Raw genomic sequence first — 70,864 nt, 5'->3', positions numbered from 1 at the left:
ATGGGAGGGAGGGAAGGAAGGAAGGAAGGAAGGAAGGAAGGAAGGAAGGAAGGAAGGAAGGAAGGAAGGAAGGATGGGAGGGAGGGAGGGAGGGAGGGAGGGAGGAAGGGAAGAAGGAAGGAAGGAAGGATGGGAGGATGGGAGGGAGGGAGGGAGGAAGGAAGGAAGGATGGGAGGGAGGAAGGAAGAGAAGGAGGAGGAAGGAAGGAAGGAAGGAAGGAAGGAAGGAAGGAAGGAAGGAAGGAAAGAGAGAGAGAGAGAGAGAGAGAGAGAGAGAGAGAGAGAGAGAGAGAGAGAGAGAGAGAGAGAGAGAGGGGTGGTGCTAGAGTTAAGGCATCTGCCTTGCAAGTACTAGCCTAGGACTGACTGCGGTTCGATACCCCGGGGTCCCATATGGTCCCCCCAAGCCAGGAGCGATTTATGAGCGCATAGCCAGGAGTAACCCCTGAGCTTCAAACAGGTGTGCCCCCCAAAAAAATTTTTAAAAAAAGAAAGAAAAATGATGAAGGGCTGGAGCGGTAGGGCTTTTGCCTTGCACACTGCTGATCCAGGACAGACCTGGGTTCCATTCCCAGCATCCCAAATGGTTCCCCCAAGTAGGTGTGGCCCAAAAACAAAAAAAGGAAAGAAAGAAAAATGATGAGATCTGGAAGGGCAGCTCAGGGCCCAACCTGATCTGCAGACAGGAGGCTCAGTCGTAGAATGCGGACTGTGGGGCAGCGCCAGGCACAGGTGCAGTGAGACCAAAGCCTCTGGGATGCCCTGAGGCTGCTCCCCAGGACTGGTGGGGTGAGAGTGGGGAAGAACCACCCATGCTGCCAAGGAAGAACCACGGGCCAGGGGCCAGGCTGAGGCCCCCTCCTCCACCCCTGCCAGGCTTAGCTCTGACTGACCAGGAGGCTGTGCCCCTGCTGCTCTGGGTTCTGCCCCAGGCCTCCCTTCCCTCAGACTTGCTCATCCGGTTTAGCGCCTCAGCCCTGCTCTGCTCAGGTCACATTCACCTCATGGGGTGTCCAGCTGTACCCCAATAGGCTCCTCAAAGCAGGTTCTGCCCCTTTCTTCGCTTATCCACCCACACTTACTCAGATAGTCTCCAGCCTCCCGCCCCCTTGGCCAATGCTCCCTGCTCTGGGGAGTTTCACATGCCTTGCCTCTGGGCTCATATGCCAACATCCCAGCCTTTGGAAATCACACTCGCCCACCCTGGGCCTTGTACTTTCAGCGTGGGCCAGTGTGGTTTCAGTGGCCCCAGGGGGTTCACCCTCCTCCACTGGCCCCAGGGTTCAGGCACTCTGTTGGCTGGCCAGATTGTTCCCTAACTCCGGCTGTCACCCTTCAAGTCTATGTCCCCCACTGCAACCTCTGTGGAAGGGATGTGGAGGGTTCATCTTCTACTGCTGATGTAGCAGCAGTGACTGTCACTCACTAACCATGTAACAGACCGAGGTGGCTCTTTCTTAATGAAAGAATACCTTTTAGTTGTGGGGCCACACCCAGTGGTGTTGGGTGTCCTCCTGGTGGGGCCTGAGGAAACGTCTGCAGTGCTGGGATTGAACCTGGGCTGACCTACCTCTAGCCAGGTATCTTCCCAGAACTCTGACATACTTACTTTGGGGATCTCCCTAATGCTCAGAGGCTCCGGGCTCACCCGTGGGTGGATGTTTCTGGATGCACCCGACACTTCGGTACTGCCCAGACCTCAGGAATCATCAGTGAGGTCATTTGGGGCTCCTCCCACCCTACAGCCCTGCAGCAATAGTGTCAGAGGCCTCACGGAGCAGAGACCAAGCCATGTGCCAGCCATGTGGACACACCGCCTTCTGACCCAATCCTTTCTAGAATCTTCTGGGAAGGTGAAGGAGGGCTATGTGGAGCAGGGCTCTCTCCTGCTTTAATTGTCTAGAATTCTGGTTACTTTTTTTTTTGGTTTTTGGTTTTTGGGCCACACCCAGCAGTGCTCAGGGGTTACTCCTGGCTGTCTGCTCAGAAATAGCTCCTGGCAGGCACGGGGGACCATATGGGACATCGGGATTCGAACCAACCACCTTTGGTCCTGGATCGGCTGCTTGCAAGGCAAACACCGCTGTGCTATCTCTCCGGGCCCTCCGGTTACTTTTTGACCCCAATCCTTTGAAGTCTGTTGCAATGGCACATTAGGAAAACTTTTCTTAAACAAACAAATAAAAAAAAAGCTCCAGGGGACAGCAAGGCTGTTGGTAGATAAGACTGGGAACTGGGGCCACACAGCTCTCTGCCACTGCTGTGGCACCTACTAAGGTATCTTTTTGATTCCATATCCAGGGGCTGGTGACAGGTAGAGCCTCCCCTCCCATGGAGGCCTCAGAGGCAGAGGAAGTGAAGGGGCCAGTGCTGCAGACATGCTCATGGCTCAGGCCTTGGGGACAAATGAGGGGCTGCGTGTCCCAGAGTACAGCAGACTGCTGTCTCTCTTCTGGAGGGAAAGCACTGACATTTTACCTCTGGGTACAATTAGGGCTGGGGGACAGGGGAGGCCCCAGGGCTCTCAGTGCTTGCTGTCTGCAAATTTCAGATTCTTGGAAGGCGGGCTCTGCCCAGATCAGGTTTTCAGGGAGATCCTAGCTTTGTGGGGGTCTCGAAGCTTAAAAAAATGTAGATAGCGATGACTATGATCCCTTTGGGAAGAATCATGCACATGATATTAGCTGTGGAAATGGATATTTACCTGGGAGTAGGAAGAGGAGAGAAAGGGGGCCCAGTGCTGGTGGCTGGGAACTCCGAGCTCTGACTCTTCCTGGCCCCAGACAGAATTCCCCCACTCCTTCCCTATGTGTGTCCTGAAGGAAGTGGCCCTGGGGCTGCCCTTGCTGGATCTTGGCCTTGGCAGGTGTCCAGCTGGGCAGAGCGGGCAGCAGGCTGTGGGGCTTTGCTCTTTAATTGTGTGGCCCAGAACTTGGCATTGGCTGCTGGGTCAGAGGCAGCAGGAACAGAACTAGAAGGACTGGAGCACAGCAGCCCAAAGCTAAGCTGGGCTGGGTGCAGGGTTCCTCACAGCTGCTCAGCATTTCAACATCCCCCCAAGCCTCTGGGAGTGTTGAGGTTCAGAACTGGGTGGTAGAGGTGGGGCAGTGATGAGGTGAACCCCTGGATTCTCAGACATTCCTCTAGAACCTGGGTCCAGGATTCCTGGTATCCAGGAAAGGGACAGGACAGATGAGGGCTCAGGTTCACGTGGGAGAGAGTCCCATCCCCTAGGTAGGGGCTGGTTGACCCAAGTAAGTGCTGTGCTGGGATCTGTCTCCACAATAGTGCTCAGGAGCTACAGACTGGGGGAGGCTCAGGAGTGGAACCTGGGCGTGTCCTGGTGAAAGACAAGAAGCTAGGTGAGGGGTGAAGCCTATGAGGGATGATAGATGGGCATGGGGTAAGGCCAGGCATGGGGTAAAGCTGGGTGTGGAATGAGGCCGGGTAGAGGGTGAGACTGGGCGTAACTTTGTAGGAGGGAGCCCCTACTTGCCCCCAGACACAGCTGGATATGAATTCCCCAAACAGAGTCTCCAAGAGCTCCCTCATTCCTCCTGCCATGTGGGGACAATGATCCGGCTGTGGATCAAACCCACATATCAATGTGTCCAGCTGTGGACACGCAGCCTACCTCCTCAGTACAGGGTCTGGGATAGGACACCTGATTCTCCATCTCTACCAGGCCCAGGCCCACACAGCACGGGGACACCATCTGCAGGAGTGAATTCGAGCCAAGCCACACTACAGAGTTGAGGCACTGCCAGGGCTAGGGCAGATCCCTTCAGCTCTGCCTCAAGAGATTGACCCCAGGGGCTGAGAAGTGCTGAAGGGACTCCCATCTACTCCCACCTGTCACTGCACCCCAAGGACATTGCAGACCCCAGAAATTGAGCATTGAACTTCACGTCACCCCAAGTATTTGTTTGTGAGAAGTGGGGCACTTGGTATGGACCAGGTTCCAGTACCTGGCCTGCTGTGGGGGTGTCTGAGCTCACCCGGTCAAGGACTGCGGGTTCTGGACTAGTAACAACCAGCTAGTGCCCAGTCAGATGGTGACCTGGGGGTAGGCAGCTCTGAGTTACCAGCTTTAGCCACTGGACAGATGTTATAGCAGGCACTTAGGGTTTGGTTTGGGGGCCAGGCCAGGGGTGCTCAGGGGGCTGTGTGGTCTACTATGGACACCTCCTGACTGACCTCAGACCCCCGAGCTGTCTCTCACCAAAGCAGGCAGGTCTATGGTGCAGGAGGTCTGGGGAGAGCTGGCTTCAGCATATCAGGCCAGGACAATGTCGAAGGGCACCCAGTCTTAGCCCCTAGGTCACAGGACCATCCCCTTGCCCGTCTGGCTTGTTCCACCTTGTCAAATAAATCAACTGGAGGCCAGTGAAGTCTTTGCCTCATGAGCCTTCGAGGAAGTGGTGCCAAATGTGTATGGAACTGCTGGGCATCCACAGGCCCTAAAGGGTTGCTCCAGGGGGCTGGGGTTTCCCCTCTCTAGCTGTTCTCCCAGCCTCACTACTGCCTTTCTTGGAACCCCCAACAGGGGCAAAAAAGCAACATGTGGGCCATTCCTGTTGCACTCCAATTTCCCCTCCAATAACCCAGAACCCCAGGAGCCCACATTTCTCACAGGACTTGACAGGGATTATTTTTGGAAGGAACAAGCTTTGCATCTTTCTTAGGGCAACACGAGTTCTCAAAGGTTTGCTCTCGGCTCTCTCACCCCAACTCTGCAGGGATGTGAGGTATGGTTGGTCTCCCTAGGAGGCTCAGCAGCAGGCAGAGGGAAGGGAGGAAGAGGAGGCAAGGACAGGATGAAGCTATGACCAAAAGGGGTGTTTCTGAGAGAATCCAGAATCAACTTTTCAGACTTTTGAATGTAATTCTCCATCACGAGATTATTAATAATTAAAAAGTGATCTCCTATAAATAACCCTAATAGCTACCTCCAGGGTTGCTGTAAGGCTACCATTAATATTTCATGAGCACTTTATTAATCCCTGGATATTATTTAAATCCACCTAAGAGGGCGGCTGTGAGGTATCTAAGTGCCGACACCTCAAGGAGGTTCACTAAATAGTAATTATCACCAGGATTGCTGCTTGGCACAGACACACGCCAGCGTAGGGCCAGACCAGCAGAGCTGAGCAATGTGACCTTGAGTCATTGAAGGTCATACTGCGAGGGTGAAGAGACCCAGGGCTGGGGCTGTGGATGACCCTGATCCCCTCACTGGGGCCACTTTCCTGGCAGGTGCCTCTGTGTGCTGGGCCCCCTTCCCTTGGAAAAACCAGACTTTGAAATTCGAAGGAATTCCACTGGCTTCCTTCCTGCTCGGCCTGATGCGCCTGTTCCTCCCCCTTGTTGGTCATCATGATTGTGGCTATGATAGACACATACACACAGAGTCTCATACACACACACTCACACATTCACATTTACACACAGTCTCACATACATTCATAGTCTCACACACACATACACACACACACACACACACACACACTTCCAGTCTTATGCACTCACACACACTCACACAGTCACCCGCTCACACACAGTTGTGTATATACTCAACCCACTCATTTCCTTCTGGTGATTTGAACATTACTTAGAGGGAAAGAAATGGGCCTCGGAGGGCAGGAGAGCGAGTTCAGGACAAGGCACTGGACTTACACATAGCTGGAGAGAGAATACTTTGGATACAGAGCTTGCCTTGCATGTGGTCAACCCAGGTTTGATCCTCAGCACTCCATGTGTCTCCCAAACATCTCCGGAGTGATCCCTGAGTGCAGAGCCAGGAGTAACCCCTGAACATCACCAGTATGTTCCTCAAACAGTAAACAGTGGAAGCACACAAAATGAGCCTTCTTTGGAGGATATTGCAGGGAGAGGCAGGAGTCTTAAGGTTCGATGCTACTGTTTGCAAGTGAAGAAAGTTGTCCTCCAGCTAGAGGGAACATTAAATTTTTAGTCGATGATCTGAAAAATCAAGGGTGCAGTTTCCATGAGCTCATAATCCTCCATGTAACAACAACAAGAAAGATGACATTCCTAGAAGTAGATGTAGGAAGGGATCCAGAAATACTGGATTTGCCAATGACCTTTCAGATATCTCATGAAGGGCACAGCCCAGGAAGAGCGTAGAAGCCACATTTTCCAGGGATGGAGAACTGGGCTGGGACAAAAGCCAGGAGGAGCCACAGCTGGGAAAAGGTGTTTGCACAAGACACTGGATAAAAGGACTTGTTATTTAGACAAATGACTCTCAGTGGCAAAAAGGGCAGAAAAAATAGCCCAATTATAAGATGGACTAAAAACAATAGCCCAAACAGACAATTCTCTGCTGGTGCTCCATGTGTGCCATGGGCGTGGGGAGGATGTTTTCCATCCACATCACTGAGGCATTGAGGCCACATGCCAAGAGCCATGAGGCAACAGGCACACATTTCCAAGCACTGCTGACACCGGGAGTGGGAGCACTGCAGGGATGCTTGGAGGAGCGGGGAGCATTGGGGAACTCTTAGTTTTGCAGGTTCCAACCACACGCTCTAGAACCTGTGCTCCTGGGGCCTCAAAGCTGACATTCACACCTGTAAGCAGGTGCTCACCATGCCTTCCCCTGCTGGAAGTGCTCACTAAGTGAGGATATTCTTCAGCTCTAAGGAGGCCTCTTAGGACACAACCAAGAATGAAAATAAAACAAAACAAAACAAGCAGAAGGTGCCAATGTGGAAGGACCATGATTGTAGGAGCCTAGCCACGGCCTCCTGGGCAGGACCAGTTCTGAGGGTCACACAGAGACTTGGGGTTTCCAGGTAGGACTGATGAGTGGATGGGCTCTTTAAGATGGTGGGCTATCCAGGGCACATGGTGACCTTACACTGTCCACAGTTGTGGCTTGCACCGAGGGGCATGGACTGGGGTTGGGGACTGTGTGTCACAGGCTCAGGTGCCCTGGTCAGGATGGAGAGAGTAAGGGCAGCTGTGGGAGGCCTGGAGAAAGCAGCCCCATTTTCCCGTGGATCTAAATATACTCTAAACTTCAGCTTTTGACCGGATCTTGTGAATGTGTGAGAATCATATGACATTTGTCTTCTCAGGATAGTCACGCTGCCATGGGATGTGGCATTTTCCTGGGATAGTTAGTGGAGACTAAACCCCCCCCCCCCCACAGGTGGCAGGCCTCAGACTCCAGGAGGAATAAAAAGTAGACTTAGTTTCTTCTCTTTTCTCTCTGTCAGTCCTGGGCAGGTGATTGCTGCAAGTTGGCCTCCCTGAGTGGGCATGAGGTTCACCGAACAGCTGGGTTAAATGTGTGAGTTAGGTCTTATTTTGGGATGCCCTTCGAGACTTTTGGTGCCTGAGAGACTATGGTCATCAGACCACATGGGATACCAAGATTTGAACCACCATTTTTCTGCATGCAAGGCAAACACCCTGCCTCCCTGCTATCTCTCTGGCCCTTAAAAAAATTATTTTTGCAAAGAAAAAGAACATAAAAGGAATGAGGAAGGCAAATGAACAGAAGGGAGAACCCAGAACTTCCATTCCACTCAGATTACTCAAACTGTTTCTCCACAGAAGGAGGGACAGGGAAATGCAGGACAGACTTCCTGGACTGTCCACAAAGCCACGTGTGAAGGACCTTTGAGCTGTGATTCTGTGCTGAGAGGCACAGCTACTTCAGAAAAGTTCTAACCCTATACCTCTCCCCAGTATCCCGGGCTTAAATTCCAGTTCTGTCACCAACCAGAGACTGGGTGTCAAATTGAGTCACTGAATTTGTTTTCCTGTCTGAAAAATGGTGGTAATAGTTACCTTCCATCCTGGTCATTGTGGGATACATATATGCAATGGCCTAAGGCTGCCAGGGCTGCGGGGCTGCATGCTGCAGAGGCCCAAGGCTTCCAGTGCCTAATGCTACAAGGCTCCCAGGGCTCATAGGGCCCAGCTATGGTTGGGCCTCATGCCCACCCAGGGAGGCCAACTTATAAACTTATAGCAATTGCCTACTCAGGACTGAGAGAGAGAGAAGAGAAGAAACTAAGTATACTTTTTATTCCTCCTGGAGTCTGAGAGAGAGAGAGAGAGAGAGAGAGAGAGAGAGAGAGAGAGAGAGAGAGAGAGAGAGAGAGAGAGAGAGAGAGAGAGAGAGAGAGAGAGAGAGAGAGAGATCACCAGTCAGAGGTGGCCAGGGGAGGCCCTAGTACAAAAAAGAAAGAAAAGGGAACAGATACAAAGCAGGCAGCATCTCTCCAATGCTTTATTTCTCCCAAGCCCCCACCAGGTGTTGCTCTGCTCACTATCCTGGGCCCCCTTCCCCCACAAAGGCCCAAGTTTTTCCTTTTATTTCCAGCATGACAAGGCTGTCAGGTTCAACAGTCATTGCAGTGGGGGTATCCAAGGGGCGTGTCCAAATTCAACTGCTGTACTATATGGAAGAGGGGATAAGGGTGGCCCTAACACTGGTGCTTAGAAAACCCTCGCTTCTCTAGAGCTGAATCATGCTCTTTCTCATGATTAAGTTCTTTGTAGAATAGATGGATGGGTTGTGGGTGAATGGTGAATGAATAGTAGATGGAAGAAAGGAATGGATGAATGGTGGGTGGTGGTTGGATAGATGGATTGGATAGATGGATGGCAAAAAGGATGGATGATGGTGGATGGATGGGTGAATGGTGGATGATGGTTGAATATATAGATTGGTGGGTGATGAATGAGTGAATAATGAACAAATAAATGCCAGGACAAATATATAATTAATCATGAAGTGTGAACTCTGCATCAACAGATAGATGTTTCTATTTATAAACTGAAGAGCCTATTATGCTTCATGGGTAAGTGTGTTCAGACACACAAGCTGAGTATGTGAATGCCATCGAGCTTAACATTCAAGTGAAAGCTGATCTGTCATTGCTAAATGTGTGATTCAAGAAACGTATTGAGTCATCTCTGTTAACCTCACAAGGCCATTTTGGTATTGGTATCGGCAGGGGCTGGCTGGGTCAGAGCAGATACTACACGCAGATTTACCTTTGATCAGAGAACAATTGGGATCCTGAGCACCTGGTGAAACCTGGGGGAAGGAGGCCTGTGACTATGAGAAGTGAGGCCCCAGAGGTCTGAGGTTCTGGCTGAGACAGTCTCGGCTCACATACGCACTCTTCTGGAGGGGCACCAGACAGATAGACTGACAGACAAACCATCAGGTAGCAAATCCCGGGTGGGGGTGTCCTCTGTTTTCCTATTTAGACTCTGTCAGGATTGAGGCCTTTGGGCTAGAATGTGGCTGGTCGGGAATTCTTGGCATACTGCATATATCCCACTTGGCATGAAGCAAATGACTGGGTTGGCAAGAATATTCTGAAAAGAACATGCAGCGCTGTGGGATTCTGGCCAAAAATGCACAACTTGCACTACTGACTCATGGGAAATATTGGCCAGACCCACAGGAAGGGGGAACAGTAAAGATAATGATGCATTCTCTTGAAGAAATAGCAATGCCATGAAAGGCAGGAGAGCTAGGTCAGGGCACTGGTTCCAATAGATGGGGATGGAAAACACAGTCCCCGACTGGGCTATGGGTTATGGGGGTTAGGGAGTTCCACAGACATTATTGAGAAGATTGGTGGCATTGGAACAGAAGCTGCATATCAGATAAAGAATTTTATTAATGTTGCATTTTCTGTTTAGTGCTTGAACCATGTTAGAGAAAGCATCCTTTTTTTGTAAAACCACATGCAAAGGCTTATGTATTTATTTTGTTGTTTTGCTGGTAATCTGGGATAACTTTTGGCTTGATGTCTGGGCTCATTCTGGAGGTGCTCAGGGGACCGTGCTCTGCAGGGAATCCAGCTATGACCATAACATGCCAGGTCAAGTGGGCCAGAGCATAGAACCAGGTCCTCTTCCTGGCCCCATGCTGAATCTAAAGAATAAAAAAATAATGCGTGAACTCATCTAAAATGATGTAGAAAAAAATTACAGAGAGAAATAAGGAAATAAAGTAAATGGAGCAAGATATTGTGAATGAGTCCCTTAAAGTAAATAGGCGAGTTTGGGCCCTATTTTTGCTACTCTGTCCATTTGAAACAATGTCAGAATAAGCTGATATTTGTGTTGCATTCCGTAGACCCCAGTTTAGCTCCTAGTATCACATCTTCCCCTGAGCACTGCCAGGGCTCCCCCAAGTTAATTCTAAACAGAGCCCATGGAGCATCTGAACCCAAGTCCTTGGCTTTAGCACAGAGATGTACAGTGATGGATGAGGGAGGCAAAAATTCTGAAGGTAGAACCTGGGCATTTTTCTTGGAACCCACTGGGGTAGACAGGTGGATGATCGGAGCCTGGCCAAGGAAATGCTTGGAGCAACCATCTCTCTCCCCCATGCTGTGGGGCAGACCCAGGAATTGGTCAGTCCCTCTATGAGGGAGGGGTGCTGGTAGAGAAGTCGGGGGTACCCTCACCTCTCAAAGACACAGTCAGGCCAGAATTCTATGACAGGCTGGTATGGAGTGAAGCTGCTGCCCTCAGCCAGGGGCCACGGGTGGGAACCCTTGAGAATGGCAGTAGGAAACTCAGCAGGCAGTGTGACCCTGGTGGTATAATGATGTGCAGCTGGATCCCTGAGTAGTGGAGCAGGCCATGGATGTCTGTCTGTGGGGGACCCAGCCTTGATCTCGTGACTCAGACCAGGCCACAGCCTCTAGCTTCTCCCCATAGTGGCTGTAGGACTAGGCAGGGGGTCTGAATATACCTGGGGAAGGTCCATACCGCAAGCCCACAGGCTGGGTATCTTCAGTGTTGTGGCTGAGAGATTCAGTGGAGGATACCTTGGGACGAGGATGAGGGCCCACCACGGAGTGGCCCTCCCAATGGGCCTGAGACAGATGTGAGGCAGGCCTCGGCACTGTTGTGGTCAGAGGCTGGCGGGCAGCCCGAGGTCTGTCTGCTGCCAGGCCGGGCCGGGTCTTATTGTGTTTTCAGCTCTGGTTTTGTGGGCTCTGGCGGGTGCAGTTTTGATTTGAGAAACTCGCTGTTTGGGCTGTATCTTGCTGACAGACAACTCACTGTCAGAGTGAGTCCTGGGTTTGATTTTCTGAACACGTGCTTCTTAGAATGGAAGCAGAGCCAGCTTCTGGCCAACATGCCCCCTGTTCTGAAGTGAGTGGGGAGCCCACTCAGGGCTGTCAGGACCTCGGTCCTGGGGGTAGGTCACCTCAACTCACTGAGAGGAAATCCTGGAGAACCCATTTAGTTCGTTTACATTTTCCCCCATATGGTGCAAAGCATGTACTTAGCCCATGGGGGAAACCTTCTAAACCTACTGTAGGCCAGGAGGCCGAAGTGATGGGACATTGGGGGAAGTGAAGCCTGTCATGTGGCCGACCTGAGTTTGATCGGTGACATCCCATAGAGTCTCCTGAGCACCACCAGGGACTGATTCCTGAGTACAGAGCCAGGAGTAAGCTCTGAGCATTGCCAGGTGTGTCCACCAAAACAAACTAAAATGAACTCAAAACGACTAACGAGATGATACAAAGTTAAAGCATCTCCTGGCATAAGACCAACCCCACTGCTAGGAATCCTTCCTGAGTACTGCTAGATGTGATCCCAAACAAACAAACAAACCACACAAACAAAATCCCAAACCCACTCACAACAAATAAATGAGGCAACAAGGATGCAGGGACAAGATTAGATATGAAAACCATTTTTTTTTACTCTTGCCATGAAAGCGCAGAAATAGAAATTAGGTTTTTCTACCTCCCATTATTTTGTAATAATCAGAAATAAAATGAAATAAAGAACTGAAAAGCTCTACTCTGAAAACAAAACAAATAAAACATTGTTGAGAGACATGTAGGCCCTAAACAAATTCAAAAAAAGAAATCTTGGCAAATTGAAAATGATCCCCCAGGGCATTTGGATGGGACCCAATCCCTTATCAAAAAAAGCCCGGCTGGGCTGGGGAAAAGGATGAGACCAAAGGTCTGATGGGGGAGGCCCAGACTTTTTTCTACTGCACCCATTGGTCTTCTTAGAAACCAATGGGTGGATCCTAAATTCAGGCAGAAGGGCAGTAGCGCTAGCACAGTGGCAGGGTATTTGCCTTGCATGCAGCTGACCTGAGGCAGACCGGGTTCAATCCCTGGCATCCCATATGGTCCCCCGTGCCTGCCAGAAATGATTTCTGAGTGCAGAGCCAGGAGTAACTCCTGAGAGCCACCTGGTATGGCCCCATCCAAAAAAAAAAAAAAAATTTAGGCAGAAAATCCCAGGGACTCAGAATAACTGAATGATCTTGGGAAAAGTGCCTGCCTCACACACACAAGCTATACCATTCCATACACACATATATGGCAGTATGTGTATATATATATATATATATACATACATATATATATATAAATATATATACACATGGCAGCACATACACAGTCTTGAGAAAAACAAAAGATTGGTACTTTCTGCATTTCTTTCTTTTTTTTTTTTTTAATAATTTTATTGTGACCAATGTGAACTACAAGTCTTTCACAGTTATATTTAAGGTACATAGTGACAGTGTACCTTCTGCATTTCAAGATTCACTGCAAATGGGGCATTAATAAAGTCCTTGAGGGGGCCCGAAGAGAGAGCACAGTGGTGTTTGCCTTGCAAGCAGCCAATCCAGGACCAAAGGTGGTTGGTTCGAATCCCCGTGTCCCATATGGTCCTCCGTGCCTGCTAGAAGCTATTTCTGAGCAGACAGCCAGGAGTAACCCCTGAGCACCGCCGGGTGTGGCCCAAAAATAAATAAATAAATAAATAAATAAATAAATAAATAAATAAAAATAAAGTCCTTGAGGTCATACTTCAAATTGTACTGATGGATTGATGTATAAAGTGTGAGCTCAGAAACAGACACATTTAAAACCTGGTTCTGACAGGGGAAAGTCATTTAGCCTGAAGGAAATGGGATATGTGGGTAGCTGGGATATATAGTTGGCACATACAAGGAAAAGATGAAGAAATAACGGAAAAATTTGCATTTTGATATGTAAAATATCTGATAGTGCAGACAAACAATCCAATTAAGAAAGAGGACCATGGGGGCCTAAGTAAGGCCAAAGTAAGGCGTTTGCTTTTCAAGCAGAAGGATGTTGGTTCAAATCCCAGCATCCCATATGGTCCCCTGTGCCTGCCAGGGGCGATTTCTGAGCATAGAGCCAGGAGTAACCCCTGAGCGCTGCTGGGTGTGACCCCCCCCCCAAAAAAAAAAAAAAAGAAAAGAAAAAGGAAAGATGACCATGGGCCGGAGCTGTAGCGCAAGTGGTAGGGCATCTACCTTGCATGCACTAACCTAGGATGGACCACAGTTTGCTCCCTCAGTGTCCCATATGGTCTCCCAAGCCAGGAATGATTTCTGCATGCATAGCCAGGAGTAACCCCTGAGCATCACTGGGTGTGGGAAAGAAAGAAAGAAATTAAGAAAGAAAGAAGGAAGGAAGGAAGGGAAGGAGGGAGGGAGGGAGGGAGAGAGAGAGAGAGAGAGAGAGAGAGAGAGAGAGAGAGAGAGAGAGAGAGAGAGAGAGAGAGAGAGAGAGAGAGAGAGAGAGAGAGAGAGAGAGAGAGAGAGAGAGAGGGAGGACTGGGCGTCAGAGAGATGGCTTAGTGGGGATTGCATTTACCTTGCACGTGATCAATCTGGGTTCAGTTCCCAGTACCATATGGTCCTCTGAACCCGCCAGGAGTTATTCTTGAACACAGAAAAGAAGTAACCCCTGTCCCCAGAGCCAGAAGTGACTCCTAAGCTCAGAGCCAGGAGAGAACTCTGAGTACTGCTGGGTATGACCTCCACATCTTAAAAAAATTTTTTAGGGCCAGAGAGATAGCACAGCAGTAGGGTGTTTGTCTTGCAAGCGGCTGACCCAGGACCGACGTTGGTTTGAATCCCGGCATCCCATATGGTTCCACATGCCTGCCAGGAGCAATTTCTGAGCACAGATCCAGGAATAACCCGAGCGCCACCAAAAAAAAATTGTTTTTAATAAAAGAGAACATAGAAATGAGCCTGTCAGAGTCTAGGCTCCTAAATCTCCAATCCTAGCCTAATTCATGCTTATGCAGGGTTCAAAACAATTTTGCAAGCACCATTTTTAGTATTTTCAGAATTAATTTTGTTTTGTTTTGTTTTGGGGTCACACCCAGAAGTGCTCAGGGGTTACTCCTATCTCTATGCTCAGAAATCGCTCCTGGCAGGCTCAGGGGATTATATGGGATGCCGGAATTCAAACCACTGTCCTTCTACATGCAAGGCAAATGCCTTACCTCCATGCTATCTCTCCGGCTCCTAGAATAATTAATTTCTATTAAAATGTCGAAAACCATAGCGGTTCCTAGAACTGGGAAAAATAGAATAAAATGTATTAATGTTAAGACAAAGTGTTCTTTACACAAAAAACAAACAAACAAAAACAAAACACCAAACAACAACATATTTGTGAATGTTACAGGTTAACATAAAACAAAACCAGAAATAAGACTCAGAGTCTCACAGGCTCGCTGAGGACTGAGGGCTAAACAAGATGCCCCAAAGCTGACCCAGGATCCTAGGAGAGAGGAGACAGTTGGGGTCCTGAATGGGAACCCACTCACTGATGTCACTGCCTCTGGCTTTACCTGGTGTAGCTGTGCTGGTGAGAGATCAGTGTAAGACAGAACAGAGGCAGCTCCTGATGGAATCCAAAGCCGGGACTTTGGGTGACACATGGCATTGTGACCATGAGGTGTATGCGTGGCATAAAAACCTGGTCCTGGGGCCGGAGAGATAGCATGAAGGTAAGGCGTTTGCCTTTCATGCAGGAGCTCATCGGTTCGAATCCCGGCATCCCATATGGTCCCTCGTGCCTGCCAGGAGCAATTTCTGAGCCTGGAGTCAGGAATAACCCTTGAGCACTGCCGGGTGTGACCCAAAAATCACAAAAAGCAAACAAACAAACAAACAAACAAAAAACCTGGTCCAGACACAGTGACTTCAGCGAGATGGAAAATGTCACTTTATCCTGTGTCGGGACGGCTGCTCTGGCTTGTGACTTTTGTTCTCTGACCCCAAAGTGCTGTCTGAGCTCTGTGACATACTTTACGACCAACTGAACAGCTTTCTTTCCTGAGGGTAATGGATGTGTCTGAGAGTCCTGAGTGCACTTGGCCTCCTCCAAGCTTGGATTTACTGGGCTGCCACCATGGCCATGGAACCCCATGAATATTTATAGGGTGTTTAGTGAAAGCCCTATGGAGTCTACTGCTGTCTTTGAGTGGACAAGATGCCCACCCACATGTCTTGAGCAGCCAAGGAGTGGGGGTTCTTACTTAGAAGGTGGCAGGGCTAGGATTCTGAAGTGGGGGGGGGCAGGGGGGGCCACATCACAGGAGGAAATAGCAAATCCCCAGGTCTTCCATCTGCCTTGGGCCCTCTGATGATGCTTCATGAGATCCCCATACCCCAGACCCCCCAGTCCCCCACTTAGACTCTGAAGTAGGGCTCAGGAATCTGCTTTCAGCTCTGGAGAATCTTCCATTCACTCTCCTAAGCTAGGCCAGACCTGGGAACAGCATGGACATTTCTGGGTAATGAGGGCATATGATTTCTGGAAACTTACCCAGAACCTCCTAGAAGAACTTAATCTCCCTGATTCCTAACACTTGAGCAGCTCTAAATATCTAAATATCCAACAGATCAAGAAAGTGGCTGACATTCCTGCCTGTGCAGTACAGAGTCCAGGGAGCCTAGTTCGGAATCAGGACAGGCCTCCCTGCCCAGGTCCCTGGCTGCAGCCTGACCAGGCCTGAGGGCAGAAGGGACACCCAGCTGAGAGGACCTACAGACACTGGGCTATGAGTATTTGGGGGTACACAGGGCAGCTCCCCATTTGTAGGGCATGTAGGGCATGGTCTAGGCAACCCCCCTACCCACTCCCACCTTGGTTTTGTTTTGGGGCCACACCAGAGGTGCTCAGGGGCTAGTCCTGGCTCTGTACTCAGGGATCACTCCTGATGGTGCTTGAGGGGCCTTATGGGATGCCAGGTCAAACCCAGGTCTGTCAAGTATAAGCAAGTGCCCTCCCTGCTGTGCTATTTCTCTGACCTTTGTTCATTTGTTTTGTTTTTGGGCTATACCCAGTGGTACTCAGGGGATACTCCTGGCTCTGTGCTCAGGATATACTCCTGGCAGTGATTGAAGGACCATCTGAGGTTCTGGGATGGAACAGGTGGGCTGTGTGGAGACGGTTTGTCTTGTATGAGTACTGCTGATTGTGAGCAGAGGTGTGTGTATGTGGGGACTCATTTTCCTGCAGGGCTTTATTGTGTGCCCCCAGAACACACAATCCTGAGCCCTTAATAGGAAAAGGAGAGAGGCCCTTCCTTATACCTCTTCTTTCCACTGTTGAGAGCCTGGAAGGAGCCCCAAGCTCAGGCCTTACAGGGGAAGTGAACCTGGAAGGGACAAGGGCAGGCTTGTTGGGGACAAGGCTCATCCAGCTCTGAGGGGTCAGAGATGGGTCCTAGTGGGAATGTCCAACCTTTCCCAGTCCTAAGCCTGAGTTCCAACCTTGATCATGAGTCTGACCCTGAACCCTACTTAACCATGAGTCCTGCCCCTTGACCCCTGACTTTCTCAGTATGGCAGGCAGAGAATGTTAGTGCCAACTGATTTCCACCAGCTCTGGGCTTTGCTATGGAAACCAGCTCAGGTTCTTTATTTATTTATTTATTTTGGGTTTTTGGGCCACATCCGGTAACACTCAGGGGTTACTCCTGGCTATGTGCTCAGAAATTGTTCCTGGCTTGGGGTACCACATGGGACGCCTGGGGATCGAATCGCCGTCTGTCCTTGGTTAGCACTTGCAAGGCAGACGCCTTACAGCTAGCACCACCCCACCAGCTCAGGTTCTTGTCCACAGAATTGGGGTGGACCAGCCATGACCCCAGAAACACATCAGCTCTTTGTGTGTCTGGTCAGGTCTGGGAAAGGACTTGAGCAATGCCCTGGGTACTACAGCACATCACTGGTCTGGGCTGATGCTGAGAACAACTCCAGAATACTGGGAACTGAATTCTTCCCTTCAAAGTGTGGCTCGAGCCTGTGTGAGATGAGCCAGGGGCAGGGTGGGAAGGGCTCAAACAGGCAAACTAGCCTGTGGAGGTATATGTCTGTCTCTCTGTCTCTGTCTTTCTCTCGTGTGTCTATCTGTCTGTCTGTTTCTGTCTCTCCATGTGTCTGTGTATCTAAGAATAGCTTTTCCCACTCAAGGTCAGGGACCAGGCCATGGAGTTCAAATCTGGCCTGTGACATGTGGGTAACTGTCTAGTCTAGGGGTGGCGAACACGCAGCTCTCGAGCCGCATGCGGCTCCTGGCCAAAATGAATGCAGCTCTTTGCCTCTTATCATGATTTTGTATACTGTGGCTCTTTGCCAAGTTTGGATTTTGTTCTGCTGCTTCTGAGGAGGGACCTCTGAGGAGAGATCTCAGAGCGTAGTCCCCAGGCTGTGTCATCCCGTCTCCCATCCCTCGGAAACAACTGCAGGGCTAGCGAGTGGGGGGGGACACCCGTGTGTCACATGTTGGGTCACATCTTGCCGTTAGTTCTTAGTGTGGAGGATGCAGCACACCCTCACCATCACTGCAGGATTTTTACCTTCACTCAAAATGGCAAAATGCAATATGTGTTTCATAGATTATTGTGAGAATTATATGCTTTTGTGTGAATGTTTGTCTGTTTTGGCAGGTCACTGCGTGGCGTGAATCTCTGACTCTCACAGTTTAACATTTTGGCTCTTTGTGTCGACTTGTTCACCACCCCTGGTCTAGTCCCTCCAAGCCCTGGGCCCACGCTGCATGTACTGATGCATGCCGAATCCCAAGACAGGATGTTGAAAGGCTGGAAAGACTGGGTCATTATCAGCCCAAGTGACTAATCTTTTGTGATAGCATGTACCTCACTGGCTCGCTGTGTAGACAGTATCCTTAACGTTCCTCTCCACGGTGGCACCTGGGAACCCACCTGACAGTTCAAGCTGGCTTTGGAGGCTCCCAACAGCCCCTTATAAAGTGCCATTCCGCTTGAATGTGCCCACAGAGTCTGACTGCAGCCTGGTGGATGACTCAGGGACCATTTACTAGAGGGGAGCCTCTTGCTCAGTAGTGATTCTGGCTGGCCCCCATGTTGGGACTCCAGGGTCCTTTAAGGGTCATTTGAGAAGAAAGGTGGGGAGAAGAGGAGGTGGAGGGAGGCTCAGAGAGAAGCTAGGTTCTGACTCCTCTTTGCAGGGCTGGGCCAGCTGGAGTCCTGCCTTGTATGTGGATCCGTGTGTGTGGATTCCTTTTGTGTCCAAGATTGCTGGTTGAAGGAAAAGAGAATCAGGAGTCCAGGATTTAATTTCCTGAGCCCTCTCAGGCCGCAGCTAACCAGGCTCAGATTCAGTTTTGGGGGAGTGTGGAGGGTTGTCAGGCCCATGCAATACATAGGGGTCATGATCTGGGGAGCCCGAGCCAAGCCAGTGCTCAACTGCTGGCTGCCAGGGTGCCCCCTGGGAGGAAATGGCTCTGGAGCCTGTGCAAGAGGCACAGGTAGTGAACCGTTTTTATAATTGCTGTGAGGAGGAAGCTCCAGGGACCCTTTCCTGCATTAACCTAATTTGTTGGGCGTCTGTGGACCAGATGGTAGAGCTAGCTAAACCTTGGGCAGGGCTGTGCTGCTAAGTGCTGGGAGTATTTGGGACCCCCCTGGATGCAGTTCCGGGCCACTCCCCCCAACCACTCCTGGGCTCCAGCCAAGCTTTGGGGACAGACCATTGCTGTGCAGGTTTCCTCCCACCCGCTCCCATTAAGCTCTGAAACCCTTGACGTCATTCATGTATCTCTAAGGAAGCCGGACAGGCTGGGAGCTAATGAACTCTTCGATGAGGTCCTTGCTCGTTGGCTGTGCTCTGGCCTTCCAGAAACTTCAGCTCTAGCCCTCAGGGCATGGGGCCCCGCGTGCGTATAGGTAATGTTGCCTGAGGGGTACCCAAGGGTGGCGGGAGCACAGAAAGAAAAAGAACAAAAATGAAGATTATAGGCTGAGCAGGTGAGCACAAAAGTATGAGCAGGACTTGGAGAGGAGTTGTAAGATAATGGGAGCTCAGGGTCCTGAGTGAGCCCTGAGTACACAGTCTGGAGTGAGCCCCGAGCACAAAGCCAGGTGAGCCCCAAACACAGAGTTGGAAGTGAACACCAAGCACAGAGTTGGGAGTGAGCACTCAACACAGTCAGAAGTGATTGCTGAGCAGAAAGCCTACAGTGAGTCCCCAGAACAGAGCCAGGAGTGAATCCTGAGCACAGTTAGGAATGAGCCCTGGGGCTGGAGAGATAGCATGGAGGTAAGGCATTTGCCTTTCATGCAGAAGTACGGTGGTTGGTGGTTGGAATCCCGGCATCCCGTACGGTCCCCTGTGCCTGCCATGGGCCATTTCTGAGCATGGAGCCAGGAGTAAGCCCTGAGCGCTGCCGGGTGTGACCCAAAAACAAACAAATAACAGCAACAAAAAGGAATGAGCCTCGAGGGGAGGGGCTGGAGGAATAGCACAGCAGGAGGGCGTTTGCCTTGCATGCAGCCAATCAGGACAGATGGTGGCTCAAATCCCTGCATACTGAATGGTCCCCCGTGCCTGCAAGGCTCGATTTCTGAGCACAGAGCCAGGAGTAACCCCTGAGCTGCTGCCCAGTGTGACTCAAAAACAAAAACAAAACAATAAAGGAATGAGCCATAAGTAGACAGCCAGGAGTGAGTCCTGAGCACAGAACCAGGAATGAGTTTTGAGCACTGCTGGGTGTGGCCCAAAACAAAACAAAACAATAATGACGGTGACCCCTGGTGCACATGAGCTCGGTGAAGGTCCATAGAAAGGACAAAGCTCCCTTTTCCACAACTAGACGTCATAGTTCTCTGGCAGGGCCAGTATCCTCTCACACACCCTGACTAGTCAGAGTGTAAATATTCATGAAATAGAAAAATAACAGAAAAAAAAAAAAAGACTTATCTGGAGGCCCTGGAGAAGCCTTGTCTGGGCCTTCATCCCTTTTTTGGGGGCTGACGAAGAGAAAATATTCCCTCCCCTGTCCTTTAGGGAATCTTCTCCCTCATCTGTTACCCTGTGAAGAAGCGAGGGAAAGATAGAGTACACAGAGCAGAGCAGGAGAGGCCTACTGGGACACTGGGACATGTCCCCACTCATGCCACACCAGCGGCACAAACAGGAGTGTATCCTTTTCCCTCCAGGGCCTGGGCCCCTGTGGGGCTGCCTCCAGCTATTCCTCCAGATGGGGGCCAGGGGGTCTGCTCAGGGGGAGTGGAGGGTTTTCCTGAGACTGACTATGGGGTGAATCTTGCTCAAGGGAGACTGCCCAGTGGTGTCCAACCAGGTGAGGGCCCTGGAGGCCTGCCCAGGGGTGTCTGCTCAGGGAGCCTGGGTGGAGTCCGGGGGGGCATGCCCGGGGCATCTGTCCAGGAATATCCAAGGAAGTCTGTCCAGGGGGTCCAAAAGAATGGTGCAGGGCCCAGGGGGCTTGATTCTCGCAAGGGCCTTAAGGCACCCCGACTCGTCGCCACGGCCCCAGCCTGCCCCCTGCCTGCCCCAGCGGACACGCGCGGGTTCCGGAAGGGGGGGGGTCCCCTTGCGCGGGGTCGGGGTCTAGAGGCCGCGGCAGGGTCCCCTCCCTTCTCCCAGACTCGCCCACGCCGCGCTAGGGTCGGGAGCGCGCGGCGCGGCGTTGGGCTCGGGAGCGCGGCGGCGGCGGCGCCTCCACTGCAACGCAACGCGGGGGCGCTCCCGGGCGCGGCGCTGGCTTCCCTTCTGGACCTTTCGGCGCGCGCCCCCCGCCACCGCCGCCGCCGCGGGGCCTTCGTTAGGGGGCGCTCGGGGAGCAGCGCGGCTTCCGCACCCCAGGATATGCATTCTTCCGGCTGCGCGGGCGTCCGCGCCCGGCCCGGGGCCCGACCCGCCCGAGGTGAGCGCGCGGGGCCAGGGCGCAGGGGGCGCGGGGCCGGGCCGGGGCGCAGAGCCCGGGCGCAGGGCCGAGACGCTGGGCGCGGGGTGCGGAGCCGGGCAAGGGCTCAGGGAGCGGGGTGCGGGGTGCGGGGCGCGGGGCGAGGACATAGGGCGCAGGGCCGGGGCGCAGGGTGCAGGGCCGAGGCACCGGGCGCGGACGGACGAGGAGGAGGAGGAGGAGGAGAAAAAGGAGGAGGAGGAGAAGGAGGCGGGGGCCCGGCCGTCCGCCCGCCTCCCTCCCTCCCTCGGCGGACCCGCCCCGGTGACAGCTCCGGCCTCAGCCCCGCGTCCCTGTGTCCGCAGGCAGCCGCGCGCGGACTAGGGCGCCGCGTCCATGACCGCCGCTTCCTGGCCGGGGACACCCGCCGCTGCCGCCGCGCACTCCGGGCCCCGCGCCCCGCCGCGCCCCGCCGCCCGCCGAGGTGAGCCCAGCCCGGCCCGGCCCAGCCCAGCCTAGCCCGGCCCGGCCCGAGAAAGCCGTTACCCCGCGCCCGCCGCTCCACAACCCCGGCCCGGCCCTCCAGGCTGCTCCCGACCTCTGTCCTCCGCCTGCCCGGCCTACCCGCTCCGTGTCCGAACCTTCGCTGCCATCCCCGCGCCCTCCTGCCCCGGCCCCGTGTCCCCGGGCCCTGCCCTCATCTCATCTCGTCCTCCGCTCACCTCTGCAACCCTTTGCTCCCGACGCCCCGCGCGTGACCGTGACCATGACCGTGGGGGTCCTGGGGGCGCGCAGGGCTGGGGAATAATCCTGTGTGCGTGTGTGGAGCTGGTGGGGTGCGCAGGGCGATGAGAGGGTTCCTAGATGCGGATGGAGAGGGCTGCGGGTTGGGCCAAGTCCTGGATGCCGAGCTGCTGGAGGGGGTGGTTGGTGCGAGGCGGGGGTGTTCCTGGATGCGGGAGAAAAGGGGTGCGGAGGGGATCGGGGTTCTGGGTGTGCGGGGCGAGGTGGGGAGGGGGAGACTGGGCCAGGTTTCTGCGGAAAGGCGCATGGGGCGCCCAGCGCAGACTGGCCCAGCTGGCCCTGCACGCCCCTCCAGCCCACAGGGCCCCGGTGGCCTCTGCATGACCCTCTCCTTGCAGACGTTACCGGCCAGGACTCCGCGGGACGCGATGGCGGGCAGTGCGGTGGAGGCACGGCAGCTGGTCTCCTTGGTGCTGCTGGGCCTGCTGCGCTTTGCCTTCATGGTGTCCAACAACGTGGTGGCCATCCCCTCCTACTTCTGCTACCTGCTGGTCCTGCAGCCGCTGCGCCTGATCGACCCGCTGCGCTTCTGGTACCTGGAGGGCTTCCTGTTCAAGTGGCTGCTGGGCCTGGTGGCGTCCTGGGGTTGGTCTGCTGGATATTCAGGTAAGACCACTAGCCCAGGCTTCCATCCTTCCTCCTTCCCCAACCGCACCCAGTGTCCCAGCAGGAAGACCGCCCTCCAACGGGGATGCCATTCCTGAAATCTCCTGTGCTCTGGGGACTGGCATTCGGTGAGGTGAACCCCACCTCAGCAGGGATTCCAGGGGACGGAGTGGGTAGGGCTTGTATTGCTGTAACACAGGCCCAGAGCCATCAGGCCTTTGCCAAAATGGACAGATGGAGCTTACTCCTGGGGAGGCTTTGGTAAGTTCCTCATTTCTTTTTTTTTTTTTTTTTTTTTTTTTTTTTTATTTTTTTTATTTTTTTTTTTTTTATTTTTATTTTTTTTGGTTTTTGGGTCTCACCCGGCAGTGCTCAGGGGTTACTCCTGGCTCCACGCTCAGAAGTCGCTCCTGGCAAGCACGAGGGACCATATGGGATGCCGGGATTCGAACCGATGACCTTCTGCATGAGAGGCAAACGCCTCCATGCTATCTCTCCGGCCCCAGTTCCTCATTTCTGAGTAGCTTGTTGTGTTAGCTTTGTGGAGTCCTGGGGGGTGGAAAAAAAAAAAAGTAAAAAAATAAGTGAGGTTTCTTTCTTCCTTGTTATACCTCGTATCTGATCTATTTCTGTGTTCTGTATTGGAATGTTAAACTTAATATATATCCGATGGTTTACCTCTGTTAAGCTCTCTGACCTTCTGGAGGCCTGACCGCTACATTTTGCTTTACCTTTAAGTTGCATTAGAGAGGCAGGAGGGAGGATTTTATGGCCATGCTCTGTAACAGATGTCAGGATAGTTGTGCTTGTTTTGTGTATGATCCCCCCTGGAGTGCAAACGAGGGCCCCCTCCTCCCTTCTGAGTCTCCCCTACTCCCTGAGAATTCAGGCGCTGGGGTTTTTCTAGCAGGTATCTTGGACGTGGAGGTTTTTTTCACAGGATGTTCACATTTGTGGGTCAGCGGCATATGGAACTCAGAGCTGGGCAGAGCAAGCCCAGAACACGCGGGGTCCAACTGCACCCCTGTTCCCCGTTTGATCTGCTCTTTCTTACCTAAGCTGCAGAGACAGCTGTCCCCGTTCACGTGAGCTGAGCAGTGAGAGGTGTTTGGTCCGTAGCCTGGCTGACCCAGCACCCTCAGTGTTCCTGGCTGGCCGCCAGGTACTACTGGCTCTGCTGAAGCCCCTAGCTGGATCTGTTCCTTGCTCTTGGCTGTGATCTCTTCAGGGGAGTCATGCTCCTTTTGTGTGATGTGGTGGGAGGCAAAACAGGGAAGTTCTGGTGTAGTGGAAGCCTCATGCCCCAATCCCAAGGGTACTGGGAATGCAGGTCTGGAAGCAACGTTGACACAGGAGATAAGTCACACAAAGTTAGGGAGGTAAAAAGGTTCAAGAACTTCCACCGCAAGCTCTCTACAAGCAGGCAAAGGGTACAGGCAGGCTAGCTGTGGAACCAAAACCTGAAGAAGTCTTTCTGACTAGAGATGTTTATTGGGAAGAGTAGGATCACCCCTATAGGCCAAGAACTGGTAGGGGTAGGGGGTCAATCCAGAGGTACTTCTGCCCAGGAGGGCCAAGCACAATGCAAAGAAATGAACCAGTTACTTAAATACCAGGCACCTCTGGATTCTTCACAGAACCGCTTACTAGTGCTGCTCCCTAGGATCATGGTGCCCTGAAGCTGGGACTTCCTCAGAGGAGCCTTGTCAAACTGGTGGTAGTAGTTCTACTATGTGCAGTCTCCTTCTGTATGCTTGTTTGAAATGAGTGCAAGAAGTTCCGAGATGCAAGTCCCAGAAATTCAGCAGAGTGAGAGGACTAGGAGGCTGGGCCTGTGAGCTCATTGTCTTCATGCAACCATGACCCACTCTTTGGGTTTGACCTTGAGCTAGTTCAGGCTGGGGATTGGGGGCTGTGTAGCATCCACCCAATTGGCATCTTCTGTTCTAGCTGAGTCTTCTGGGGACATGTGTCCTCAGGAGCAGCGGCTCTGTGTGGTCTCTGTGGTGCTGGCTTTGGACATAGCAGGGGCTGGAACATGCGGTTTCTCTCTAAAGACTTGTCTGACTCTGCATTTTGGTCGTGTGGACAGTAGTACTGCAGTTTGGGTTGAATAAACTGCATCTAAGTGTGTGCCACCAATGATACTCAGCAGCAGCTGTTGGAGATGAGGCCTTTCAGGGTGCTTACTGCATAACTATGCTGCCATGTGTTTAGCGGTGTCTGTTCATGGGGCCAGAGTGTCATTGTTTGCTTTGGACAAGGTGGACCCAGGTTACTCCCCAGCACTACTAATTCTAGGAGTGATCCCTGAAACCTCCAGGTAGGGCCCCAAAATGCAAACATCCACAACCACCAGTTGGAGCAGTTGGGTGGTCAAAGATGGTGGCTCTGGTGGGTACCAGCCAGTGCTTCCCACAGACCTGGTACACGAGCTGAGGTAGTCATGATGGAACTGGCGCAGGCCACCCTGTGTGTAGGGATTGGATTGTCCATGTAGACAGAACTAGGCACCCTTGTGTGTAGGGACTATCTGTGTAGACAGCTGGGTCATCCATGTGTGCGAGTACTATCCGTGTAGATGGCACTGGACTTAGCAGCTTGCTGCTTTATTCAGCCTGAATATGGGCCTTGCCAGAGAACATCTGCTGGTCCTCTCTGCTCATAGTTCAAAGTACGAGTTGTCAACCTGTGTTGGGACGAAACTCCTGAAGGGAGCTTCGTTTTGAAGGTGATGTGGGAAACAGAATGATAGAGGGAGCCCTTTCCAGCAACAGTGCTCCCTCAACCGTGCTCAGAGCACAGCCAGTGCCCTGACGCTTTAGGGAAGCACCTATGTCTGCCTCCACATCTCCCAGAGCTGTAAGATAGCTGTCGCCTATCCTCACAGCGCGCAGAGATCCAAGTATGAGCTGTCCTCAGGCTGTCCGAGGCTATAGAACCGAGGCCACAGTTGGGCCCCTGGGTGGGCAATGCAGGGAGTGGGAGGGCTGAGACAGTGTCTGCTTCCCCAAGCAGGGACATTTTCCCCTGGTGTTGGAAGCACTCCACATGCATTGGGGTACAGAAGGAGCTTTGCCTGGTTGCAGCTTGAACCCTGACCTGCATGGAGTTGAAAGGAAAGGCTAGATAGCTTGGTCCAGTTTTGTTGTTGTGGTTGTTATTTTTGTCACATCTTTGTTGTATTTTTGGTCTACACCTGGCAGTGTACTCTGGTGCTCAGTGGCATCCTGGGGAACTGGGAAGTGTTGGGGGGGTCAAGCCCCAGTGAGACACTTTACAAATTTAATTTGGTGTCTAAAGTAGTTTATCCATCTGGGCTGGAGTGAAGACACAGTGGGTGAGTTGTTTGTCTTGCATGCAGATGACCCAGATTTGATCTTTGTCATCCCATAGGGTCTCCCAAGCCTGCCAGGAGTAAACCCTGAGCATTGCTGGTGTGGCCCCCAAATGAATAACTTCTTTTCATCACCCTGTTTGAGGAATACCCTCTCCCCATCTGTCTATGCCCTCCCATTCAGGGAAAGCTTGAGGTCTGGGTGCTGGCTGAGGGGTGCCACCCACAAATGAGGCTTCCCTTGAGATCTGCCTCTGGGGCTTTGGGGTAGGAGGCTTTAGGGTGAGGGTTGCAGGAATGAAGGTTCAAGGACGAAGGCTGCAGGGATGAATTTGAAGGCATGAGGGTTACAATGATGAAGGTTCATAGATGAAGGCTTTAGGAATGGGGGTTTGGGGGAGGGCTGCAGGGATGAGGGGTGCGCGGACAGGGCGTGCAGGCATGAGAACTGCAGGGGTGATGGGTGAATGGATGAGTGAGTGATGAGGAGGATGCAGGGCTGAAGGTTCGTAGGATTACTATGGGGATGATCCCCTCCAGCTGTGCTCCCTCCTGCGCAACCTAGAACACTGAGTGCTCTGCGTTCTCTGATTCGTGCTTGCTGTGAGCATCCGCTTGTGTCTGCCCTTGAGAGGTCGGAGGGAGCTTCCTGCCTTCCTGTCCTGATGCACAGACCAACTGACTTGGGCCACGAGGTATACTGGGAACCAGAGAGAAAACACACGCAGGTGTTTGTGTCTGTTTATGTCTGCTTGTGTGTCTGTATATCTGTCCATGGGTGTCTGTATCTGTCTGTGTCTGTCTGTGCCAGGAAGTGCCAGGCAAGGATGGGCAGGGCTGCAGGATGGGCAGGCTCCCCCCGCTGAGTGTGTGCAGGGTGCCAAGCCCGATGCCAGGTCTTCAGGGCATTGGATTCCTGCTATGGCAGTCTGAGAATGTCCCCTTTGGGGCCGGCAAGCCTGCTCTGGGCCCTGCTGATGGGCCTGCTGATTTCTCTCCAGTTTCTCTCCTGGTGACCCCAACTCCCACATCCTTACCAGCTGCCTGCATGCCTCCTTGGCTCTGCCACTGGGACCTGTGGGCAACCTTGAGGCCTTCAGAGGGGCCCAGGTCTCTGGCTGCTTTGGGAGCTTCTGATGCTGCTCCTTTTCAAGGCTTGCCGAGCACCTGGACGAGTGTATGTGAGTGACCCTCTGCCTTGGGCACTGCCCTCCCACACAGCTCAGGCCCCTCAGCTCCTGCTGCAGCCTGTCCTGCCTGTTCCTTGTGTTGGTGCTCACTCATGCTGCCTAGAGTGGTGTGTGTGAGTGTGAAAATGTGTATGTATGTGTGAGTGTATGTGAGTGTGTGATCGCACGAATGTATATTTGAGTGTGTGAATGTGTGTATATGTGTGAATGCATGACTCTCTGCACCATCTGGCCCTGTTGCTTGGGGACCATCCATCCTCCCCACCTTGTCAGGCCTTCCCTGATGCTGCACTGCATCTTCCTTCATCCAGCCCCCACCTTCTCTCTTGCATGAATTCTGCTGGAGCATCCCCAGGCCCAACCTCTGTTCTCTCAGGGTTGCCTTCAATTCTGGGTTTGGATTCTTTGGTTGTGTTGAGGTCCCTTGTGAGACCCTTTGGTTTAGTTCTGATTTTTCTGTGCTGCTTCAGCTCTTCCCTACCCCATGCTCGAGCCCTCCTGCACTCGGCCTGTGTTCTTGAAGCTCCTGCTTCGTATCTGCGATTTTCTATGGTCTCGGGTTCTCCAGTGCTCCCTCAGCTAGAAGGGAGCTGTGTGAGTGTTTAGAAAACCCCCAATCTCGGCTTTCACTCCTCTGAGGAACCTGCCTGGGTCCAAGAGAGCTGGGATGTTTGTTTAATTTAGGCAGTGTTTAGGGTTTACTCTTGGTTCTGTGCTCAAGGATCACTCCTGGTAGTGCTTAGGGGACCATATGGAATGTGTGGATGGGACCTAGATTGGGCACATGCAAGGCAAACGCCCTACCCACTGGACCATCAGTCTGGCTCCAGTAGGGGATGTTTGTCCTCTTACAGAAATACACATTGTAGGTCCTGGTGGGAAGTGAGGTGCCTCTTCCACAGACACAGGGTCAGGGTTGTTGTAATTAAGGGTACTTGTGCTAATTAACTTGGAAAAGGTGAAAGAAAAAAGTAAAATGATCTTACAGGTGTATGACAACGGTGCACTGAGGTGCCTCTCTGTGCTTTCTTAAAAAAACAGAAGCTGTTCTTAGCACAGTGCTGACAACTGTGGCCCAGACATGTGAGGGGCGGGAGTGCAGGGTGAACACTGACCTGGCTGAGGAGCCTAGTGTGTGTGTGTGGGGAGCACTGAGCTTGGGCCCATGGTGCTTGAGGTTGGCTGCACTGTGAGCTCCTTGTTCAGGACTGTCCGTGTTCTCCCCAGGAATAGAACCAGAGGTGTTAATGAACTCTTAGCTAATTCATGTTCCTCAATAGGAAGGACTGGCGAGTTAGCTGGTTTGTTTTAGAGCATGGCAGAGAACGAAGTCATATTGTAAAAAGCACACCTAATATTTAATTTGTGAGCCTGTAAGATATTTTTGTATTTATTTTGGGACCACACTGCAGTGTTCAGGGATTACTCCTGGCTCTGTACTCAGGGATCACTTGTGGCAGGCTTGGGGTATATGGGGTGCCAGGGATAAAACCCAGACTAGCCGTGTACAAGGCAAGTGCCAATCCCCACTGTACTAATACTCCTCTCCTCTCCTCTCTCTTCTCCTCTCCTCTCCTCTTCCCTTTCCTCCTTTCCCTTTTTGGTTTTTTTTTTTTTTTTTTTGGGTCACACCTGACTATATTCAGTACTTACTCCTAGCTCTGGAGTCACTCCATATATATATATATATATATATATATATATATATATATATATATATATATATATATATATATATTTTTTTTTATAGGTAAAAGCAGGTTTTATTTAGAAATTTTGGAGCTGGAGAGATAGCATGGAGGTAAGGCCTTTGCCTTACATGCAGAAGGTCATTGGTTCGAATCCCGGCATCCCATATGGTCCCCCGAGCCTGCCAGGAGTGATTTCTGAACGTGGAGCCAAGAGTAACCCCTGAGCGCTGCCTGGTGTGACCCAAAAACCAAAAAAAAAAGTTTTGAGGGAGGGGAGAAAGATGATGAAGTGGAGAGAGAGAACAAGAGAGAGTGAGAGAGTAACTCACTTAAGGGAGAGCAAGGGGGGCCTGGAGAGATAGCACAGTGGTGTTTGCCTTGCAAGCAGCCGATCCAGGACCATAGGTGGTTGGTTCAAATCCCGGTGTCCCATATGGTCCCCCATGCCTGCCAGGAGCTATTTCTGAGCAGACATCCAGGAGTAACCCCTGAGCACCGCTGGGTGTGGCCCAAAAACCAAAAAAAAAAAAAAAAAAAAAAAAAAAAAAAAGGGAGAGCAAGGGCTTCTTCAAGTCAGAGAGGGACCTAACAGACATCCCAGTGTTAAAGTAGGAAAGTCCACATCTCAAAAGGGGTGATATGAAACGTGTGCAACATCACATGAATGGGCTGCCAACATGTATGTGCTGCTTGGGGTATATTGGGTGCTGGGATTGATTCTAGGTCAGTCCCATTGTAACAAACTCCATCCGTCCCCACTCTACTATCTCTTCCACCCCTTGCTGTAGCTTCTTTTAAGGTCTGGTCTGTTTGACCAAATTTTGCTGGCAACAACTTTCTCGAACTTCCTTTTATACATCAAGATTGAATATAAGTATGAATTTAACTACATGATTATAGCATAGATAATATGTATATGACTTATTTTGCACATACTTTTTTTGTTCTTTGCACTTTGGTGATTGAACCAAGGGCCTCACTCATACTAAGCTGTACTCCTAAGCTATGTCCCAGGCCTGTATGTGCCTTAATTAGAAATTTGCATTATTTGCCTCGAAGGAAAGATATTTGTGAAATTTAAGTCCTTCGGAATGATTCTGGATCATAAAAAATAATGTTCAGGCACTGTCCTTGCACAAGGTTGACCCTGGTTCGATTCCCGGCATCCATTAGGATCTCCTGAGCCTGCTAGGAGTGATTCCTGAGTGCAGAGCCAGGAGCACCACTAGATGTGCTCCCCCAAATAAAATAATAATGTTTAGTATAACTTTGGAATTAAGAATAAATTTGGGGGTCGGAGAGATAGCACGGAGGTAAGGCATTTGCCTTTCATGCAGAAGGATGGTGGTTTGAATCCTGGTATCCCATATGGTTCCCTGTGCCTGCCAGGGGCGATTTCTGAGCCTAGAGCCAGGAGTAATTCCTGAACACTACCAGGTATGACCCAACACCCCCCCCCCCCAAAAAAAAGAATAAATTTGTGGGGCATGAAGTGTAGTACGGGGTTTAAGCACTTGCTGTGCCTTCAGCTGGCTCCAATTTAATCCCCAGTACTGCTGATGCACTACAAGCACCGCCAGCAAGATTATTTGGAATGGCCGGGGATCAGCCCTGAGTACAGCCAGGTGTGTCTGCAAGACAAAGTAGAAGCTGGGAACATGTGATGATGAGCGCAGCCTCTGCCAGGTGTGTGCGTGTTTGTAGGTTGAGCTGAAGCTCTTGGATCAGACTTCATTTTTTTTCAATGTTTTTAAACTCAGTGATTTTTTTTTTTTTTTTTTGGTGGCATCAGAGATTGCACACTGTTATTCCATGCAATCCCAGAAACAAACCCCAAACCTGGTCTGGTGATTGGCTTGGTGCTGGGAGAGTATATACCTGAAACTCCACTATCAATAACTGTTTGAACATGGTTCTTTAATTAAATTTAAAGAAAAGATATGGGCCCGAGAGATAGCACAGCAGCGTTTGCCTTGCAAGCAGCCAATCCAGGACCAAAAGGTGGTTGGTTCGAATCCCGGTGTCCCATATGGTCCCTCGTGCCTGCCAGGAGCTATTTCTGAGCAGACAGCCAGGAGTAACCCCTGAGCACCGCCGGGTGTGACCCAAAAAAAACCCAAAAATAAATAAATAAATGAATAAATAAATAAAAAGATATGTGGAAGACGGGCCGGGGAGATAGCATGGAGGTAAGGCATTTGCCTTGCATGCAGAAGGATGGTGGTTTGAATCCTGGCATCCCATATGGTCCCCCGTGCCTGCCAGGAGCAATTTCTGAGCGTAGAGCCAGGAGTTACCCCTGAGTGCTGCCGGGTGTGACTCAAAAACCAAAATAAATAAATAAATCAATAAAATAAAAGATATGTGGAAGAAAATCTTTGTAATCTAGGATTGTTTATAGACCCATGTAAGAGGAAATAAGAACACAGTAGGCTGCATCAGGCAATCACTGTTCACTTGTTCCGATGGGCAGAAATTTGGCTCAAAGTATATTCATATGATTTGATTTCAGATTATATAGAGGGGTTCTCTGAAGCTAAAAAATCCAATTAGAAAATAGATCCAACAGGGAGAATATATAATTGGCAAATAAATACATGAAAACGTAAAATGAGATCAAGAACCCCCACACCCAATTTTCATCTCTGCCCTGTGCCAGTGGCCCTGGGCCTGGCTCTTCCTGACAGTGCTGTGGCTGCAACCTTCCCCCATGTTGTGACATGAGTGAGCTCTTAGCTTTTTCCTGCAGTGAAGAGTCTCCCATTGTGTAGCCACACCATGTCTGTCTATTTACACACTCACCAGCTGATGAACTCTGGGTTGTCTCTGCATTCCAGCTGCCCGGGACAGGTGCTTACATGTTTCTGTGGGACTGTGAGTCCCATTTCCAGGAGCCTGAGTTGGCCTGTGGAGGTGGTGCCTTAATGCTGTGGAGAAATGGCCGAGCCCTTTCTCCCTGTGGCCAAGCCCACTGGACCTTCTCACCACAACCTTGGGAGACTCCCATGTTTACTGGTTGTGCTTCCTCCGCATCTTTGTGGCTTTTCATTTTGACTCTCCTGGTAGATGTGGTGAGACTTTCTTCCTTGATGGGCGGCCACACGCACCTTCTCAGAGTGGGGGAAGATGTCCACTCAAGGGACCCACTGTTGGTCCCTACCCCATGCTGCTTCGCTGTGACATTATCTCACATTCTTGGCTGTGGTGCTCACAGGCTGGGCATGCTGGAGTCCCACATCCCACTCAGGTACTGCCTGTTTTCTCTTACCTGATCACATGCATCAGCTGTGGGGCTTAACCCTGTGCTTGGCTGAGACTGCCCACTTCCAGCCGACTATGATCCTCCGGGGACCACACAACTTCTGACAGCTCCACAGAGGGCCTGGGACTCCATGTGGTGGCATCAGGCGTTGACCACATGGTTTTGTGCCTGTAAGACCTCCCCCCCCCACCCCACAGCCCTTGTTGGCTTTTGGGACATGTTGATAATAAATGCTTTTCTTTCCTCCCATTGGGTGCCTGAACTTTTCTGAGAAACTGGAGTCACCCAAGGTCGTGAAGGGCTGCTTGGACAAGCTAAGGGCACAGCGTTAATGTGAGGTCACTCCCTCTTCATCTTCCTCTCTGGTAAGAGAGAGACCAGGCTCCACTCTTTTTTTTTTGTTTTGTTTTTGGGCCACACCCAGTGATGCTCAGGAGTTACTTCTAGCTCTGCGCTCAGAAATTGCTCCTGGCTTAGGGGACCATATGGGATGCCAGGGGATGGAACTGTGATCTATCCTAGGTTAGTGCAGGCAAGGCAAATACCCTACTGCTTGCACCACTGATCTGGCCCCAGGCTTCACTCTTGACCCTGGTTGCCCACTACCTCCATCTGCTGCAGACTTTCTGTGTTCAGTTGCCCTCTCTGGGCACCCAGAGCTGGAGGTCGATGGGCAGCATGAGCAGGCCAGGAAGACTAGGTTGGCCATGCATGTGGCCTAGAGAAGATGCTACTGGGTGTACCCTTGGTCTCAGCCAGGCTTTCTAAATTTTTTGTTTGTTTGTTTTGGGTCACACCCGGCAACGATCAGGGTTTACTCCTGGCTCTATGCTCAGAAATCACTCCTGGCAGGCTCGGGGGACCATATGGGATGCCGGAATTCGAACCAATGACCTTCTGCATGAAAGGCAAATGCCTTACCTCCATGCCATCTCTCCGGCCCCATAGAGTTTTTTTTTTTCTCCTGGAGGGTCACACCTGTCAGTGCTTATGGTCCTATATAGTGCTGGGATCAAACCCAGGGCAGACATATGTAAGACAAATACCCTACCTACCTACCTACCTACCTACCTACCTACCTACCTACCTACCTACCTACCTACCTACCCACAGCGCTATCTTTCTGGCTCCCTTTACAGAACTTTTATTTTAAGTGTTTTTATTGAAATATGTTACAGATTTTGAAATTTTAAAAGACTCTCTACCTCTGTCTCCCCTGCTGGGTGGAGGAGGTTGGGAGCCTGGAGTGAGAAGAGATTTGTGGGGACGTTGGACTCTCAGAGGGAGCTGGAAAGGCTTCAGGGATAGGACGGTAGGGCCAGGAGGGGTCGAGAGACAGCTGAAAGATGCAGAGATGGAGCTGAGAGATGCAGAGATGGAACTGAAGGATGCAGAGACACTGAGAGACACTGAGATGGAGCCAAGAGATGCAGAGATGAGCCGGATCGGTGTTACTCTGCACCATGCTGCTGGAGTGGACACTTACAGTTGCCTGGCCCAACTGAACTTGAGCCGACAGATAAGCAGGGCTATTAGCGGTTGTCGACAGCCCAGCGATGGGCAAGATCTCGGGCTAGATTGTGGATGGAAGCAACCAAGACTGGGAATCTGAGACAACGAGGTCCTCCCCTATGTGATTCCGAACTACTGGCTAGGCCTGTAGCACAGGGTCCCCTGTTGTGCCGGATCGGCTCCTGGTCTAGAGGGTTGGAGAGTAGAGGAGCCAGTTGTGGGGGATGCAGGAGGAGCATCCTGCCTAGGTCTGTGCCTCATGGCCATATCTAGGGCAGATGAGGCAGTGCAGGACACATCCTGGGCTGTAGAGCCCTGTTGGTTATGTCTTTCATTCCTGTCCCATCTCACCTCTCAAGCCACCCCATGCCCTAGTTGCTACCTACAGCCACTGGTGTGGGAACTGTTTGGTACATCCCATGGAGCTGTGGTGCTGACCAGTGTCGAGTGGCCCCCTGTGCCATCTGGCCTGCTCTTCCCTGCCGGTGGGTTTTCTCTCCCTCACTTCTCATTTCCGCCAGCTGCTCCCCATAGCAAATACACGTCTTTTTCCTCCTGTGCCCATGGGTTGGAGGATACAGCCAATCCCTGTGAGTCATGGCCCATCCTTGCTGTCCAACTCCTGAGAGCAGTCCCCAGAGCTCTGTCCCTGAAGTGTTGCTCATCCTCAGGAGCAGGGGGAGACCCTACTCAGAGAACTTAGTTCTCTGAGCTCTGTTCCTGGGGTTTGCACATGGGGCTGGGGAGCAGATCAGACATGGAAACCTCGATGTTTTCACAGCTCCAGCTTCTTAGAGCATCTCACTAGCTCATCACCATACACATCCTCTGAGGAACTTCTGCAGGCTCTGGCCTCTGGGTGTTTTCTCCTAGCTAGTATGCATGTCTGAGGGGTCAGAGCGGTAGCTGTGTGGCTGTACTGCCCAGAATAGGACCCAGGAAAGAAGCTGCATTCTTGCTTTGGCGCAGACTTCCCCCATGGGGCAGCTCACATTGCGCTTGGGAGCTGGGTCGCAACCATGCATGCCCTGAGCTGGTTGGCAGTTTTGCTTTTCATTTTTGCTTTTCAGCACCTGCATGGGGGGAGCTCCAAGAACGAGGGGGACCCTGGATCGGCTGTCATAGTCTCAACTTTCCTGCAAACTTCATCATCATTCATCGGCCCTTCCACAGAGCCACTGAGCCTGTATGCTGCCATGGTTTCTGGTTCCTGGGGTAGATGGGAGCATGGTCCTGTCTCTGGCCGGATTCCAGGCCACTGTGAGCCAGAGGCAGGGTCGCGGTTGAGGGGCTCATGCTGTGGTCTCACGTGCGCACCAAGTGATTCCAGGCCCCAAAGACGTTTCTGGCCCTTTCCCCAGGGTCCTGACCACAGTGCTGGCACCAGGCTCAGTGCTGGGGCCTGAATCCAGTTTAGGATGTGCTGGCAAGTGACCGCCATGCTAATTGAGCTTTGTCTGTTGCCGGCGAATGTGGGTCTGCTGCCGACGGTCTCATCAGATGTCCTCCTGCAGTGCCTCTGCCTAATACATGAGTTCCAGGGTCCTCTCCCCTTGGTCTCTGCTGTGCTCAGGTGCTGCCCTGTGTGCAGAGTGGAAAGTATCTCCCATTGGCTGGGTGTTTTTAGGATGTGGTATCTCCCCAGCAGACTGTGAGCACCAGGGGCCCACTTCAGTGATCCTCTGCCTGGCAGTGCTTGAGGCCACCAATGATGAGACTTGGTCACACTCAGGCAGATACAAGATCTTGGCCCTGAGCTGAGATTATTGTTGGACTTGAGCAGGGTGAGGGATCCTCATTCCTTAGTTGAAGCTGTTGCGTTGCCTGCTCTTCTTGGCCATGCCTGAATCTCTCCCCACAGTCCTGTGTTCACATGGCCCTGGAAGAGGGGCTGGAATTCTCCCTAGGCCTGTCAGAAGCCCCTGCCTTGCCCAGTTCCTCCGTTCTCTGCTTTCTGGAAGGATTGTACGCTGGCATCTTTTTTCTCAAAGTCAGTAGATTTTGCCAGTGAAACCATTTGAGCCAGGAGAATGGTTTTGGGGGATGGATTTATGTCTATAAAATCGACTTATTTAATAGACATGCTCCGCTTGGGCTGTGTATTAATTTTGCATGAGTGTTGGTAGATCGTGTTCTTAAGGAATTGGTTCTTTTCATTCACGTTGCACAGCTCTGCTCCCGGGCCCTGGCCTGAATCTCACCTGAGCCTCTTCTGTCCCCCACTTGCTTTGTTGGCATTTTTCTTCCTAGTAGATGAAGGTCGCTGGAAGCGAAGAAGCAGTGAATTGCCTTTTTCAAAGAACTGCCTTTGGTTTTATTGATTTTCCCACTTTCCGCTTTCCCATTTTATTGATTGAGTTGATTTCTGTTGATCTCCTGAAAATGTTTTCTTCGAGAATTACATAATTACAAATAGCTTCAAAAAATGGCTTTCCTAGGTTGCTATGAAAGAATGTAAAAAAAAAAAAAAGAAAGAAAGAAAGAAAGAATGCCATTTCGGTTAGAAATTAAAATAGTTTGGGGTCGGAGAGATAGCACAGCGGTAAGGCATTTGACTTGCATGTGGCCAACCCAGGATAGACCTGGATTTGATTCCCGGCATCCCTTATAGTCTCCCGAGCCTGCCAAGAGCAATTCCTGAGCACAGAGTCATGAGTAACCCCGAGCTCCTGGGTGTGGTCCTAAAACAAACAAACAAAAAACCAGAAAAGAAATTAAAATAATTAAGTAGGTTTCACTAGCATATACATAAAGCACCAAACAGTTCATAGTGCACCCCAGAGTGTGTGCGACACATCTTGTTTTACTTCATTAAAGGCTCCCTTCAGGGGCCAGAAAGATAGCATGGAGGTAGGGTGTTTGCCTTGCATGCAGAAGGACGGTGGTTCGAATCCCGACATCCCATATGGTACCCCGAGCCTCCAGGAGCGATTTCTGAGCATAGAGCCTGGAGTAATTTCTGAGCGCTGCTGGGTGTGACCCAAAAACAAAAACAAAAAAAAGCTGTGCACAAGATGCCCTTAGGCCAGACCCTTCCTTTACCCAGTTAAAGAGTCCTCTAAGTTCCTTCTGCTTTCTTTTTAACCATCCCCCCCTTTGATATGTAAAAGTCCACTTAGGGGGCCCAGAGCAATAGCACAGCAGGAGGCATTTGCCTTGCATGAGACAACCCCAGATCAATTCCCCCCTGCATTCCTTATGGTCCCCTGAGCCTGCCAGGAGTGATTTCTGAACACAGCCAGGAGTAAACCCCTGAGCACCTCCGGGTGTGACCCAAAAATCCCCCCCACAAAAAAAAAAGTCTCTCTGGATCTCATTTGACCCTCTCCCACCCAGTTGAATTTGTACTGGGATAATATACAGAGGTTTTGATTTTGGTTGGGTGTGTGGAGAGACCACAAGGCGAGAAGGCAACCTGACTCAATGATTCTCTCCTGACTATCTTGGTTTATTAATTTTTTGTGGCTAACCTTCTTTAGACCTGTTCACCTGGGGTTAGAAATAAATTGCATTGGGTGATTTCACAACTGGCACCTGAACAGGGACTTAGGGACCTGAGAAGAGCCCCCAACGATGGTGAGTGATTATCTTGTGGATTATTACCATGATAGCCTCCTCAAGCTGGACTGAGTTGTAGTGTCCTTCACCACAACATTGGTGCACCTGGCCCCTCTTCTGAATGGCTTCATGTTGCTCTGGTCCGGTTGCCCCACCACCCAGGGTAGCAGAAGTCCCATCAGGCAGTACAGAAGCAGGCAGCGAAGAGAAGACTCTAGGTGGCATCCCAGATATGGTCGCCCACTGCCTTTCTTCTACCAAAGGTGCTTTTTTTTTTTTTTTTTTTTTTTTTTTTGGTTTTTTTGGGCCACACCCAGTAACGCTCAGGGGTTACTCCTGGCTATGTGCTCAGAAGTTGCTCCTGGCTTGGGGGACCATATGGGACACCGGGGGATCGAACCTCGGTCTGTCCAAGGCTAGCGCAGGCAAGGCAGGCACCTTACCTTTAGCGCCACCGCCCGGCCCCCCAAAGGTGCTTTGTGAAAGGACCTTGGCCTCCAATCTGCTGCAGCTTATCAAAGTCACTGATGGGGTAGGAGCCAAAGAAAAAGCCCCATTGGAGGGGGAACAACAGCAGAGAGATGAGCGGGTCCCCCATCCAGATTCCTGCCCAGGAACTGAAGGACTTTCTTTTTTTTTTTTTTTGGTTTCTCGGGCCACACTCATTTGATACTCAGGGGATACTCCTGGCTAAGCTCTCAGAAATTGCCCCTGGCTTGGGGGTACCATATGGAATGCCGGGGGATCAAACCGCGGCCCTTCCTTGGCTAGCGCTTGCAAGGCAGACACCTTACCTCTAGCGCCACCTCACCGGCCCCTGAAGGCCTTTCTGTCCCAGACGACCTCAGCAGCCTACCACAGAAGGAGCTGCTTTCAGAACCTCCTGCAACTTTCTTCTAGGTTAATCTCTTCACCCTATTCTCATCAGTCATCATGTTGCTGGTTAAACTATATTCTACCTGCATAGATCTTAATAGCTACTCTTGTTCTGTGCCCCACTGCAAACAGATAATTGTGTATCCAACTTTAGTTGCTTAATATTAGTTTGCACAGTTTCAGGGAAATGCATAATGCTGTTAGATTTTTAATGACTCTCAGATAGTCTAGTCTAGTGGATGTTTCCCAATTGGGAACTTGATGCTTGATTGTGTATACTGTTTAGCAACTTATTCTCAAATTATGTCTGCAAAATGTTCTTTTTTTGTTTTGCTTTGTTTTGTTTTTGGTTTTTGGGTCACATCTGGTGACGCTCAGGGCTTTGCACTTAGAAATCAATCCTGGTGGGCCAGAGAGATAGTATGGAGGTAAGGCATTTGCCTTGCATGCAGAAGGACAGTGGTTCGAATTCCGGCATCCCATATGGTCCCCCGTGCCTGCCAGGAGCTATTTCTGAGCAGAAAGCCAGGAGTATCCCCTGAGTGCCACCGGGTATGGCCCAAAAATATATATATATAAAAAAAAAAAGAAAAAGAAAAGAAAAAGAAAATCTCCTCACCACATTACTTACTGCTAAAGGATTTTTATTCTTTTTATTTCCCCAATTTTTACTGTGCCTATGCAAATTAATAGCCATTCTGGGGATTTATTTTACATCTGGTGACAACTAAACAAACCTTTTGTAGTCCTTCTCAAATTTTTTTTTTGAACAGAAAGGGTGAATTTGTTAGGTCACAACCTGCCTTTACTGAAAACAAAGGCTTTCCCCTAACTTCCTCTTCCCTTTTACCTATCCCTTTTTTTTGTTTGTTTTGTTTTGTTTTGGGACTACATCCGGTGGTGATCAGGGTAGTTAATCCTAGCTTTGAGCTTAGAAATCTCTCCTGGAAGGCTCAGGGGATCATATGTGATGCCGGGATCGAACAGGGTTCAGTCCAAGTGAGTTCAGGTCAGTTCAGACATGCAAGGCAAACACCCTACCACTGTACTATCACTCCAGCCCTTCACCTATCTCTTTTTATTTGTAAAAGTTTACCTGGATCTCATTTGACCCTCCCCTGCCCAATTGAATATGTATTAGGGTAATAAAGAAAGGTTTTGGTTTTGGCTGGGCATCCTGGCATGCAGCTCACCTGGACTCTAGTCCCAGCATCCCATAGGGTCCTCTGAACACTGACTGATTCCTGAACACAGAGCCAGAAGCAAACTCTGAACATTGCTAGATGTGGTCCCAAAACAAACAAACCAAAAACAAAACAAAAGCAAACAAAAAATCCGTGTTGTAGAGGAATACATGATGACATAAGTCATAGATGATCCACTGAACTCAATCACAGGAATTAGTATGTGACCCAGTTCTTTGCTGAAGATTCATCCCATTGAATGTTGTCAGTTTTGTCTTGTTCTTGTACTAACTGGTGGCACCCAGGCCCCTGTGCTGGGCATGGGCTGGCATTTCTCGGCCTGTGCCTGGGCTTATCTGCTGGTTGTGGGCTGGCATCTCTGGGCCCACAGAGCCTTCACAGGACAGATGCTTCCTCTCTGCATCCACACTTATTTGGGGTTCCCGAGTCAAGGAACTTCTGACAGTGCCATGGAAGTCCACAAACGCGTTGAAATAAAAATGTTTTAGGTATTGGAAACTTAATCTGACATTAGATTTGGCTTATTATGAAGTCAAATATGGCTTCATTGTCCGTTAGCTTCTTCCAGTTGTTTGGTTTGTTGTGCTGTGTGAGGTGAAGTAAATTAATATTTTATTTGAAACAAATTTTGGCAAAGATGTACTGGCTTAAATCCTAGTGAGTTAAATATCCTGAAAGTATTTAGAAATGAGCATTTAGAACCCTTCATTTCACATGGTGTTAAGTGTCAATGAAAACCACCCAGCATGGTCAGGCGAGCTCCTAGGCTGGAGCCCATGGTCCATTGTGTCCCGGGTCCTCCTCAGTACCCGACCATGTGGAAACATGCACGAAACATGTGCACCAAAAACAAACAAACAAACAAACAAACAAACAAACAAACATGTGCACTCTGGTTCTGAGCTCTGTAGCAGGCTTTTTCCAAACAGGCAAACAAGACTATAGGTGCAAAGTTCACGTTCTGTTCTACACTTAATAATAAAAGAGCTATGGGGTGCGGGGACCCAGGTCCTCAGATCTGGGGTGCAGTCCTCCCCAGACAGCTTCATGTTCCATTTGCCCAGTTCGGGACGGTGTGGCCAGAAAAGGGCGTGAAAAGGACTTGTGGGGTATGGTCATGTTGAGCAGTGGTCAGTGATGCGTGGTCTTAGAGGTTGTGGCCCTGATGCCGAGTGGCTTGCAGGGGTGTGGCCGTGTTGTGGGTGTGGGTTATAGGGTGTGGTCAGACTGGAGGCGTGGCTTGTCTAGGGTTTGATCTTGGGGTTGTGGCAGGGCTGGGATCCAGGTGGCCTGGCGTATTCCTGTATTCCTGCCCCCAGCACCGCTGCCTTTGTTGCCTTCGCTATATCCACTGCCTCCCAGGTCATGGTCTTGGTTGGTTGATCCATCCCTGGGACAGCCTCTTGCTCTGCAGGCCGGGCTAAGGCTGTTTCTAAATAGGTCACATCCACGGATTTATTTGGTGGAACCTGAGTCTCTGGTGGGTGCCGGGATTCAAGTCAAGCTTTACTTTTAGCCCCCATCCCCACTTGCGAGACACCCCCTTTAGAGGAGGTATTTGTGGTAAGATACATCTGTTGTAAAGCAGCTTCATCTGTGTTTCCAGTCCTTGTATGCTTTCTGCTGCGTGCTGCCTCTCGAGGACTTTCCATTCAATTAGCAGAGACAGCAAAAAAGGAATATTTGATTCTGAGTATCTATTTATATAGACATGGAGCCAGAAGACTTTCCACATTACCTAATAGCCCAGAGTCCACAGATCCCCGCAGCTTTCCTTGCGCCTCTGACCTGCTATTGCCACCATATCCCTTTTTCTGTTATGTAACCAGGATGTTCACAGCGTTTGATGCTTATGTTGAGTGAGCAAAGAATGGTCTCTCTGTGTGTCAGTGTGTCTGTGTGTCACTATGTGCATGCCTGTGTGTGTCTTTGTGTGCACATCTGTGTGTCACTACATCCGTGCCTGTGTATGTCTATGGGTATCTTGTGTGTGCACAGCCAAAGTATCATGTGGGCAGTTCCCTGAATAATTGTGGCTCCTCTCCTTGAACCGACCTCTGGAGGGATTCTTTACCCAGCTTGATGATGCTTGTACTATTGTTTTTGGGGTGAAGAGGCCGCACTTGAGGGTACTCAGGGGTTACTCCTGGCTCTGCACTCAGGGATGATTCTTGACTGTACTCAGGGACTATTTGGGGTTGGAGGTTGAACTCTGGGCTATCTCTTTGGCCCTTTTTATGGTTTACAGATTTTTCTTTGTACATATGCTGTGATTGAATAGTATGACTGTTCCTTTGAATATATGTAACTTCTCTGACAAACACTCCCTCTTTCTTCATCTTGGCCATGTAAAGAACCCTGTTTTGTGTTGGGGTATCTATTCATACTATTGTGCTTTGGTCTCTAGAAATTTCCACCTGGTGGACATATCAGCCAACTAAATGGGTTAGCTCCAAAGCAGTGACCCACTAGACTTGAAACCTCAGGGCTCCTAGCCCAGGGAGGTTGAGAATGGGACAGAATGTGGTTGGGCAGGGGACAGGGATGTGGCTAGGTGGGAAATGGGAAATGTGGCTGGGTGGGAGATGAGACGTGGCTGGGTAGGAGATGGGATGTGACTAGGTGAGATATGAGACCATCCGAGCGGCTCCGAATAGCCCCTCTCCCACAAGTACTGACTGTTGTCAGATGGAAACTCAGGTCCAGGCTTTCCAGAGTCTTACATGAGTGATGGGTCACATTGATGCCTCACCCTCACCTGGTTTAGGGGTCCAAGGTGTCAAGGACTTGCCTGTAACCATTGTGCATCTTTTGGTTCCTGCAGTGATGGAGTGGGGGGACGACATCAAAGCTGTTGCAGAAGATGAGTCAGTGATTCTGGTGAACCACCAGGCCACTGGGGACGTGTGTACTCTCATGATGTGCCTGCTGGACAAAGGCCAGGTGAGCAGGATGGGGGGCATGAGGATGGGGAGTGGGGGGGTGGGGGAGGAAGGGAGGGCAGAATGTGAGACAGGACAAGGGCAGGGAGCATCCTGGGGGATGCAATAATGGGTTTTTGGGGCTGTAGACAAGGCAGAAAAAAATCAGTGTACAGCGAACATGGCAGAGGAACCAGTGTACAGGGAATCTTCTCATAGCTGAATTGGCTGGGCCTGGCCTGAGGCAGCAGAGAACAGGTCTCAGACCTGGCTCCAAAATAACCTTGATTGTGAGTGGTTTTAGGTTGAATCAATTCACTTTTATTTTTGGGCCACACTTCGCTGTGCTCCGGTTTAACTTCTGGCTCTGCACTCAGGAATCTGTCCTAGTAGGGCTCCTAACCCTAACCCTAACCCTATGGGATGTCAGGGATTGAACTCAGATCAGCTGTGTGCAAGGCTAGCACCTTCCCCATAGAACTATCCTTTCACTAAAACTTTTAGTCTTATTCCATGGGGATCCTTACAACAACAGATGCAGTATGTCCATGTGTCCATGCCTGTACACATTTGTACATGTGTGCATGTGTGCTCATTCATGTGGCTCTGGCAGTGCTCAGAGGACCTTTTGTCACTGGGATACTGCCAGGCTCCAGCCTGAAAACCCCACCCTCAGCTCTAGCGCCATCTCTCATATGGGATAGTTATCCCTCCAGAGCAAGATTGACAACCTGGTGTTAAGTCTGTGCTCACTGATTGTGGAAGCATTACTAAAGGGATTTAGACTTGCCAGGATAACCTTGTGCCTCATTGAGCAAGGCTGAAGATCTGGCACTATTACCTGAGAATCTTGCTGCCTCGGGAGGAGCAGCAGATGAGTGAGGTGTTGAGATGGACAGAACTCGGTGCTCGAGAAGTCTGCATTGGGCTTCCCAGAGCTCCAGTCCCCCAACAAACTTGGTGGAGGTATAGTGGCTCTGCTTGGTTCATTCTCAGCTTACGGCAAGGAATTCAACTTCCATAGCAGGGAAGAATGATTAACTGCCTCAGTAATGACACCCCTGTTTATATCTACTTTTAAATTTGAGACTGATTGGAAATAGGCATCTTTTGCTCTGTGTGTGTGTGTGTGTGTGTGTGTGTGTCTCAATGGTTGATGGTTGTCTTAAGAATGAGCATGTGGGGGAGGGCGAGGTGGCGCTAGAGGTAAGGTGTCTGCCTTGCAAGCGCTAGCCAAGGAAGGACTGAGGTTCGATTCCCCCTTGTCCCACATGGTCCCCCCAAGCCAGGGGCAATTTCTGAGCACTTAGCCAGGAGTAACCCCTGAGCATCAAATGGGTGTGGCCCGAAAAACCAAAAAAAAAAGAATGAGCATGTGGCTATAAAAAAATATCTTATAGCAGGTAGCACTGGAGTTGATTGCTTGCCTCTCATGTGGCCACCCAGGTTTGATCCCCAGCATCCCACTTGGTCCCCAAGCCCACCAGGAATGATCATTGAGTGTAGAACTAGGAGGAAGCCCTCAGCATGGCTGAGTATGGCCCTAAAACTCCACCAGCTTAGATCCTTGGCATCTCATTCATATGGTTTCTTGAACACTGTCAGGGGTGATCCCTGAGTGCAGAGCCAGGAGTCAGCCCTGAGCACTGCTGGGTATGGCCAAAAGCTTTTTTTCAGAGGGGGAGCGGAGTGGTGGCACAGCGGTAGAGTGTTTGCCTTGCATGCAGCTGACCTATGATGAACCGCAGTTCAATCCCCCGGCATCCCATATGGTCCCCCAAACCAGGAGTGATTTCTTTTTTCTTTTCTTTTTTTTTTTGGTTTTTGGGTCACACCCAGCAGTGTTCAGGAATTACTCCTGACTCTACACTCAGAAATCGCTCCTGGAAGGCTCAGGGGATCATATGGAATGCCGGGATTTGAACCACCGACCTTCTGCATGCAAGGCAAATGTCTTACCTCCATGCTATCTCTCTGGCCCCAAGCCAGGAGTGATTTCTGAATGCAGAGCCAGGAGTAACCCCTGAGCGTCACTGGGTGTGGCTCAAAAATCAAAATAAAAACAAAAAAGATTTCTTTTCCCCCTCAGGCAAAGACTGTCTCCTTGTCTGAAGTAACAGATATTATCTGTAACCTCCGAGGATGTGGGAACCGTGGGTGGTGTGTTCTGGATCAAACCAAGTTCTCATACACAGCAGGGCATTTTACTCCTGAACCACGTTTTCAACCCCTCTGTTAAGTAGATTTTTTTGGGGGGGGCACACCCAGCAGTACTCATGGCTTACCCTGGCTACACTCAGGAATCATTTCTAGTGGTGCTGGGGTGTTTGTGGGGCACATATGTGATGTTATGGATTGAGTCTGGGTCAGTTGCCTGCAAGGCATGCCACCTATACCCCCCGAATTACCTCGCCAGCCCTTTTATTAAATGAAATTAATTTGACTTTTTTTTTTTGTTTTGTTTTGGGGACACACCTGGCGGTGCTCAGGGGTTATTCCTAAACTCTGTGCTCAGAGATCATTCCTGATGGTACTCAGGGGATCATATGAGATACCTGGGATTGAACCTGGGTCAGCTGTGTGCAAGGCCATTGCCCTTCCTGCTGTGCTATTGCCCTGGCCTACTTGACACTTTTTATGTCTTATCTTTCCTTGGAAAGTATTTTTTACAATTTATTTTTGTGGGCCCGGACAGATAGCACAGCGGCGTTTGCCTTGCAAGCAGCCGATCCAGGACCAAAGGTGGTTGGTTCAAATCCCGGTGTCCCATATGGTCCCCCGTGCCTGCCAGGAGCTATTTCTGGCAGATAGCCAGGAGTAACCCCTGAGCACCGCCGGGTGTGGCCCAAACACCAAAAAAAAAATTATTTTTGTTTTGTTTTGTTTTTGGGAGGCCACATTCATCGGTGTTTAGGAGTTACTCTTGGCTCTAGCTCAAAAATAGCTCCTGGCTTGGGGGTGCTATATGGGATGCTGGGGATCAAATGCAGGTCTTTCCTGGGTCTGCCATGTGCAAGGCAAACACCCTACTGCTGTGCTATCTCTCTGGCCCGGAAAGTATATTTTATTTTATTTTGTTTTGTTTTTTTGGGCTATACCTGGTGACACTCAGGTTACTCCTGGTTATATGCTCAGATATCGCTCCTGGCTTGGGGGACCATATGGGAGGCTGGGGGGATCAAACTGCAGTCTGTCCTAGATTAGTGTGTGCAAGGCAAACACCCTACCGCTTGCACCACTGCTCCAGCCCCCGGAAAGTATATTTTAAATTTCATTTTGTAACCGAATATTTTAGCTGTTAAATAAGTAAAGTTACCTTTCTTAGCTTTAGTCTTGTTAGTCGGACATTCCACACCCCTTTGAGGAGCTGAATCCCTTGATTATATAGCTCTGGGATATTTGTACAGACCATGTGGGGATGCTTGAGACTGGGAGAGGGGGAACCCGGAGCAGGTCAGACCCCTCTCTGCAGGTCACCCCAGCCATTCCCTGCCCAAGAGTTCAGGAGCACATGGGGCTGGTGAGGGAGATGTGACTGGACTGGGTGCTCAATTGTCCCTGCTTCCTGCTGCAGGCGCCGTGTCAGATGATATGGCTGATGGATCATATTTTTAAGTACACAAACTTCGGAATTATATCGATGGCTCACGGCGACTTCTTCATCCGCCAGGTAAGACCAATCATGAACAAGTCTACAGTGTGAACTGTGTCCCCAGGTGCCTGAGCCTGAATCTGTCCCATGTAAAGAGGCAACAGGCAAGTGTTAGAGCCATAGCTTAGCGGGGAGGGTTTTTTTTTTTTTTTGGAAAGCCAGTGTGATGGTCCCAGGACAGAGAAGCTGCCTTTTGCCTCAGTTTTCCTCATATGATTAGTGGCCTGGGGGAGGAGATGGGGTGTCCACTGCTTGTCCCAGAGTGTCGAAGAACTTGGACCTGGACATGTGATCTGTGCAGTTGAAGGCGGGGCTGGAGGGCACCTGCCCTTAGGCCCAACCAATGTCCCCTCATATCCCCCTCATGACACCCTCATGACTCCTCCAGCCTGTCCCCACTCTATCCCCCGTGGCCCTGCCCAGTACTTGCCTTGCTCATGGTGGCCCATTGCTATTTATCGGACCCTGGGCCCTCCCCCTTTCCTCCTGAAACGTTTGGTTTGGGTGCTAATCTGCACCTTGAGTCTCCACTGCCTTCTGCAGACCCCCATGAGGACCTCTTCTGCTCTAGGACTGTGGGCATGTGTTGGGAAACTGAGTCTCAGAGGAGGTGGCACGGAGGCAAGGAGGGAGACCAGGCTGTTTCCTCACTTGTCCTTGTGCTGCGGGGCCAGCGCATCCTCTGCCTGACTTTGTCTCATCCCCCTGCCTGACTGTGTCCCGTTTCCTCCTGACCATGTCCCATCCCCCTGCCTGACCATTCCCTTTCCGCCTGACTATGCCGCATCTGCATCCAGGGCAAGTCCCACCGGGATCGGCAGCTGCTGCTCCTTCAGCAGCACCTGGAGCGCAATTACCGCAGCCGAGGCCGGAAGTGGATCGTCCTGTTCCCCGAAGGCGGTTTCCTGCGCAAGCGGCGAGAGACGAGCCAGGCCTTCGCTCAGAAAAACCAACTTCCCAAGCTCACACACGTCACCTTGCCCAGGGTGGGCGCCACCAATGTCATCCTCAACACCCTGGTGCCACGGCAGGAAAATGGGAGCCTGGCGGGAGGTGACTCCAAAGGCCCAGGTAGGAAGGAATGTTCCGGGCCCCTAGAAGGAGGGTTGGTGCCACTGAAGACCCTGTTTCTGCTAAGGGGTCAGTGCCGAGAGGACATGGACAGATGGGTGGGTTGATTTAGGGGCCACACCTTGTGTGTCTCAGGGCTTACTCCTGTCTTTGCACTAAGAGATTCATTCCTGGCAGGCTCAGGGGACCCTCTGGGATGTTGGGGATCAAACCTGGGTCAGTCACAGCAAATGCCCTCCCTGCTGTGCTACCACTCCGTCCCTAAACAGAGGGTTCTAGTGTCCTGTGAGGGACCTACAGAAGGCACCAAGGTTGGAAGACAGGAGTGGCCCACAGAGAGGGCAGCAGATGAGGTCCCATACCGGCCCTATGTACACCTGATCCTGGTTCAGTCCCGGTCACCCACCACCAAGTCACAGGACTGGGACCTATAAACATGGCGCATGTGAGAAATGAGTCCTAGGTCTACACCGGGACAAATGACTTATGTTTTTAATTTGCCAAATTTAGAATTTGGTTCCTTTTTTTGGGGGGGGTGTAGCCACTCCCCAGCAGTGCTCAGGGATTACTTCTGTCTCTGCACTCAGGAATTACTCCTGCTGGTACTCAGGAGATGGGATGATGGGGATTGCACCTGGATTGGTTGTGTGCAAGGCCAGTGCCCTCCATTCTGTGCTGTTGCTCTAGAGCAGGGGTCCTCAAACTTTTTAAACAGGGGGCCAGTTCACTGTCCTTCAGACTGTTGGAGGGCCAGATCATAGTAAAAACAAAAATTATGAACAAATTTCTATGCACAATGCATATATCTTATTTAGAAGTGAAGAAACAAAATGGGAATAAATACAATATGTGGCCCGTGGGCCGTAGTTTGAAGACCCCTGCTCTAGAGTCTAGACTGATGCAGCACATGTTTTTTTTTTTTTTTGGTTGGTATTTTTTGTTTTTTATTTTGGTCATACCCAGTGACGCTCAGGGGTTAATCCTGGCTATGCGCTCAGAAATAGCTCCTGGCTTGGGGGACCATATGGGATGCCAGGGGATCGAACCGTGGTCTGTTCCTAAGCTAGCGTGCACAAGGCAGACGCCTTACCGCTTGCACCACCACTCTGGCCCCTACAGCACAGGTGTTTTTGATGTTTGGGACCTCCTATGTGGTGCTCCCTGAGCGTGGGGACTAGGGATCAGCTGAGAAAATGTTCCTGTGTTGGTGTGGGTGGAGCAGGGCAGCTTCCTCTGACACCCCCAGGTCCGAAGGACGGGGATAAGAGAGTAGAGACCAGCCCAGAGTGGCTGCCCTGCCAGCCCTGTCCATCTCCTCGCTTTGCTCCTTTCTGAAGCTTCTTTGAGGGTTTCCATGCTGTCAGAAGCAGTGGGGAACCAGGGGCAATCGCAGGTTGGGTCTGTGTCAGGTATGCTCGCCTGACCCGACCATACCTGCCCATGAGTACCTGAGATCGTGCCCTAGACTCAGAGTCAGTCAGTCTAGGGAGCTGAGCTTTTGCAGGACAGGCTGAGCTAGCCACCTGCAGCTCAGATTCACCCTAGAATCTGGGGGGTTGGTAACAAACTAGGAAGTGAAAAAGCTAAAGGGACTCGTGAATTCTGTCTCCTGCGTGACACTTTTCTGCTGTGCCAGAGACAGATTAAAATGTAAATTATTGGGGCCGGAGTGATAGCACAGCAGTAGGGCATTTACCTTGCACGCATCCAACCCCAGTCGGACCCTGGTTCAATTCCCGGCATCCCATATGTCTCCTCTGCCTTGCAGAAGTGATTTCTGAGCACTGCTGGGTGTGACCCACCCCCCCCCCCCAAATCCAAAATAAAAAAAAAAGTAAGTGATTGAGAGGCCAGAGTAATAGCACAGCAGGGAGGGCATTTGTCTTGCATGTAGCCAATCTGGGTTTCATCTCCAGCATCTCATAGAGTCCCACAGCACTGCCAAGAGTCAGTCTTGAGTGCAGAGCCAGGAGTAACCCCTAAGCCCTGCCGACGGTGACCCCAAACCAAATCAAACCAAACCAAACAACACATAAAAGCCAAAAACGTAAGTGATTGGCTCTCAAAATTAGGTGGGTTTTTTTTGTTTGTTTGTTTGTTTTTTTGGTTTTTGGGTCACACCTGGCAATACTCAGGGGTTACTCCTGGCTCAATGCTCAGAAATCGCCCCTGGCAGGCACGGGGGACCATACTGATGCCGGGATTCAAACCACCATCTTTCTGCACGCAAGGCAAATGCCTTACCTCCATGCTATCTCTCCAGCCCCAGTTTGTTTTAATAAAATAAATTCTTTAATTGCATCACCATCAGATGATAGTTACAAAATGGTTCTTGGTTGAGTTCCAGTCATACTATGTCCAACACTCTTCACCAGGGCACATTTCCTGCCACCGATGTCCCCAATTTTCCTCCTGCCCTTCCCACTGCCTTCACCCTGCTTGTATGGCAGACTTTTTTCTTTTCTCTCTTCTTTTCTTTCTCTTTTTCTATTTTCCATTTTGACATTAGTTTGCAATATTGTTACTGAAGGGACAGTCTGTGATCACTTTCCCTTCCTTCCAGCACCCAGTTCTTGCCCAGAGTGATCATTTCCAACTCGTCTTGTGCTCCCTTCTCTGTCTTTACTGCACTCCCCGCTCCTCTCTGTGGCAGCTTCCTATCTTGGGCTGGTCATCAAGATCTTTGTCTGGGGCCGGAGAGATAGCATGGAGGTAAGGCGTTTGCCTTTCATGCAGGAGGTCATCAGTTCGAATCCCGGCGTCCCATATGGTCCCCCGTGCCTGCCAGGAGCAATTTCTGAGCCTGGAGCCAGGAATAACCCCTGAGCACTGCCGGGTGTGACCCAAAAACCAAAAAAAAAAAAAAAAAAAAAAAAAAAAAAAAAGATCTTTGTCTGTTATCTTTGGGGATTATTACCACAGGGTCTTGTTGCTTTATATCCCAGAGCACAATTAGGAAATACGGTTCTTACATGACAGTCAGGGTGGATGGGAGTAGTGACCGTGGGAGTGCACCAAGTTTCCCCGTTCCACTGTTTTGTCTGAGCGGCTACTTGGCATCGGCTCTTCATCTTTCATCATCTATTAAAGAGACAAATTGAAAGAGTCTTTTAATAGGAAAGAAAAGTTCTGAATGGCTGCACTGCGGGAGTCAAGTGCTCCTGTCAGCCAAGTCTAAGCCGGAGGCTGAGGTCTGCTTGGGCGGACAGTGCCCTGAGCCTGTATCCTTTCTTTCTCATGGGGCCCCAGCACTTGGTCTGACAACCGCATTCCCTTCTGCCTGGACCAAGTAACAGTTTCTGTTCATAACTAGAGAGAAGCTGTACGTTTTTGACTCCTTGGATTTGAATTGGGGTGAAGAATTGGTAAGAATCATTTAAAAAAAAAAAAACCCTCTTATGCAGGCCTGGGGGTGTGGTTCAGTGGTAAATATGCACCTCGCATGTGTGAGACCTGACTTCATCATACACTCAACACACTTGCTCGCACTCATATTTATGCATAAACACACTCGTACAAGCACACAAACATACAGACACATACACACTATGCATATACATACATATGCACACAGATACACAGACACAATGTGTACATAGACTCACATATATACACTCATATACACATACATGCATGCACACACATGCACACAGCCTTGATCCATTTTCAGCGTGTTTTGACTTTCTCCTCAGAGAGCAAACCCAAAGGCCTCCAGTGGGTCATAGACGTGACCATCGCCTACCCCAGAGCCGAGCCTCTTGATATCCAGACGTGGATTCTTGGCTACCGGAAGCCGACAGTCACACACGTCCATTACAGGTGAGACCTCAATCACTCATGTCTGTTATAGGTGAGCCCATAGTCACGCATGTTCATCACAGTAAGCCACCTCTACTCACGTTCCACATCCGGCCCAGCACAAACACTCCCAGAACAGTGTGTGTGAATGTTAAATTTTAATCAGGGAATGAAAATAGTTGGCTCAAACTCATTTTCATGCTGAATTTTTCATGTCAATCTATCATTTGGAGTTTTCCTTTTCACAGAGTGGTTTAGGTTCTTAAAAATGACCTAGGTGGGGCCGGGGCACAGCTCATAGCCTGGGCTTCACTCCTGCACCATGTGGCCATAGGCGGGCTGACCAACAACCTGGTGTGGGCCCCCAAAAAACAGTTCTGTAGAGGCTTCCTGATCACCCACTGGTCTGACACTGGAGTTAGAGCTATACATGGAGAAGACAAACAAGGGCAGCAGAGATACAGCCCAGGGCGAGGGCAATGGCCTTGCACACACTGGACTTTGATTCAATCTTCAGCAACCAAATTCGGTCCCCCAAGCTCCACGAGGAGTGATTCCTGAGCACAGAGCAGGAGTCAGCCCTGAGTACCTGTGCCTCCCTCCCAAGTAAGACAAACACCAAGGGCATACGTCACACATACGGGTTAAGTAGATTAACACTGATAGAAAAATATTCCTCAGTGGGTAGAACAATAGCATAGTGGGGAGAACATTTAACTTGCATGCAGCTGACCCAGGTTTGATCTCTGGCATCCCATATGGTCCTCTAAGCCTTCCAAGAATAATTTCTGAGCACAGAGCTAGGAATAACTCCTGAGCACTGCCAGGTGTGGTCCCAAAACAAACAACAATAGTAACTATATATATAAAATAAAAATATTCTTCAGTTTTTGTCAGGGAAGACTTTGTAAGTGCTCAAATGGATTGTTCTGCTGAGACTTACACCTGAACTGTCAGTATTTTATTATGCCTGTGTGGTCTGCATGAGCTATGGAGAAGACCTTAATGGGCTTCCAGAGTTTGTCATGTTCTCTGTGAAATCATGTAACTGTGTGTGGTCTCCATTAATTTTTTTTCAGGATAGGACCGATCTCTTTAGAAAGGAAAATGTGTTTTATTTCATTGTTTTTGCATGACAGTGAATAGGGACCCCCTAGGAGACAGGGGTGGAGGGCAATATTGCTGTGCTAGGAGTGGCAGCATTTTGTGGGGAGCTGAGCCCTCACAAGGAGCCACACCTCACTGGTGCCCCGAGATTCCTCATATCTGGGAAATTCTTTCCTGATGACCCAGCAAAGCCAGAACCAGGGCACGAAGATACTATTTTCAGTGCCTGAATCTGCACATAATGTGCTGGGGCAGCTGTTACCGGGGTGTCTGAGAGTGAGGGGCCCTCTTGGCCTGGCCAGTTCCTCAGGCATGCCACCTCAGGGAAGGTCACCGACAAGGATAGTCAGCAGTTGAGAAACCATTCCCTGAATTAAAAAAAAAAACAAAACAAAACTGTTGTGTGAAGACAACTAAAATGCAGGGGTGGGGGAGGGAGAGGGAGTGGGAAAGAGATCCAAGGAAAGAGAAAAAGAGCACTATGGGAAGGGCACTGTCCTTGCACACAAATGACTCAAGTTCCATTCCCACACCATGTAGGGCTCCCTGACCCCCCAGGAGTGATCCCTGAGCACTGCTAGATGTGTCCCCCAACCACAATGAAATGAGAGTTCTTTGAGTATGAGCTTTTATCTGTGTGTGTTTCTGTGAGAAAACTCAGAACTGTGGTGTGTGATGGTGATTCAGGTACCGTATTTTCCGGCGTATAAGAGGACTGGGCGTATAAGATGACCCCCTAATTTTGCAGTTAAAACATAGGTTTAGGCCTATATTCGCTGTATCAGACAGAAGGTTCCTGTGCTGCAACTGTATGTACCACAGTGAGCCAATCACAACAAGCAAAGGTTCAAAGGTTATACTGTAATAGACTTCCTCTCTGACTCTGGCCAATCTGAGCAGGCTTTTTACAGTGTAGATTCGGGTCCAGATCATTGTCTGATTGGCATGCATCAAAAGCCTGCTTGGATAGGCTGAGTTAGAGAGGTGGTCCGAGCAGCCTTGCAGCGATTGGTCCCTTATCATAGGCACCTTTTCTGGCAATTCCCTGATGGCGTCAGTTAATCTCCCCCACTACATGAACCAAACAACACCCCATCGGACCCTAGCACTGAACCACCAACACGGTTAGCTGGGTTTTGCCAGAAGTGGTCCCCAGATCTCCTGAGTACTGTTTGGGAGCCCCCAAGAAAGATATTTGGAAACTCTGCAGCCTGATTTTTATTTTTTTGTTTCATTTAGCGGCATATTGAAACATTTTTTGGGATATACTCGGTGTATAAGACGACCCCCGATTTCGGTTGACTTTTTTTTTTTTTTTTTTTTTGGTTTTTGGGCCACACCCGGCAGTGCTCAGGGGTTACTCCTGGCTGTCTGCTCAGAAATAGCTCCTGGCAGGCACGGGGGACCCTATGGGACACCGGGATTCGAACCAACCACCTTAGGTCCTGGATCGGCTGCTTGCAAGGCAAACACCGTTGTGCTATCTCTTCGGGCCCTTGACTTTTTTTTTTGGTTCAAAAGTCGTCTTATACTCTGGAAAATATGGTAGGTGATGGCTCCCAAGCCAGGTGGCCTGTTACTGGGGTAGGGAGACAGTGTGGTGCTTATGTCTTGGGGCACGTGGGGTTTCGTCTATGGGGATACAAATGACAGGAGGCCTGAAGTTTTGGGGATGGCACTGGTGATGGTCAGGGCTTACTCTTGATTCTGCAGTCAGGAATTACTCCTAGCAGGCTCAGAGGACTTTATAGGATATTGGGGATGAAACCTGGGTTGGCTGCATGCAAGGCCAGCACCCTCCCTGCTGTACTATTTAGCCTCTTTTTTTGGTGTTTTAAAGTCTGATCTATGGATTATGGCAAAATATTCTACTTAACAATACTTTTCTGATTACTGAGTATAAGCTTTTTTTTGGGGGGTGGGTGGGCATACCAGGTGGTACTCAGAGCCGACTCCTAGGGACTGGGGACCAGATGGCGAGTGCCTTCCCGCTGTGCCGCATGGCCAGAGCAGAAGCATTTTTTTTTTTTTTTTTTTTTTGGTTTTTGGGCCACACCCGGTGATGCTTAGGGGTTACTCCTGGCTGTCTGCTCAGAAATAGCTCCTGGCAGGCACGGGAGACCATATGGGACACCGGGATTCGAACCAACCACCTTTGGTCCTGGATCGGCTGCTTGCAAGGCAAACGCCGCTGTGCTATCTCTCCGGGCCCAGAAGCATTTTTCTCTCTTGAAGATGAAGAGCTCATCTCTCACTTGGCTCTGTCTGGGTGTCAGATCCACCTTTTCCTTCATCTATTTCCCACCAGAACTGGTTTTATTGGGTTGCAGAAAGGCAGGATTCAGGCATGTTTGGTTCTTTGCCAGTCTAGGGGATTAGTCATTTTAATATTTAATCCAGCACTGACCAAAGAGAATAATGATAGTGTTGCAGCAGAGGGAGCATTTGTCCACCTCCGACTGTCCCTGGGGGCTGTGTGTCTGGGCTCTTGGTGGCAGATGGTAGATGAGGCTTCCCCCCTCCCCCCGCCAGAGTCCTGTGGACAGCCTGAATATCCTGTGTGATCCACCCGTTCTCCTTCTAAGGATCTTGAAGGCCAGGGGGTCTTTCAGTTTTAGGATTGGCTTGGTAGATGGACCTGTGAGACTCCTGGAGTTTTGGTGCCAACCATCTGCTCCATCTGGGGGTGCCCCTGACTGGGCTTCAAGGCTACCTGTCTCCTGGGCCAAGCAAATGCAGGGCTGGCATCTGAGGTGTAAATTCACCCCATGTGCCATATCTCCTACCCCAGGTGAACAAGTCTGAATCAGGTTACGCATGAAATAATCCAAACCAGGCTGAGGGTGAAACATGTATAGTCTGGCAATCTTCTACCTTGTATTTGACCTTGCTATCTGCCAGAACTGCCATTTTTACTGAGTACAGAGACCACCTCTTGGTGGGGCAGTAAGGACAGTGTATGGATAGGTAGCTCAGGCTATTCTGAGCCTGTCCTGCCCAGTAAGACAATCCCTGTTTGGGGTAAATCCAAGTTGTAAATAAACATACAAAGGAACCAGGGATTATCTTTGTTTTAGGTAAAATAAGCTGTAAGTTAATATGAGGGAGGCCTGGTTTATCTAGGCTGGTTTGGGGCAGCTGAGAAGAGGCTGCTCTTGGCCCCTCGGAGCCTGCTGGGGGGGAGGAGTCCGGGTTGTCTTTTGCTGCAGACTGTTCTGAACCACTTAGCGGGCACCTGTTGGTTGAGCAGTTCAGCTTGCGCGACCAGGATTCAGTTGCCATGGTAAGGATGGAAGCAGGAAACGTCACCTTCCTCAGAGTTATACACGGCTCAACTATGGCTCTGAGGCCCTGAGCCTTACTCTAACATTCTCTGCCTGCCCTGTGCACTGGTGGGTCATTGCTACCCTCAAAGTGCTATTAGAGGGTGCCTGGGGCTCGAGTTCTGTATACACAGGACTCCAGTGGGACCCTGGTTTGCTCCCCAGCATCTCGTGCCCCTGAACACTTTTAGTGGCCCTGGATACCCCGAAGCCACTCCTTGGGCCCCCACATTAAACCATCCATCAGTTAACCAAGTTCCCCCATGGGTCTTCAGGCTCACTGAATACTGTTTGGAGAACCCTGTTAACCCTCAGAAAAGACAACCAGGAACAACCAGGAATCTTGGCGTGGCCCCTGTATGGGCAGCAGACAGGAAAAGGCACTGTGTGACGGGCACGTGGGAGAGAGGAAGGCAGATGTGGATGTCCCATGGGTTCCCACACTGGGCCCGGGAGATCCCCAGAGAAGGAGGGAACAGGTAGGCCAGGATGCAGGAGGGCCAAGAATAATGTCCTTCCTCCTCTGCCTGGGGAATGGAGCCAGACCTGGGGAGTGAGTGCCCAGCAGAGCTGGCCTGGAAGGAGGCATCAAGTGCTCCTCCATGGGTGCTGTGGGTGCTTTTCCCAGGGCTGCCTTCTGAGGGGTGCCAGCCTGTCTCTTTCATGGATGAAGGAGGAGGTGGAAACTGAAGGGGCTCTGGGAACCTGGTTCTGACTACAGTGCCACCTATAAATGGGCACTTGAACACTGTCCTTGAGAAAATGTGACAGTGTATCCTAGGGGCTCTGTTCTTGTCCCTGCTTCTCAGGGGACCTACAGCCCCTCTTCAGCCGTGTTCCCAGCAGGTTGCACGAGCGTTGGTGCCTACTGGGTTGGCATTTGGTGCCAAGCTGCATGTCAGGATGTGGCTTTGGACCCCATGCCAGTGTGGGTCACTATAAACTGCCAGGACCCGTGTGTGCCCCGGGGCATGGCAGCCTGTAGGGGATTTTGCCAGCCTAAGGCCGGTGGTGGCTGCCAGGGCCTGGCTGCTGGCCCACGTTGGTGCCAGGACACCCCGGGCAGCCCACAAGTGCCACACGCCACTTGGAACAGAGCCCTTTGGGACAAACAGCAAAGCCAGGCAGACTAGCTCAGTGGGGCACTTCAGCAAGTGGAGGGGCTCCTAAGGTACACCCCCTGCCCACCCCTGCAGACTCTACACTTGCAGGGGGTTGATGGATGGCAGGATCTGGGTCCAAACCAGCCTATTTGTTCCCTAAACAGAGGCCGCCCTGTGGCTCATTTGCTGCCTCCTTGAATCTGAGCTGGCAGAACCTGGCCACACTCCTGTGGCCCTCAAGATGGGTCGGTCTCTGGCCCTGCGCCTACATTCGGTTGCAGGGTCCCTTGTCAGAGAGACACAGGGACAGGATGGCTGTTCTAGGGCCTTCACAGTGCTCCTCAGCTCTAACCTGAGGCATAGGTCAGACATAGGAGGGATTCTGGGTCCCTCCACAAGCGATGGGGAGACCCCAGGGGGAGGGAAGGAATGACTGAGGGTCTGGCCTGATGTGGGGCCCCACCTGGCAGCAGAAGCCTCCCCTCTCTCACATACCCCAAGAATCCACCGAGTGGTTTGCTTTTCCCTGTCTCTCCATCCACAGTGAACCAGCTGGTGCCCAGGAGGACTTGCCCTGACTTCATGTAGGCCTTTAGGAGTCTCAAAAACTGTGAACAGGGCCGGGCGGTGGCGCTAAAGGTAAAGGTGCCTGCCTTGCCTGCGCTAGCCTTGGACGGACCACGGTTCGATCCCCCGGTGTCCCATATGGTCCCCCAAGCCAGGAGCAACTTCTGAGCACATAGCCAGGAGTAACCCCTGAGCGTTACTGGGTGTGGCCCAAAAACCAAAAATAAATAAATAAATAAATAAATAAATAAATAAATAAATAAATAAATAAATAAAAACTGTGAACAGGTTGAGATGCGAAATCCCTTTAGAAACAGGGTAAACCATCCCCATTGGAGGCCCAGATGGAGATGAGAGAACTGATCCCAGCCCTAGATGGGGCGCAAGACCGGGATGGGCACTCCAGACGCTGGTGGGGTGTGTGTATTAAGGGGCTTTCAGTGGCCACACCAGATCCTGGAACCTTCTACTAGTCCCACAGCTTGTTTATTGGGCAAATTCCACCTTGACTCATGCTGAGCAGCTGCCCATTTCCTCATGTTGCTCTACAAGGCTCTCTGCACCCTATGAGGTGGAAGTGGATGGGGTGGCAGGGCCCCATGGGGTCCCAGTTCTCACCTGAGGACTCCCCCAAGTTGCTAGCCCCAACATGGCTCCCAGTTAGTGCATACCATAGTGAGGGGTACAAGACAGAGGCCAGAGGTGCAATGGTGGGAAATATCTGGGAGTTCTTCTGAGCTTGCCTTTAGTATGGATGGAGAGGCTGAGCAAAGAAAGGGCACTGGGCAGGAGGAGTCCTGGATGGTACTAATCCATGTGGTTGCAGGGCCTTGCTCAGACATTGGGCTGGGGAGATGGCATGAGTATGTATTATGTGGGGATCACTGGAAGGAGTGTGGGAGCAAGGACGGTTGGTGGAGCTTCAATCTCCTGGGAAAGGGAGAAAAGGGTTGGGCCCTTCTGGGGTTTGCTGGTTTTTAGTCTACCTTGCTCTGCTTTTGGCATGGTGAGGCTGCTAGCTGGTGGGGTTCAGTTTGTGGTATGGGTTCCTGGTTTGTTTCTTCCAATACTGCATTGAATTTTCTACTGGATTCACATATCTTATCCTACCCGAACTGGGAGCATGGGAAACTTGCTCCCTCACTGGGGCTTGTGGAATACTCAGCCTAATATTTCACAAGGCCCCACCTCACACACGCAGATTGCAGAAATCAGAGGAAGCAGCTCAAGGCCAGGGCAGGAAACTCGAGTGAGGAAGCAAGCAAGGGGATGGAGCTTCCCTGGGTCCTGGTGCTCCCTTGCTCTAGCTACCACAGCCTCTAATGGGTCTGGGCTGAGCAGAACCTTCCTGACATCCTATTGTGGGATAAGAGTAGGAAAAGGCTGCAAGCTGGACCTTGGCTGTGCACTACTCTACTAGGCTGGGCTGGCCAGTCTCTTTCTGTCACAGTGAGGACTACACAGAGCCTGCACGGAGTTTGTAGCCCATCACAGGTATTTGGACAGAGGGACAGACAGAATCTGCTCTGGACCCAGCAGGGTCAGTTTGGGACAAAGCAATGCAGCTGGGGGAGAGCCTAATAGCCAGGCCTTGGACCAAGGGTGGCCCTGACACCAATTCTGGCCGCCTTAGCCCCTCAGAGTGCCTTGGGGACCTAAGCTTCAAACTGCAGCCCATTCGGCAAGATCATTGCTGAGAATGACCTTCCAGAACCTCTGGGTCCAGCTTGGGAGCCCCAAAATAAAGGCCCCAAATGTCTCAGGCAGACATGAGAACCAGCCTCACTCAGCCAGAGGTAATTGGTCTGTGAGTTTCTCCTGCTGGTCACAAGGTCATGGTTTCTGAGTTAAATGCTTTGCTGTTTTTCCCTGGTCCACAGGCTCTTCCCCATCAAAGATGTGCCTCTGGAGAGTACCGCTCTCACAGATTGGCTCTACCAGCGCTTCATCGAGAAGGAGAAGCTCTTGGCTCACTTTTATGAAACAGGTATGTGTGTGAGTAGACAACACTGTGAGATTAGTACAAGGGAACATCCATCTCCCACCACTCCTGACACCTGACAGCTACTTCCTTATTGATAGTCCAGCAGGGAGGGTAGTCACCTTGCATGTGGCCAATCGGGGTTCCATCTCCGGCACCCCAGCCCTCCACTAAACCTTTCTGGGACTGATCCCTGAATGCAGAGCCAGGAGTAACCCCTGAGCACCACTGGTATGGTCCCCACCAAATGAAAATGTTTCCACATGGGATGGAGAGATAGCACAGCGGTAGGGTGTTTGCCTTGCTCACAGCTGATCCAGGTTTGAATCCTAGCACTGTCAGGAACAATTTCTGAGTGCAGAGCCAGGTGTGACCCAAAAACCAAAGAACCAAAAGACCAATGGGGAAAAAAAAAACCTTCCCACATGGAAGTTTATGTATGGACTTTTCTTGTCTCCCTTCTCTGCTCACAATCACCGCTCAGTGTGGTGCTATTCTACATCTCTGCAGCCTGGGAAGTGCTTTTGGCACCAGTAGTGCTGGGAGCCAGACCCTGTGATGGGCCAGGTGCCGTGTCTCGAGGAACTCAGGGTGTCCGCTGTTCCTTCAGACTCTTGGCAAGGAAACTGGCCTAGGTTGTGCCCTACTCTGGAAGCTTCTTTGGAGTGAACCAACCTTAGGGCCCAGCCGTATGAGAATTGAGTCCTGTGGGCAACTCACTGGGTCACTGGCCACACAAAGGCCGTTTGGCTCTTGGGTACATCATGGTGACTTAGGGAGCCCCAGTGGGAAATGGCTGCTCTGCCCCTGGGGCACCTTTGGGAAGAGCAGGATTGTCACATATTCGGTGGCAGCAGCTCCATCTGCTCACTGGTGTGAGGAGCTTGAGTCTCTGTCTGACATATTTGCCATCATGCCCGTTTCCAGTCTGCTGCCATGAATTGGGCTTTATGGCCCCCCAGCTACTCCTGTGTGAGCCGTGAATGACCCGGCTGGAGGGGGACCAAGAGGAAGATGGGGGTAGGGCTGGTCTCTCAGGGCATCAAGAGGGGAAGCACCAGGGAATGAGCTCAGGGCACGACTTCACGTAGACATGACGGAATTCATATGTGTGTTAACACTTGTGCATAGACAGACACAGGGCCACACAAGGCATACACACATGTACATTTACATGCACATACATGTGTGTGCACATGTGCAGAGTTTGGAGTACCGAGTTCCGAGCTCCCCTATGGTGTGGAAATGTAGCTCCTGAGGTGATGTCTTTTTGATTTTTTTAAATTAATAAAAATTTGGGCAGGGGGAGTCACACCCAGCAATGCTCAGGGTTTACTCTTGCCTCTGTACTCACCAGTCACTCCTGGCAGTGCTGAGGGAACTCTATGGGGTGCTGGGGATTGAACCCGGTTGGTAGTCTACAAGGCTAGCACTGTCCCCGCTGTGCTGTCTCTGACCATGCCATGTCTCTTTGAGAGCAGGGAAAGTCACAGGGCATCTCTGGAAAAACCAAACCCTTTCTAGTTCCTTAGCTGCTCTGGGGAGATGCCCCCACACGCTCCCAAGCCCAGCCAGCAAATGCATGTCTCTGTCTTGTCCCCAGGCGCCTTCCCTCCAGCCGAAGGCCACAAAGAGGCAGTCTGCAGGGAAATGACCCTCAGCACCCTGTGGCTCTTTTTCATCCAGTCCTTCGCGTTTCTGTCCGGCTACATGTGGTACCGCATCTTGCTGTACTGCTACCACTGCCTATTCTAGAAGCTGGCCCGCTCCGGCCACGGGACCACGGGAGCCTCACTGGCACATGGATGCGTCCCTTCCATAACCAGACAGACAAATGCCGCGGACACAAGCGCAGAGTGGCCAACGACAGATGGATCTCTGTCTGGTCTCTGTCTGGTCTCTGTCCAGTCTGTCTGGTTTCTGTCTGGTCTCTGTCTCCTTCAGGGGTATGTCAGACTCCGCTGCAGCAAGGTCAGGACTAGAACAACCGGCTCATAGGTTTTATGGACCTTGTCACATTTTAAAAAGTTTTTCTCTACCCCATGTCGACGCTTGGAGGTGAGGAAGCCTCAGACCTCCCATTGTCGGTGACCAACTGACCCTCCGAGGGTGCTTACACCCTTGCAGTGAGGTGGGGGTGGTGTCAGTGGGTCCAGGGGACCTGGGGTCTGCTGGGCATGTGCTCTCTCTCTCCCATGTGGGCCCCAGCTCTCCTGGGATACTCCTGAGCATCTCTGGGGGGAATCAACGGACACTTTCCTCACCAGAGGCACCTCCCCCCAGGCTGGGAGCAAAAGTTGGGGGTGGCCTTGAGCAGGAGCGGCCCCAGCTCCCCCCTTTAGAGACCCTGTCAGTATCACAGACGCTTTATTTTCTCCCGTTTGGGCAAAGTTCGCCAAATGCATCAAAGATGGTTGAGACAAGTTCAGGCCGAGTGTTGAAGGCCTGGCGGGGGGAGGAGCTGGCTCGCTTGCTCACTCGCTCTTTCACTGACTGCCCAGCCTGCCCCCAGCTGCCTTTCAGGGCTCCCCTGAGGCTCCCCTTTTCTCTGGTTGCTTCAGAAGAGGAGAAAGTTATGTCCCCACCTGTGGACACCTCCCGCTTCCTTGTCAGCTGTTGGTCGCTATGTCCACATGACACACCTCCCAGGAGCTCCAAACTTAGTCACTGGCTTTGGTACTGCCTCGGCCACCCACCCCAGCTGGGCTTGGACCCTGGTGTCGAGAGGTGTGGATTGGGCCTGTCGCTCCATGGTAGTTCTTGCAAGCCCAGCGTTGTAAACCCTCTCACCCCGCCCTCTTGTCGCCGATCAAAAATGTAGGCTATAAAATAAAGATGAAGATCCATGTTTTCTATTTTTAAATAAACCAAAAAGCAAAGTCTGTGGGGATGCGACTTTTCCATTTTCTCCCTTTTGTTGGGGGGAAATGAAGCTGCGGCAGCCTTTCCTCCCCAAGTTGGATACAGTTTTGGGGGCTACCCTGGTGGACTGGGCTTATTGAATTTCGACAGGTGCATGTCGCCTGGGGCTACATCTACCTCCAGGGGGGTGAGGAAGGAGGCCAGAGGGAGTGGCAGAGTCACTCTGGGGCAATGCAGGTGGCTTCCTCTCTTCCCCAAGAAGCAGCAGCCCCTTTAATCCATGTGTCCACACCCTACCCCTCAGTCTTTGTTAGACACCCTGAGTTTAGTGTGGAGAGAGACCAGGGGCATGGAGTGGGTGCTGCCACGGTCCCAGAAACTGCCCCTCTCCTGGTCTCCTGCTCCCCATGTTTGAGAGTGAGCCCTCACCGTGACTGCCCCCAGATTCTGGGTTGTGGGGGTTCAGTTGGGGTGTGAGTGGTTAGACAGCCCTGCACACTCCCTCAGGACAGACCCAGAGCAGAAACACCTGGCACCTGTTTTCTGAGCACAGTGGGACAAAGAGCTTGAGAGAGAAAAAAAATCTGAATTTCCAGAAATAATGAATGACTGTCGCTGGGGTCTTGGCGGGACAAGATGCCCTGACCTGCCAGATTCCCACAGCATTGATCTTGGCTAGGCTCACCCTGGTCACTGCTCCACGTGGGGAGATGAGCATAGCGGTGGATGGGAGATGCCCCTTTGGGCCAGCGGGCAGACAGTGAAGTGCAGACCCTTATGGGGTGTGTAAAGAACAGCGAGGAGCTGAGGAATAGCACTGTGGGGAGGGCACTGGCATAGAACACGGCCAACCTGGGTCTGATCCCTGGCATCCCATAGGGTCCACTAGCATGGCCAGGAGTAACTTCTATGTGCAGATCCAGAAATAAGTAAGCCCTGAGCACAGCCAGATGTGGCCCCAAAACAAAAACAGTTATAAAAGGGGAAAAGAGGAAGTAGCATTTGGTTGCTGGTTCAGCCACACGGCCAGGTCAGGGCTTGGCAGGAAGTGGGCCCCATTCCTGGCCCCAGTCCCCTTCTGAGAGAGAATTTCACACCCTCACAGTGGTGCTCAGGTACCTGCAGGCCACCCAATCCTTCCCAAGCCCCTCAGTGTAGCAGGGATGAGATGAGAGTGGGGTGAATGTGAAGGTGAGACCATGGTCCCTTCCCCCACATCTCCCGTCTGGGTGGCAGCTTCTGGGCTGCTGGCAATTACCTCATCCATCACCTTTATGGAAGTGGGGTGGCAAATGAGAATTGTGAGTTCTCTCTTTGCTTCTCTCTCTGTCTCTTTCCCCTCTCTCTGTCTCTTGTTGTTTTTCTGTCTCTGTCTATCTAATGTTTGGGTCATACCTGGCAGGAATCAGTGCTGACTCCTGACTCTGTGCTTAGGAAACCCAGTGCTCAGGAATCACTTCTTGTGGGCTTGGGAGACCCTATGAGATGCCAGGAACGGAACCTGGGTCAACTGCTTTCAAGGCCAGAGCCCTGCCTTGTATCTTGTATAATCTCTACAGCCCTCCCCCCTTTCTCTCCCTCTCTCTTTTAAATGTAGAAAAAATAAGTTGGTTTCTTTTTTTTTTGTCAAGTACTCTGGCTGCATAGTGGGCTTCAGTGGTAGCGTCTCACTGTTTATATTTGTCACATGTGCTAAGGCTCCACCCAGTCTGTGGAGGGCCAAGTGCCCTAAACTGCCTTGAATTGTAGGCTGGCTGCCTCTTTGTGGGCCTGCAGCCAGCAGCTCTTGGGACGAATCCATGGTCCTTTGTCCCAAAGAAAATCAGGCAGAGGAGGACTTGAGAGGTTGGAAATTTTGCAAACAGCAAGTAAACCTGCCGGTAATGAAGAAACTACAAGATGTAAAATCAGAACATTCTGAATTACAATATGGAATTGCCGCAAATCTGTCACAGCCACAATCTTTTTTAATTATGAGAACAATGATGCAAAGAGGACAAGGTAAAGTTACAGTGAAGGAACAATCGCCCATATACAGAGTTCTCAGAAGAAATCCCCTTGCTGACGCCTAAATATTGAATTTACAGTCAAAAAAACGTTAAGAAAAATAAGGCAGAACCCATGTAGAATTACTTTGTCCACAAGTCCCTAGATTGTAGTACATTATAACATTTCTTAGCAGGACAGAAAGCAACCTAAAGCCATGAGATTGATGTGACTCCTTAACTTTGAAGGCATAGTATTTTTATATATTCATGCACATACATATTAGTTTAATATAACATCAAAAGTTTAAGGGTTTTTTTTTAGGGTTAGTCAAAAGGGCACAGTAAAAATGGTGTTAGAGTGGCAAATATTGTTTGCATAGGCCCACCAAAATATGGGGGTCATAGAAAGGAATAGCCTTGGTCTAAATACAAGGAGACCACTACCCCTGAAGTTTCCTGGCATAAGACCAACTCTAGGCTCCAGGCAAACTAGTTTGTTTATTCAATCCAAGTCATTGTCTGTAGTGCCAATACAGTTTTATTTTTCACACAGTCCTATTGTTGGCATCAGGTTTCTGTATTAAAGATCCTGGAATCTGCACGTCCTACATTGAAGTCAGGCTGGTGTGGAGTATCCTCTAATTTCACCTCACAATTAAGGGCCAATACAGCAAGCCCTGTCCAGTAAGCAGGTCATTGTTCTTGTTAAGTCTTCTCAGTGTTAAGGGAAGTCTCTTGAGTAGATCAATGTCAGAGCAGCTGTAGGTTCTTCCCTGGTAGAGGATTGCCTCCAGGTGATGTTATAGACAACCTTGGATGTTTTGTAGATGACTTCTCTAGAGCAGGGGTGAATGGAGAATGTCCAATCTTCTGAGGCCTGTGCCAGGTCTTTATGTCAATGTTCAGGGTGTAAGGTCCCGTTGCACTACAAGATTTGTGTGTTCCCATCTCTATTAGATAAGAACTTATTGGTATGTATAGTATTTTCCCATTTTAGTGTGCCTAAGCAAACAAGAAATAAAGCCACATGGCGTTATCAGAGTATACGGGGGCGTAAGAATACGTCCACAATACCCATGACTTGGTTCAAACATAAGCATTAAACAGGGATTCTTTCACACCAAATTCCATATTGAGCAGTTCAAAAGAGAAGATAAAAAAAGGGGGGGGGGATCGTCACTGTATAAGAAAATATTCAGCAAAAATTATAGCTGTCAAAGAAAACACCCATAAAATGTTGAAAAGACATACGTGTCCTTTTTATGCCTTTGGAATAGTTGGGTAGGTGTTAACTCGAGGGCACCAATTTGGTCTGTGACTTAGGACTCTACAGTACTTAAGTTAGAAAGGGTAAATGAGGAGTAATGATGATAGGGGTTAAGGAAGTTAAGGAGAAAAATGATCTTTTGTAGGGGTGTGCAAAAGGGCAGAGTACAAAATGGACATTCTGCATACATAAAAACATAATTCAATGATAGTCAGTACTGTTAATCACAGCCACAATCTATTGGCATTTATTTTTGCCTGAACCTTGAAGCCAGCCTATAGTCACTGCAGTTCAATTGTGATTTGAAAATGAGATCTTCTGGGCCTGGAACTAAGGTACAGGGAGGAGGGTGTATTTGCCTTGCTTGTGGCCACTTGTTTCGATCTTCATCATCCCACAGGATCTCCTGAGCACTGCCAGAGTGATCCCCGGGTGTAGAGGCAGAAATAACCACTAAGTATGACTTGGTGTGCCTTAAAAGCTTTAAAAAAAGAAAAAGGAGGGGCCGGAGAGATAGCATGGAGATAAGGCATTTGCCTTTCATGCAGAAGGTCATTGGTTGGAATCCCGGCATCCCATATGGTCCCCTGAGCCTGCCAGGAGCGATTTCTGAGCACAGAGCAAGGAGTAACATCCCTGAGAGCTGCCGGGTGTGACCCAGAAACCAAAAAGAAAAGAAAAAGAAAAAAGGAAAATGAGATTATAAAAGCCATTCACTTGTTTCTCAGATTCACATGTCTCGATCTGACATGTGACAGCTATCAAGATGTTCCTTACCACAAAACAACAAAAAAACAAGGTACCGGAGAGATAGCATGGAAGTAAGGCATTTGCCTTTCATGCAGAAGGATGGTGGTTGGAATTCCGACATCCCATATAGTCCCCTGTGCCTGCCAGGGGCGATTTCCGAGCATAAAGCCAGGAGTAATCCCTGAGCACTGCTGGGTGAGACCCAAAGAAAAACAAAAACAAACAAAAAGATGTTCCTTATCTGTGGACAAATCATGCTCATTCAAGGGAAACACTTTTCGCTCTTTGGGTGATTATGAGCTCACAGAATTGGGCTTTAATAATGACTGCAGGCAAAACACTGCAAGTTGGTCTCCAGAGCCAGTGGCCAAGCAATGAATCACATGACTTGCCCAGAGCCCTCATTCTTCAGCTCAGTGACACCTACATGGTGCATTTATAATTGGGGGCAGGAATGATCTGTGTGAGTTCCCAGGTCTGATTTCCCAGCACCACCGAAGGCTCTCTGGCCTTGTTAGGTGGGATCAAACCTGCAGACTCTCTAGCTGCTGCTCTCCGAGCCTTTGGCCTACACCTGGCCTGTCTGTCCCTCCCAGGCCTCACTTGGATCCTTGACTCGGCTCACCAGTTTTGTTCTCCTCCATCGCTCAGTCCTTACAGTGCCCAGAACCTTCCTTTGCACTGTCCCCTTGGTCGCCTCCTCAGGATTGAGCCAGACTCCTTGCATTGCTGTACCGCACTCCACCCACCGCCAGGCTCTGGATCCCTGATGATGGACCCTGAGTGGGTGCCCAAGCCAATAATGGGCAAGTGGTTGACTGTGAGGCTGCGTGGGTGGTTTCATGAGGGACAGCAAGGCCCTAAGGATCCCCTGATGCAAAGATAGGCTGTAAAACCATGGTCCGGGAGGGCTAAACATCTTTCCAAACTGTTCAGAAAGATCTCTCCAAGGCAGTGTGAGGGCTGAGGCAGGGGTCAGGAAGATGGAGTGGGAGGGACAGCTATGAGGGTCCAAGAGAATCCCCAGGGAGGACTGGGGGACTCAATTCCCCCTAACATACACAGTCACATCCCCCTAACACAGTCATACACCCCTAACACAGTCACACCCCTTAATACATTCACACCCCCTTACACATTCACACACTCCTAACTCTCTCTCAATGAATTCCAACCTGCTAGGAGTAAGCTTTCTTGCCTCTGGGTGCTTCAGAGCCTTGGTGAGCAGAGAGCAGGAACAGTGGTCACCCCATGACCCTGTCTCCCCATGACTCATTGTCACTAAGTGGACAAAGCTCAGCTGTGCTCGGAGCCCTGAAGACTCAGCTGGCCCAGTGACTCTGTACTCTACTCTCTGAGCATCAGTTAGAGGCCCCTGCAGAACTCAAGGGATGGGCAAAGGGGAAGCACTGCACCCCCAGGTGAGCAGGAGTCCCTTGGGGCACCGCAGTTCTTCCCACTCCGTCTTCCTGACCCCACCTCAGCCCTCACACTGCCCTGGAGAGATCTTTCTGGAACCGTCTGGAAAGATGCTCAGACCTCCTGGACCAGGGTTTTTACAGGCTATATCTGCAACAGGGGATTCGGGTTGACTCTGGTTTGCAGACATCATGGGGCACGTGTCAGACTTGTGACATGTTCTTGGAGAATCTCTCCTTTGCTGACCCCAGCCCCCCCCCCCCCCCAATCACGTGCCACCCGAGTAATCGAGAACAACGAGCTTAGGCCCAGAACTAGATCTTTAATATTTGCTCCTCAGCTCCCCCTTCAGTGCTCAAGGCTGACTCCTGACTGCACTCAGATCACTCCTGATGGGGCTCCAGAACCTTACCAGGTGCTCAGGATGGAACCTGGGCCCCATTTATCTTGAACATCATTTCCCAAGAATCCTGAGAAATCCTGGTATCTGAGAAATAATATAGCAGGAAGGGCATTTGCCTTGCACATGGCCGACTCGGGTTTGATGCCCAGCATCCCATGTAGTCTCCAGAGCCTGCTAGGAGTAAGCCCTGAGCACCACCAAGTGTGGCTCAAAGACCAAAATAAAATAAAAAGAACCCTCGTCTCAGATGCAGTGCTATGCTGCCCCTCTAGTGGGGTTATTCATCACTCTCAGAAAGCACCCCTTCTGGTGAGTGGGTGCTGGGACTTTGTGTTGGGACTGTCTGTGGCCAGGAACACAACCAGTAACAGAAACTCATGCGCCCCTTATAGCAAAGGAAACAGAAGATTAAAAAACAAAAAAGGAGACAGAAGGTGGAGCACATTCCAGCAAAGATCAGGTACCTGAGTTGGTCAGTGCTTTTGGTGAGGGGAGGGACTGATGGAGGGACTGATGGGGTTCTTCTAGTGGAACCTAGGGTTCCAGATCCCAGAATCTGGTGAGACGCAGGTTGATAGAAGCTAACATTGTGCAGGAAATAATCCACACAGTGAAGAGAACAAGAACGGGTTCAGAAAATTCCAGCACTCAAGCCAGGATATTCAACCACCCTAGCTTTCTGCTCCTAAGAAGGAGTGCAGCTCAGTGGAAGAAGACCGAAGAAGAGCCCCTACCTTCCTCAGACCCCCTGCTTTTATTGACAAGAATCAGGCCACACCCTAGGGTGGGAGGAATACCAAGTAGGGAATAATCCAATGTCCATCACCAGATCACACCCTAGAGCAGTGCTTCTCAATTATTTTCTGTGATGCCACCCTAGGAAGAAGAAAACATTTTTCGTGCCCCCTGCACGACTATAAATAGTATCTTTATTAAAACATCTTTAACCGGGCCCGGAGAGATAGCACATCGCACATCGGCGTTTGCCTTGCAAGCAGCCGATCCAGGACCAAAGGTGGTTGGTTCGAATCCCGGTGTCCCATGTGGTCCCCCGTGCCTGCCAGGAGCTATTTCTGAGCAGACAGCCAGGAATAACCCCTGAGCACCGCCAAGTGTGGCCCAAAAACCAAAAAAAAAAAAAACAAAAAAAAAACTTTAACCTGCAAAACAAAAATATATAAAATAATTTGAGCTGATTTTTTTTTTTTTGTTGTTTGTTTTTTGGGCCACACCCGGCGGTGCTCGGATTACTCCTGGCTGTCTCCTCAGAAATAGCTCCTGGCAGGAACGGGGGACCATATGGGACACCGGGATTCAAACCAACCACCTTTGGTCCTGGATTGGCTGCTTGCAAGGCAAGCCGCTGTGCTATCTCTCTGGGTCCGTATTTAGTTGTTTTTAATAGTTGCAAAGTTGTTCGTGATTGAATTTCAGTCATGCAGTGTCCAACACCCTTCACCAGTGCACATTTCCCACCACCAATCTTCCTTTGCCTGCCTACAGGGAAGTTTTTTTTTTTTCTTCTTCTCTTATCTGTCTTATCTGTTCTCTCTCCTTTTTTTTTTTTCTTTTAGATACTATGGTTTGGAATATTGTTATGAAGGGGTACTATGCTTATCACTTTCTTTTCAAAGAACCAGTTTTAATCTCTGGACCAAGGGAACCGGACTGAAGTGGGGGTAGGGATAAGCAGGATGGACAGTGCTCCAAACCAGAGGAGCAGCAGGACTCACGGGCAGAAAAGAGAATGGGCCTGGCTGGGTGTGGGGTGTGGAAGAGGAAAGGCAGAGAAAGGGTACAAGAGTGGATGTGGGGCAAACCAGCGTGAGACTGTCTCTAAAGGTGCAAGGATAAAACATGGGTGATGCAAGTCAACTCAGCTTAATCCTCATGTCACTCCTGAGTCCTTGAAACAAACAGGCTTCTCAAAAGCCACTTTCAAACTGCTCATGGCTGACAAAAATTCCAGTGGCTTTATTTTCTGTGTATAAAAGCCCTTCCCTGGGCCCGGAGAGATAGCACAGCGGTGTTTGCCTTGCAAGCAGCCGATCCAGGACCAAAGGTGGTTGGTTCGAATCCCGGTGTCCCATATAGTCCCCCGTGCCTGCCAGGAGCTATTTCTGAGCAGACAGCCAGGAGTAACCCCTGAGCACCGCTGAGTGTGGCCCAAAAACCAAAAAAAAAAAAAAAAAAAAAAAAAAAAAAAAAAAAAAGCCCTTCCCTGCAGAGATGAATCTTATTCATATAGGAAAAGTTTTCTGGGGCCAGAGCAATAAGCACAGCAGTAGGGTGTTTGTCTTGCACGAGGTTGACCCAGGACGGACCTGGGTTTGATCCCCGGTGTCCCATATGGTCCCCAAGCCAGGAGTGATTTCTGAGTGCAAAGCCAAGAGTAACCCCTGAGTGTCACCAAGTGTGTGGTCCCCCCCAAACAAACAAACAATAAAACAGTTTCCTGGGAACCGGAGCGATAGCACAGTAGGGAGGGCACATGCTTTGTATGCAGCCAACACGGATTTGATCCTGGTATCCCATATGGTCTCCCAAGCCTACCAGGAGTGCTTTCTGAGCACAGCTCCCCTGGGTGTGGCTTTATTTCCCAAACCCAAATAAAACCCAGTGTTGTTTTTTTTTTTTTTGTTTTTTTTTTTAGTCACACCCGGCAGCACTCAGGGGTTAATCCTGTCTCTATGCTCAGAAATCGCTCCTGGCAGGCATGGGGGACCATATGGGATGCCAGGATTTGAACCACCATCTTTCTGCATGCAAGGCAAACACCCTACCTCCATGCTCTCTCTCCGGCCCCACAAAATCCAGTTTTCATTCAACTTTGCACTGAGTAGATTGGAGGGGTGGGAAGTGGATCATACCCAGTTGTGTTTTGGGTCTGGGGGACCATTGGCCATACTGGGGCCCCACACCATAACCTTATGTGCATGTGTGACAATCATCAGCCATCAAGGGTAGTGCAGGCTACCTTGTCCCCCACTCAAATAAGGGTGTGTGTGTGTGTGTGTGTGTGTGTGTGTGTGTGTGTGTGTGTCTTCCATCTGGCCCAGTGAGCTTGAGGGAAGAAGTGATGCTCCATTTTACATCAGCAACAGTGGTAGCAGCATCTCCCACAACTTATTTGCGAGTCCTTTTACATATAAACAAGATTTATAAGTCACTTTTAGGGGCCCAGAAGATAGCACAGCAGGAGGCACTTGCCTAGATCACAGTCGATCTAGTCGATCCCCTGGACCGTGTATGGGCCAACGAGTCAGTGAGTCAATTAGGAGTGAGTCCTAATCACCATTGGGTGTGGCCCAAAAGAAAATAAATGCACAATAAGTAAGAGTTACTTTTATTGAAACAACTAAAGGTGACACGTGCAGTTGGGGTGTTTGCCTTGCTGGAGGCTGACTGGATTTGCTCTTCTATATCCCATAAAGTCCTCCAGCAGGAGTAAGCCCAAAGATGAAGAAACAAAACCTGGGCTCCATGATGACAGCACCTGTCACATGAGAGCACGAACCGGGAGGACACTGCAATACCTCAGGGTGGGTGCTGCACTGATCCTCAGCCCTTCAGGTCCCCAGGGCCAGTCCAGGATTCCAC

At 50.5% G+C, this 70,864-nt stretch overlaps 1 protein-coding gene across 1 annotated transcript; it reads left to right on the top strand.

The window, feature by feature from the left end:
- Positions 1–21,476: 21,476 nt before the first annotated feature.
- LPGAT1 (lysophosphatidylglycerol acyltransferase 1) lies at positions 21,477–60,741 on the top strand. The gene is made up of 8 exons (XM_049769869.1): positions 21,477–21,495; positions 22,154–22,421; positions 41,877–41,995; positions 45,548–45,643; positions 46,423–46,696; positions 50,389–50,515; positions 58,475–58,581; positions 60,179–60,741. Exons 2-8 carry the CDS (start codon positions 22,184–22,186, stop codon positions 60,328–60,330), a joined length of 1,113 nt encoding a protein of 370 aa, XP_049625826.1. The 5' UTR covers positions 21,477–21,495; positions 22,154–22,183; the 3' UTR covers positions 60,331–60,741.
- The last annotated feature ends 10,123 nt before the right edge of the window (positions 60,742–70,864 follow it).

Source organism: Suncus etruscus, chromosome 3 (assembly GCF_024139225.1).
Source record: "Suncus etruscus isolate mSunEtr1 chromosome 3, mSunEtr1.pri.cur, whole genome shotgun sequence".
Taxonomy (NCBI): domain Eukaryota; kingdom Metazoa; phylum Chordata; class Mammalia; order Eulipotyphla; family Soricidae; genus Suncus; species Suncus etruscus.
The sequence above is the reverse complement of the archived record's forward strand: the minus strand, read 5'-3'. Positions and strand labels throughout refer to the sequence as shown.

Bases quoted from the DNA above. Each gene is read 5' to 3' on its own strand.
- LPGAT1 (XM_049769869.1), top strand. From the start codon at position 22,184: ATGGCGGGCAGTGCGGTGGAGGCACGGCAGCTGGTCTCCTTGGTGCTG. The intron at 46,697-50,388 runs GTAGGAAGGAAT...CTTTCTCCTCAG, and splicing joins AGGTGACTCCAAAGGCCCAG to AGAGCAAACCCAAAGGCCTC. The intron at 58,582-60,178 runs GTATGTGTGTGA...TCTTGTCCCCAG, and splicing joins GGCTCACTTTTATGAAACAG to GCGCCTTCCCTCCAGCCGAA.